Source organism: Humulus lupulus, chromosome 1, assembly GCF_963169125.1.
Source record: "Humulus lupulus chromosome 1, drHumLupu1.1, whole genome shotgun sequence".
Lineage (NCBI taxonomy): Eukaryota > Viridiplantae > Streptophyta > Magnoliopsida > Rosales > Cannabaceae > Humulus > Humulus lupulus.
Genome location: NC_084793.1, coordinates 281785040 through 281857128, shown reverse-complemented (window position 1 = coordinate 281857128; position 72089 = coordinate 281785040). Strand labels below are relative to the sequence as shown.

The 72089-nt window shown below is 39.3% G+C and overlaps 3 protein-coding genes and 1 long non-coding RNA gene across 5 annotated transcripts; 1 reads left to right on the top strand and 3 right to left on the bottom strand.

Moving 5' to 3' along the window:
* Positions 1–48888: 48888 nt before the first annotated feature.
* On the top strand, positions 48889–51131 carry LOC133807357 (protein PHLOEM PROTEIN 2-LIKE A10). The gene is made up of 2 exons (XM_062245625.1): positions 48889–49285; positions 49380–51131. Exon 2 carries the CDS (start codon positions 49530–49532, stop codon positions 50799–50801), a length of 1272 nt encoding a protein of 423 aa, XP_062101609.1. The 5' UTR covers positions 48889–49285; positions 49380–49529; the 3' UTR covers positions 50802–51131.
* Positions 51132–51840: 709 nt separating this feature from the next.
* Positions 51841–53814, bottom strand: LOC133807367 (uncharacterized). The gene is made up of 2 exons (XR_009879284.1): positions 53497–53814; positions 51841–52241 (listed from the first exon to the last, which is right to left on the bottom strand). It is a non-coding gene; the product is annotated as an uncharacterized LOC133807367 (long non-coding RNA).
* A 7899-nt stretch (positions 53815–61713) lies between these two features.
* Positions 61714–63475, bottom strand: LOC133777486 (cold shock domain-containing protein 4-like). Of its 2 annotated transcripts, none has more exons than XM_062217126.1 (2): positions 62228–63475; positions 61714–62018 (listed from the first exon to the last, which is right to left on the bottom strand). In XM_062217126.1, the coding sequence occupies exons 1-2, from the start codon at positions 62646–62648 to the stop codon at positions 61978–61980; spliced, it is 462 nt and encodes a 153-aa protein (XP_062073110.1). In that variant the 5' UTR covers positions 62649–63475; the 3' UTR covers positions 61714–61977. Both variants share the same exon structure in this region; 1 of them encodes a protein (XP_062073110.1).
* Positions 63476–68277: 4802 nt separating this feature from the next.
* On the bottom strand, positions 68278–68930 carry LOC133807350 (phytosulfokines 3-like). The gene is made up of 2 exons (XM_062245618.1): positions 68722–68930; positions 68278–68622 (listed from the first exon to the last, which is right to left on the bottom strand). The coding sequence occupies exons 1-2, from the start codon at positions 68845–68847 to the stop codon at positions 68491–68493; spliced, it is 258 nt and encodes an 85-aa protein (XP_062101602.1). The 5' UTR covers positions 68848–68930; the 3' UTR covers positions 68278–68490.
* Between the last annotated feature and the right edge of the window lie 3159 nt (positions 68931–72089).

The following is a 72089-nucleotide window of genomic DNA, read 5'->3' as shown; positions in this document are numbered from 1 at the left end:
CACATAATCACATATTTCATAACTAAATCACATAATTTTCCATAATTTGTCATCCTGGCCCCTAATCAAGGCCTTAAGCCTTATTAGGTAATTTGGGACGTTACAAGCACAGTCCTAAGTGTTTAGCTTCTAGAACACACTCTTGGATGCTCAAACCGATTGAATCCATAAATATTTACTTTGTCAAATCAAATGATTTTGATCTTAAAAAGAATAGGTAGAATTGTCTTAAACAAACATTTTTTATGCTTCCTTAAAAAATTAAAATTAAGAATAATGTAGGAAAAATAAAATTGATCCATCGGTTCCTCAAGTAGTCTATCTCAAGTAGGAACCACCCCTCACTATTATGATATTGATAAGGGCATTTGGGATATTATATTTTTTATCCTTTCGCATTTAGATAATGTTAATTTCAAGTGTCTTTAGGTGTTCTTAGCTTTGTATTATGAGTCATTGATTTTTAAGCCATAAAATATTTTATAAGGTATCATTGATTAATTTGATGTATTTTTGTGGTTAGGAATTGAGGTGCAATGATAGGACTCGAGAAAATGAAGTTTGAGATGAGTTTGAAGTGATTTAGAAGTCCCTAAACCTGAGGTTCGAGCTTAAAGTTGTAGATTATGAAAAAAAGCACGCGAGCAGATTTTGGGTTGTGGCCGCAGCAACCAGGATTCACTGGACGTGGCTTGGGAGTCAGAGGCTGGTGGCCGTAGCCACCATAATCTCCTAGCCGCAGCCAGTGCACGTAGATTGCCCAGAAATGTCCCGTGGTCGCAGCCACTAGGAATCAGTAGCCGCAGCCTGCGATAGAATTTTTCTTAAAATTTTGATTTTGAAATGTAATTTTTAATGGGCTATAAAAGGGATTAGGGTTAACTTTTAATACAACTTTGGATTGTGAATTCTAGAGGCTAGAGTGGAAGATGAGGAGAAAAGACATTAGCATATACATTCTTCAATCTAGTTTTTCTTTCTTCTCAAAACTCATTTATTTTCATTGAATATATATGTTTGTGAATATGAATGTGATTATGGAGTAGTTTTCTTTATAGTTGAGGGTTATTTCAAAACCCTAGACATGAGTTCTTGAATGCATTGATGAATTTTATTCATTTTATTCCCTTATATTAAATTACTTCTATTTTTCTATTTGAATGTAATGAATCTTGTAAAATTTTGTTTAGATGTCTACTAATTAGGGTTTTGCATTGTTCTACTATCATCTTAGGATTGCTATTCACCTAATAGTTTAGGATTCTAAGCAGAGTGGTAAAATACAATTAGGATATTGTGACGAGTATCTTGATTGTGATCAAACATAGAACCTAGGTTAAATGAATTGCATGCTTAATGAATTTGTTGCCTACATTAACCTGTTTACATAGAGTGTAATGCTTTTACTAGGTTAAATAGATCACATGTTTAATGATGTTATTGTTGGGTAAAAAGGATTAATTAAGAGCACTTAACTTTAATTAATTATAATAGGAAAACTGGGATAATTGGCTGTTTAAGTGTTATATGCGGGGTTAATAGTTTAATTGGGAATATGGAGTATTATTTGTCATTGTTGATAGATTGATTGTCGAAGGTGGAGAGTAATTATTGATTATTTCTTTAATATTTTTTTATCCTTAGTTATATAATCTTTGATCATTATTTTACGTTTTCAGTTTTTAAAATTAAAACCTACTAATTTCTACTTCGTTTCTATTTTGAATAATAATTTGATCATAGTACTCGTGGGTTAGACCCTTATTTACTGCTATACTGAAGTAGTCGGTATAAGTGATTGATAAAATTTATTTAAATTTGATACAACATACAACGCCCATTAGACATCCCCAAGCAATTAATATGATTTCTCCCTCCATAGCAACTGCTTCACCTCCTCAGGGCCCCTCATATTGGTTTATTTAAGTGTACTATTCAAGACAACCTTGTCTAATGAGAAGCTTAATCTCATCTTTAAAGTGCTAAAGTCCGTTATTATTATGACAAAAATTATTGTGGAAATGGCAAAACCTAGTTGAGTTTCTTTCTCGCCTCTCCTTCTTTATTAGCGGTGGTCGTTGATAGGGGACTTGATTTTTATATGGTGATGATAATGTTTTCTTGCGTCTCGACCAAGTTAGTGCAGGTCATGAAATATGGTTCATTTTTTTAACTTCTTGAAATTTGTCTTGGCGCGCTTCTAACCCTCATGATGTGGCTCGTTCCCTTTCTTCTTACTCCCACCAGTATCAACACCCATGCTTGAATCTCCCAATACAATGGTTGATTGTTCTACTCGTAACTCCTCATTCACTTCCTTGAATGTAACGACCCAAATTCGCTAATGAGGCTTAAGAACCTTGATTAGTGTGCCAGGAGGGCATTAATGAAATAATTGAGATTTAATGAGTAATTATGTGTTTAATAATGTTTATATGATAACTGATTATATCGTGTGGTAATATGATATGTGATATATGTGAGAACCACATTATTATGTGGACAGGTTCGCTGAGCACGACTCAAGACGATTCTAGGGTCAGATAGCGGGAAAAGTCACAATGGGGTTTAAGATATGACTCTGGAGAAGTCGGGGATAATTTTAGATTGCGGGTAGCAATTTGGATTATCGAGTCATGAAAATAAATATATGGAGATATATTTGAGGTTAGAATGTCTAGGCGGGAATATTGGGGGATTTTACCATTTTGGCCTCGGGGACGGTTCCGGCACCCCGAGCCTCGGGATTAACTTAATGTGTGAGATAGACTTAAGGAAGCCTTTGGAAGAAAAACACAAACCGACTTAAACTTAGTCTCAGCTTTCTCTTTCACGCTTAAGGGAAACCAAGGAAGGGAAACACAAGAAAACTAAGGGAAACTAGCTGGAAATTCTGGGATTTGTAGTGAGGAATTGAAGGTTTGGCTCAGGAGTAAATCAAGAGTTAAAGCAGGGATTAAGGTAAGCATCTAACTCTATTTTCTGTGGTTGAATTCTGAATTCTAGCTGGGTTTTAGTTAAGTGCTGAAAAAAGTGTGGTTTTGATGTTCTAAGGCAGAATTAAGGGGGAAAACTTGGGAGCTTAGCTTGGCCATAGCTAGGTGAAGTGATTCTACAGCAAAGGTAAGATTCAACTCCAAGTCCAGAGGTTTTAAATTGGGTTTGAGTGGCTGGTTTGAGTGTTTATAGCACTTGGGTTTCAGAAATTGAAAGGAAGAGATTAGAGTGTGTTAGGCTGTGTTTTCTTGGGAGTTATGTTGTTTAGATCATGCTAAATAAGTTGGGAATTAATTGGTTAAGAGTTGGGAAGTTTTGGCATGGTTTAAGGTGAGGTTTCAGACTTAGAAATGGTATAAAATTTGGGTTCGAAGGGGAGGGCCGCGACTCTGTTCTAGAGCGCTGCGGCCCTAGCATGCAAAGAAGCCAAGGAGGCTTGGCCAAGGGGGCGCGCCGCGGCGCCCAAGGCAAGGGTCGCGGCGCATGTGTGGTTCAGTGTGGGAGTAGGTTCTGTTTTGGGGAAGGGCCGCGGCTAGGCTTTGGGGGCCGCATCCCTTGGTTGCACACATGAATTTTTGAGGGTTTTAAGCACGGGAGAGTGGTCTAGTGTGCTCGGGTTTGGTTTCACCACCATGCTTGGTGGAACTAGGAGTCTTGGGAGTTAGTTTTGTAACTAGAAACCTATATTTGAGTATTTATGAAACCCTATATTTTGGTTGTGGCTAGGTGATAAAAGCTTAGGCTCGAGAATGGATCGTGCTTGAGGGGCGTTGCTCGTAATTCGATAACCGTACAGACTAAAGGTAAGAAAACTGCACCTGGTTGAATATATGTGACGGGACTAAGGGCTCCCTATTGGAGATGCTTGAAAAATATGGTATTATGCCATGCAAGCCATTTAGTGAACCAACGGCCTAAGGGTGCCAGGGGTCTCACTAGCGCACAGGGCGCGACTCGGCCACTGGTAGACGAGGACAACTTATTATGCACTGAGCTTGGTTTAAGCGGGCCGGAGTCAGTGGGTTAAACAGAGGGTGCGGCCTAAGTCATCGGCCCTGAATATTATGTGATATGAATATTATGTGATATGAATACTATGTGATACGAATATTATGTGATATGAACATTATATGTGATAGAAGGTATCTTGTATTGGTTTGTATATGCAGAATAACTGTTGTGGATTGTCTGATGGGTATACATGCTTACTGAACTATTTGTCTGCGATCATTGTTTGAGTTATCTATGATGTTTTCTTGCTGGGCCTTGGCTCACGGGTGCTACGTGGTGCAGGTAAAGGCAAGGGCAAGTTAGATCAGCCCTGACTAGAGAGCTCAGCAAGTGGAATGTACATAGCCAGGTGCTCGGCCGCCACGGTTGAGGTCTGAGCAAGGACATGGAACCTGAAGACTGTCTATTTTTCCTTAGTATGGCTAGTGGTTACTCATGTACTTTTGGGAGTCTGTAAACTTTCTTTAACTTTGTTCTTGTATGGGATCCCATGTTTACTACAGTATAAATATAAGAAATGAGTTTTTGAGACCAAAACCTTTTTAACCTTAGCTCCTACATGTTTACTGACACGTTTTCAAACTAATGACTTGATTAGCAAGTCCTGCACTTTTATAAGTACACAGTGTAGCGGTCTTGGCTATCCAGGGCGTTACATTGAACATCTTAAAGCCTTCAACCATCTCCAAGATCTCTTTGATAGGCAAAGTTTTTATTTGGTTAGACTTGGCATGATCAGAAACACGATTTAGACCGATTTTGTTTAGCAAAAACTTGTAAAAATAGAGTTTTTTTTTAGGTAATGGGGTATTTAGATCACGGGCTTCATGTAGCTTACGAAATAGGGTCTTGGATTATTTTTTTAATGCACGTACCCCAAAAATATCACTTTTTTGGGTAATTGCCCACTGTTTCCCTAGAAATATGGGATTCTTTTGAACTGGTAATAACTGCCCCACTCTCACGTCGGTGCACTCTTGATGCCCTGAACTTTACAATAGTTTGGGATAGGCATTCGAGTTAACCTTGCCTTTTCAAGCCTTCAAACTCAATTAGTGTGATCTCATTACCTTGAGCTTTCGAGCTCGCTTTATCAAGATCTTAACCCCTTCCTATTCTCTTTATCTTTTTTCTTTTATAATGGGCCCTAACCTTTTTCTTCCTTGTTAAATGTCGCAGTCTTCTGAGAATCGGTGGGGGCCCAAGCTTGTCATCCCTTACCACCCATCAACTCCCGGACCAGAATCACCTTTCACACAAAATCAGTGATTGATTCACGAGCACAAGGAATGGTGCGAGCAAGAAGATATACGAGCCCATGTCCGACGTCAAATCGACAAGGTCAAAGAGAGAAAAAGGAAGAAGCTCCGAGTTGCAGCCTATCCTGACCCAGACCCCGAGATCTGGCCTATTCTGCTAGACCCCAAACTCAAAGTCACTATAGCCACTTCCCCTGGTGAGCTTGCATTCAATCTTATGGAGGGTCCATCTAGCCGGCCATCCAAATCTCCCAAATCCCTTTCCATCCCAGTCTCGGATCGTTCTTTCTTCGAGGTCGAACACTACCAAAGCTCTATAACCTTGACCTGAAAAATTTATGAGCTTCTCTCCTGTCATGGGTTGAAGCTCTCCAGCTAGTTAATTTGCCACCCCGCCAGCTCAGAAGAGAGGAGCTGTTTTGCTCCTGGTGATGGCATCTCGACAGAAAGGTTAAGCTCGCAGCCTGGAGTCGTGAGCACTTACAAGAAGGGGCTCTATTGCCACTGAAGGATTACTTCTAGAAATTTTTGGACTATGCTGGAATTTCCCCATTCTAGCTCCAAATGAACTCGTATAAGGTCATGACTTCATTAAGGTCGCTGTACCAGGAGATGAAGTGGGAGGAACCTGCGACACATGAGATCCTTTATCTCTTCTGCCTCAAAACCAACCCCTTCCGAGCTCACGGCGGAGATGGGTTCTATTACCTCTCGAGTTATCCCAAGGAGAAATGACTATTTGAGGACATTCCCAACCATCCTCCTAATTTCAAGACTGCCTTCTTCTGGACGGATTGTCTCGCTCCCTCTCATTACTATTCCTTTCAGCGAATTCGTAAGTACCTTGCTAGTCTTTCCTGATTAAATTTTTCGTTTAATTTGCGAGCCCGATTGACTCACTCAAATCTTTTATACAACCAACTATCACAATCCCTAGCCCACAGACGCCATGAGGGAACATAGGGAAACTATCCTCAAGCTTCCCTATGGTCGACGATCCCTCTCATATCTCCTTCACGAGGACAAGCTTTGACTTTGCAACCTTCTGGAAGAGGGTGAGACTACTAACGACTCAAGCAATCGCAAATATGCAAGACGGGAGGATCTTCTCATGCCCACTACTAAGCTCCCCATGAGAGGCAAACACGCAGGTCAAAGCTCTCATACCCATAGATCTCGCCCTTTCGAACCCTCGGGCACGAGAAATGAGGCACAGGATGAGCCTCAACGATCTCGTCAGGAGGAGGTAAAGCCGGGGTCGACCCATCCATGTGGTCTCCTTCTTTACCTAAGTACGAACCTGATGTAATGGTTCTCTTTGAGAACCCCACGAATAACTTCCTAGCATGATCAAGGGTAGACCTTAGAGTCCATAGGTTTGATAGTTGGCTAGGGAAATACCAGACCATGTATAGTTTAAATGAGGTTTGGGATGGGGTAGCAATGCAATATGGCACCAATGATTATAGGGACCTCTCAAGGATGTCCCCACCTTCAGGGAGGGGACTCCGGTGGCCTCATCAGAAGACAAGGGAATTTCCTGGTCCCCGAGTTTGAGCACTGATGAGTCCTCCAGTTAGGTTCCTAATACTTAGTCTTTTTTACTATAGAAATGTGTATGACTTTTCCTTTCTCGGCTTAATTGATCTTCTTTGTTCTTTTCAGGTGACATGGACTCAGATCCAGACAATCTCTTGGGAAAGCCTCCTAAGCCCTGAGGTACCAAGCGAGGTCGCGCCACCTCAAAGAAAGGCGTCATTTCGAAGTCGGCGAAGGTTGTAGATGGTTCCTCTCCCTCGAAACCTGTCTCCAATGAGTCCAACCCTAGGCTCCAAATTCTACGAATATGGTTGGCGGCACCGCCCTCGTGACCTCAATGGAAACCACCATCGAGCCTCTGATTATCATGCTGCCTCCCCAAGAGAAGAATTCTCCTCCTTGCATGTTCCCTACTGGAGATAGAGGCAAACAAGTTGTGCCTCCTTTGGCCTCCAAGACTGCGAGTGCTCCGACCATGGTTTTTCAGTTTGTGGCCTCATTCCACATGTGGGAGTATCCTCTGGAGAATGTGGTAGGGACCCTAGGAGCTGATCTGTGCTCGGACCTGTTGTCTTGGACAGGCCAGTCTTGTAGCCACCTCGATGCCAATGTGTGGCGATTTTTGAGGGAAGAAAACCCCACACACCTCATTGATCAAATGATGGAGCTCGGGGTCTCAGTAAGTCTATTTCTCCTGACTTTTATTTTATTGGTTTCTTGCCATTTTTTTCTAACTATTGTAAAACCTTTCGTTTCATACCCTTCTTGGTGTCCTTCACTAGAGCTCTCTTTTCTCCTCGAAGATGGCAGCGACTGAAACCCTGCTTTATCATACAAACCAGGCTCAAATCCGAGTTATGGATGATCTGAAGGAGGTCAAGGGAGGCCAAGACAAAGCTGAGGAGGCCCGAGCCCAAGCCGAGGATGCCCTCAAGGTTCTCCAGGCCAAACTTGTATCCTCTGAGGCTACTGTCAACAACCTGAAGGAGGAACTCGACACCAAGACGACGGATTTTGACGTTTCAAGGGCCGAGACTGATCGCCTGAAGGCGGAGAAAAATGCTACCAAGGCCGAGACTGAATGCTTGAAGAAGGAAAATAATTCTGCCCTTGAGATTCTCGACGATGAGAAGAAGTACATGCTTAAGTAGTTTAAGACCAAAAAGGAATGGGCTACAGACCGGGCCATGTATATGATGTGGTCTTTGAACCCCAAGATGGACACTTCGTTTCTCCAGGATAAAGAATAGGAGTTCATCTCTTAGTGGAAGGCTCGATTGGCCGAGGAGGAGGTCACGACCATTACCCTAGATGGCGGAGGCGAGGATGAGAAGGGCGAAGAGGTTAAGTCTGGTTCATTGAATAGGGTTGTGTCCCTTATTATTTTTTGTAATTATATATATTTTATGCCCTTTGGTCAAAGATAATTGAGACATCTACTTATATTTCTTATTTATAACTTAATGGTAGTTTTTATTATTTATGCTTATATTCTTTGCTCGAAATATTTACGCATATTGTCTACCTTGGATGCTTTTTGTTTTTCCACACGCTTATATCTTTTGCTCGAAATATTTATTCATTGTGGATAAAATGTCGTACTTGTTTATTTATACAAATACTCGTGTTGTTTAAGTTCGAATTTTGATGCATTCATGCATAGTTTACTCGAATTGCCCATATTCGACTTCGTCATTGTCAAGGTCAAATTTTACTTTTACCATGTATTTCTTTTAAAAAATACTTAATGGCGTGTAACCTCGTTAGTCTAGTTACATTTTGTTTTTCCAGTAACCTTTCCTCATCCTCAAGTATGTTCTCGAGGTTGTGAGGTCGAAACTCATTTTAAAAAATTTCCAGCCCTTTTCTCGACTTATGATTTTTGTTGGTTTATCTAGAATTCCAACTTTTGATTGTATCGATTAGGTTCTGCTAGTTTGTTCCAGACTTGTTTAGCTCATGTTTGGTTAATGATCCAACACTTATTATTTTCTTTATGTAAGGTTATCAATCCATACATTGCTATTAGAGTTTATTTTTAATTATGTTATGTTTTTTCGAGCTCATGGTATGATTGTATACCACTTATGCCCCCTTAATATCCTATGATTGTGATCTTAGGTTATTGAATTTTGAGGGCTTGCAAAAAAGTATAAGAATAAAAATACAACATTTGAATGAAATTCAGTGCTTTATTGATGAAAAGAAAAATTTAAATACAAGCTGTGTTAAAATGAATAAACATCGTTCCTACATTACTGATAATAAGGTCGTAGATGTTCACCATTCCAAGCTCGCGAGACCAATCATCCATTCAACCTCGCTAGTTTATAAACTCCGGGTTGGATAATGGACTCGATTCGGCAATGTCCTTCCCAATTAGGCCCAAGCACCCCAGCAGATGAGTCTCGTGTGGCCAGAAACACGTGTAACGTCCCAAATTTCATAATAAGACTTAGGGCCTTGATTAGGGGGCCATGATAGAAAATTATGGAAATTATGTGATTATATGATATTTATGTGTATCATTATGTGATTATGTGAGTTATATTATAATATGACTTGATATGCATGTTTAGGTGTATTAAATATGCATGTGGGCCCAATTCTGTTTAATTGGGCAACTGTTGTAATTTGGCCCATTTTGGGTATATTTGGCATATATGTGATATATGTGTATGTGAGACAACATTATTATGTGGATATATTTGGGCTACTCGGCGCGAGATGATCCTAGGGAGTAAGCTAATGGGAAAGTCACAATGGGACCCATACTTGACTCGGAGTGAGTTAAGGAGTGAGTCACAATGGGATTAGTAGAATTAAGGCATTAGTTTCAATTAGTGCAAGTGAGAGTTTGTTGGGGTTTTATGCCCTAATTAAAACCCAATTTCTTTGTAATCTCATTTTATTAACAATAAAAGAATAGAAATCATTTTTTGACTTGGTCAATCACTTTGCTCACATGTTTTATTTTCATGATTATTTGTTTAATATAAACTTCTATTAAATCCCGAGCATATAGCTAATCTTATTTATAGTGACGTAATCACAGTGGAATATAAATATGATTATATGTTCAAAATAAGTTAGTCCTAAGATTAGTCAGTGCACCGGATTTACACTGACTTGCCATTCTACGATATGATCTACTTACACATTATAGTGTTATGTTCTTTCCAGAACATTAGCAAAGTAGATATGATCGGATGTATTTGTTACATCGGACTGGACCGATATTGACAGTTGATAAGATAAGTAAACATACTGTTATTATCTATTTTAGTCATATCATATAGTTGACCATAGGTCAATTCAATCTCAATTCTGAGTGGTTAGTATTCTAACTGATTGTATTATTTGAGTTCTTTGACTTGTTCGTTACCAGCTTACCCTACGGACTAGCCCATACTTACATCTTGGGAACTCGGTAGTATAATTGAGTGGGAGTGTTAATCATAGATACGAACATCTATAGCTTCTGATGAAGAAGTGAAACGATGGTTTCCTTTTAGTTTGGTTCAAGGTGTTAAATGATAAAGATCTCATTTCAGTAATTAAATTAGTTTACTGAAATATCATTTACAAGGAACTAAGTGTTTTAAGGATAAAATACAATGAGGGGTAAAACGATATTTTAGTCCTATCTCATTGTAGACCGTCTATAGAGGATTGAGTGACAATTATGGTTGTAATAATGGATAATTAATAGCGTATCTTTATTTTTTATAGAGCATTCTATGAATTTAAGAGTGCAATTCTGAGTCTATAGTGGAGTTACGATGAATTAATAAGTTAGTAAATTTATTTGTTAGATTTATGATAACTTATTGGAGCTTGATTTCATAGGCCCATGGTCCCCATTGTACCTTGGATAAAATCATCTAGATAATCTAAATTAATTGATTTAATCATCAATTAGAATTATCAAAGTTGACCAGGTCAATTTTGGATAGTTTCACAGAGTTGTGTAATTTTGAGAAGAAAAGAGAAATTATGGCAAATTTATTAATTAAAGATAAATTGGTATCTAAATTAATAAATAAGTTTAAATCAAGGTCCAAATTATAAATAATTAATTTGATAAAGGATTTAAATAATTATTTAATTAATTAAATCAATAGAAAATAATACAAGCCTTGATTTTAAGTCCAATGAGCTTATAATCAAATGGGAAATTCACGGGCCTATAGCCCATGATAATTTCGACCTAGGGCTTCAAAATGGCTATTATTTTATTGATTTTTTAATTAAATTAAATGGCCTAATTGAGTCTATAAAAGGAGTGCTTAGAGAGAAATCAAAACATAAGTTTGATAAGTCACAAGTCAGATTTTCTGATAGTTTTAGATTCTCTCTAAACACAAGTCCTTTTCTAAGCCTCTTTGTTATTTTCTCTTCTTCTCTCTATATCTATCTCATGTGTTGAGAATTTCCCACACTAGTCTAGGTGGTTCTAAGGATACATTGGAAGATTGTGAAAAAAATAAAAGAACGGTTCAGTTTCTTGATAATACTCTGCGACAGAGAGGATACAAGAGTTAGAGAAACTGAAGGAAGGACTTTTTAATTCCACTGCGTATACTGTAAGTATTCTATTCTTTGTTTCTCTTGAATTCAATTTTAGAAACATATTTTAGGCTATCTCCTATTAATTTGTTTAATATTAGATATACATGAAAATAAATAAAGATCCTGTATAAGCTAATCCAACAATGGTTGCATTGTTTACTTAAGGACACACTTACTTATTTGTCAGAAACGACAATAGTGCTGAGTGCTAGCCGAAGAGCATTGACTTATTAGTCATGAGCGGTAATAGTGTTGAGTGTTGGTCGAAGAGCATTGACTTATCAGTCAAGAGTGGCAATAATGCTGAGTGCTAGTCGTGAAGCTCTGACTTATCAGCTAGGAACGACAATAGTGTTGAGTACTGGTCGTATGGCATTGACTTATGAGTCAAGAACGACAATAGCGCTTAGTGCTGGTTGTATTGGTTAGGCTAACCAAAAGCGTCAAGTACGCTTATACAGAGGATATGGCTAAGAGACTTGAGGTGAGTTAATAGTCACATATCCTAGCATTTGCATATTAGTCAATAACAACCTTAGCACATTGAATACTAGTCAGCGCCAGGTGCGCTTATACAGAGGATAAGAAATGGGGCCCAGGGTGACTTATTAGTCCCATATCCTAGCATTGACTTATTAGTCAAGAGTGGCAATAGTGTTGGTCGTGAAGCTCTGACTTATCAGTCAGGAATGACAATAGTGCTAAGTACTGGTCATATGGCATTGACTTATGAGTCAAGAATGGAAATAGCACGGTGGGTGTTGGTCGAAAGGTACTGACTCATTAGTTAAGGACAACAATAACACACTGAATTCTGGTCGTAAAGCATTGACTTATTAGTCAAGCAGGGCAATAGCGCGCTAAACGTCGGTCCATATGATCTAGCCTAACCTGAAGCACATCATACGCTTGACCGACCTATTGGTCGAAGATAACCTAGTGCCAAGTACGCTAGATCAGCTTGAAAGCTAGTTACATAGAGGACAGGGCAGAGGGCCCCAGGGTGACTTATTAGTCCCATATCCTAGGGCGTCGAGCCAGAATGATTCCCTAATCATTTATTTGTACTGGCCTGCATGCATGAGTAGGGTTATTACTGCTAGGCATTCTTATTGTGATTTGATGACATGTTATTAAACTGCTTATAAACATGCTTAAGTTTTCTTGATGAGTCTCGGCTCACAGGTGCTATGTGGTTCATGTAAATGTAAAAGAAAGTTGGACCATCCTTGAGTTGGAGAGCTTAGGTGACGATGTGTACATATGCAGCTGCTCGACCACTACGGTCGAGGGTTTAAAGAGGAACTAGGGTTAAACCCTATTTTTCTACTTAGGTCGGCTGGTTGTAAATATTTTATTGTAATTAACTTTTTAAATGTATTTTGGGATCCTATGTATACAGTAAACATTTTAGTGAAACGTTTGTATCCTTGACCAAATTTTTTAACCCTAAACCATTAATCACATTTAGCTACACGATTATGGCCAAATGACTCATTTAGCGAGTTTAGCACTATTTATAATACACATTGTAACGGTCCCTGGATAGTAGGGTGTTACAACATGCATCTTAGTACCAACTCTCGTAATCCAAATTTCTTGTCTCAGACCCTTTTGTTGAAATATCTTGTAGCCCTCTGCTGGTATGCAGAATTTATTAGTTGGGCTTCGTCTCGTCTTTCTTCAATAAGGTCCAAACTTTCTTCGAGCTGGGATTGGTTCGAGGTTTGGTCGTACGCCTCACGTCTTATTGTTGGGATTTCGACCTCAATAGGCAACATGGCCTCGCAACCATAAGCCAGGGAGAAATAGGTATGCCATGTTGAGGTTCTTGCTGTCATTTTGTATGCCCATTGGACTTGTGGTAGTTCCTCTGGCCATCTTCCCTTAGCTTCTTCTATCCTTTTCTTCATAGAACTCTTTAGAGTCTTGTTTACTGCTTCGACCTGCACATTTTCCTGTGGATGGGCCACAGAGGAAAAACTTTTGATTATTCCATTCTTTTCGCAGAAATGTGTGAACAAATCGCTGTCGAATTGGGTCCCTTATCAGATATGATCTTTCTGGGCATCCCATACTTGCAGATTATATTCTTCACCACAAAATCCATAACTTTTTTCGAGGTGATGGTGGCTAAAGGTTCAGTTTCGGTCCACTTTGTGAAATAATCAATGGCGACTACCGCATATTTTACTCCTCCCTTTCCGGTTGGCAAAGAGCCCATGAGGTGGATTTTCCATACCGCAAACGACCATGGAGAGCTCATCATGGTTAGCTCGGTGGGTGGAGCTCGTGGTATCGAAGTGAACTGTTGACACTTGTCACACTACTACATATTCAAACTAGTCTGCTTTAACCGTAGGCCAGAAGTATCCTTGCCTAATCACCTTTTTTGACAAACTATGGCCCCCAATGTGGTCTCCGCAAGACCCTCCGTGGATTTCTTCTAAAATTTTCCTTGCTTTGGTTGGAGTTACACACCTAAGTGGTGGCATGGAATACCCTCTTCTGTACAAATTTCCTTTCAAGAGGGTGTATCTTGGTATTTTGTACATAAGTTTTCTAGCCTCGTTTCGGTTTGTTGGGAGACTTCCAGTTTCGAGGTAGTTAATTATCAGGGTCATCCAGGTGGGTTTCGAGTTAGTCATGTTGACATCTTCTTCCTCGAGCTCGGTTATGCTCGGAGCTGGTAGGACCTCGTTAATGACTAACAGGAAGTCACTATAATAGCGAATGACCTTTGCCTTGAGCTTGGTGGCTATCTAGAGTCCTGCTAATAGCGCTTCGTACTCAGCCTCGTTATTCGATGCTTCGAAGCCAAACGGTAATGCTGAGTGAAAACGATTTCCCATCGGAGTGATCAAAATGATTCCTACCCCTGATCCATTCTCATTGGAAGACCCATCGACGTAAAGTCTCCACAGCTCGTGGGCTTGGGTTATGACTTCCTCGTTGGAGATTCCTGTACATTCAACAATGAAATTTTCTAAAGCCTGGCCTATGATTTGTAACGACCCAACTATTCTAGACTTTGGACCATTAATAAAAAACTATACTAAAAACATACATATGAAATAACCATAACTTTATTTAAAAACTGTGAAGTAAAAATACATAAAAATTCATAAGTTGGACATGTGATCCCATTGTTTTGAAAATAAAACAAGAAATGACTTAGATCTTAAAATTCATTACAACTCAGATGCGGAAAAATATATAGAAATATATGATTTGAAAGACTTAAACAACTTCATCCTCGAATCGTACTCGCAGTCCACCAATTCCATTCTTCCTCAATACACACCCCCAAGCTGCCAAGAACCTTTCCCGCTGCCATAACTATTTTCCTGCACATATTAAACATAAAGGAATGAGCCTAATGTCCAGCAAGGAAAATCTACTACAAGCAAGAAGCACATACATAAACTATAAACTGTAGGCTATAATCATATGACTATATAAATACAACATCTATTATAATGGCCATCATATTTCTTGGGACTTGCTAGCTAAGCAATCATATGCCCATAAATTTACGAGACTAGTTATCTAAACAGGTCACATAAATTTATGGGGCTCGTTACTATTGGGACTTGTTATCTAAACAAGTTTTATATTTGTTATCTAAATAATTCATATACTAAAAACATATCATACTTATAACATAAACATATATCAACAACATAAAAGCATACAAATCTACCCTATTTTCCTTACCAAAAACCAGAATGTGAGAACAAGATCGGGACTTTGGAACACTCCTAAAAACCATAATAGAGAGGTGAGTATACTAAAGAAAGGAGATGAAAAGAATGAACTACACCATCGAAAAGATACTTACCAACAAGAAATCTCAAGTTCGAAGAACTTAGATGCCTAACCAAGAATAGAGAAGACGAGTTAGGAATTGAGTAGAAAAACCATAGGAACAATACAGAAAGGAACTATAATTAGGAATACCTTGAATGCTTCTATGACCGAACTACACCTCGAAACCGAAATACACTATAAACCTTACTTCCCAAGTGTTTATTAAGCTTATAATGATTAAGCTTATAACCCCAACCCAAGTGTTTAACACTCTAAAGTAATCCTAACAGCTTGTAGGCTCTGAACTCAGCTTGATGAATGAAGAAATGGTTGGGTACTAGGTCCTATTTATAGAGTTCAAGAATGAAAAGATCTTCATTTATCTTGAATAAAATAATGGATTTTTAATTGAAAAACATTTGAATAATCGTTCAACAGAGGCTGAAGACTCGGTCAGAAAGGTTCTAGACTTATCAAGAGGTTAAGGATTAAAATGAGCTCGGTTTTCAAAATCGTTTGAAAACCATGCACCACAGCGGATATATCGCCCATGCTAGGTGATATATCACCTGGACTGATGCTCCCGAGGCTCGTCGAGGTTTTCGTGCGAAGCTACGTGTTTCTCGTATCCTTGTATGGCGATATATCGCCCCCTAGAGCTGCGATATATCGGCATACGCTGAAATATTATACACGTAATTACACTTTTTCAGCCTACTTTGAATTGAGTAAACAACCTTGACTAAGTCCTTTAACGATTTCAAGGCTGCTGGCAGACTCTGGGATTTTCAAATATTGCTCTTAATAAACTATTCCTCAAAAATACTTAATTATTCATTAAACATACACATGAAAAGTGTCATTCCCTTATTGGGTCTATCTAAACCTTATAGTATAATAATTATCATCTTCCTAATCAGTCATATTAATCAAACCTTAGGTTATAATTAATATTCTTAAACTATAGGTTAAACTTATAAAATCTACAAGTGTTGCTACGAGTGTCCAACTAAGTCCCGGCTTGAACCAAAATCCACGGTAATAAACATACTACTAGCTATTGCTATTACTACTACTAGCCAACTAGCTAAGTAAAGTTCTTGGACTCTACATGATTGTCGTTCTAGGATGATAGGTGATCTCAAACTGTCTGAGTTCGATGACCCATTTTAACAATCTTCTGGAGGCTTTATGCTTGGATAACACTTGCCTTAACGGTTGGTCAGTTAATACATGTATAGGATGCGCTTGGAAATAGGGTCGAAGCTTTCGAGATGCGTGTATTAGGCACAAAGTCAGTTTTTCCATTAATGGGTATCTCGATTCTGCCCTCATTAACCTTTTGTTGACATAGTAAACGAGTTTTTGCACTTTCTTATCCTCCCGAACAAGTATTGTACTAATGGCATGCTCGGTTGTGGCGAGGTATAGGTACAAAACTTCCCCTGTGATTGGTTTAGATAAGATTGGTGGCTCAGCGAGGTGTTTCTTAAGGTTTTAAAATGTGAGTTCACACTCGTCTGACCACTCAAATTTCTTGCCCCTCTTAAAAGATTAAAAAATGGAAGGCACCGTTCTGTAGAATTTGAGATGAACCTACTTAAGGCCTCCATTTGTCCAGTTATGCTCCGGACATCTTTATGTTTTTTTAGGTGAGGGCATGTCAATTAACGCTTTAATCTTGTCAGGATTAGCTTCTATATCCCAAGCATTCACTATGAATTCGAGAAACTTTCCCAAGGACACTTCGAACGAGCATTTCTGAGGGTTAAGTCTCATATTGTATTTCATAGCACAGTGAAGCACTCAGCAAGATCATCCACATGGTTATAGTTATGCTTGGATTTGACTAGCTTATCTTCCACATAAACTTCCATGCTATTCCCTATCTGCTAAGCAAACATCCTATTCACCAGTCTTTGGTATGTGGCTCATGCGTTCTTGAGCCCAAAAGGAATTACATTGTAGCAATACAAACCTTTATCGGTCATGAAGCTCGTATGTTCCTGGTCTGGCGCATGCATGGCTATCTGGTTATATTCAGAGTAAGCATCCATGAATGACATGATGCCATGTCTTGCAGTGGCATCTACGAGCTGATCGATTCGAGGCAAGGGAAAGCAATCCTTGGGACATGCCTTGTTAAGGTCCAAATAATCAATGCAAGTTCGCCACTTGCCATCGGGTTTCGGAACTAGTACATGATTGGCTATCCAATCAAGGTAGAAAGCATCTTGGATAAACAGATTTGCCTTCAGTCTTTCGACTTCTTCTTTCAAGGCTTTCTTCCTGTCATCATCCAGGAGCCTTCTTTTTTGTTGTTTCGGAGGGAATCTCTTATCTATTTTGAGTGCATGACTTATAATGCTTGGGCTGATCCCAACCATATTTGAGTGTGACCATGCAAACACATCTTGATTTTCTCTTAGGAAGTGAATTAATTACTTTTTCGCATCCTTGGATGGACAATCTGAAAGGACAATTCAGATATTAGAAGACATGCTGCGAGCATGTGTGCTGGACTTTGGTGGATCCTGGGGTGGCACCTTATGAGATGCTATATGGTAGGAAATGCAGATCTCCCATTCATTGGGATGAGACAGGAGAAAGGAGATACTTGGGTCCTGAGGCAGTTTAGAGGACCAATGATGCCATTGAGAAGATTAGAGCTCAGATGCTTGATTCTCAAAGTAGATAGAAAAGTTATGCAGATCCCAAATGCAGGAACGTGGAGTTACAGGTAGGTGACTATGTTTTCCTTAGAGTCTCGCTGTGGAAAGGGGGGAGAAGATTTGGGAAGAATGGCAAGCTGAGCCCTAGATTTGTACGTCCATTTGAGATCCTGGAGAGGATTGGTCAGGTGGCTTACAGGTTGGCCTTACCACTGCATTGTCAGCCGTGCATAACGTATTTCATGTTTCGGATCTTCGGAAGTATGTATCAGATGTGACTCATGTTTTGAGTTGCGAAGATATGGAGCTTGAGGCAGATCTCTCCTATGAGGAATAGCCAGTCTAGATACTAGACAGAAAGGACAAGGTCCCGAGGAATAAAACTATACCTTTGGTTAAGGTATTATGGAGGAACAACAAGGTTGAGGAAGCGACCTGGGAGCTGGAGTTAGATATGCAGAGTGAGTATCCCGAGCTGTTCAGGTAAATTTCGAGGATGAAATTTCTATAAGGAGGGGATAGTTATAATGTCCCAAATTCCCTAATGTGGCTTAATGCCTTGATTAGGGGGCCAGGAGGGCCATAATTGATTTATAATGCAATTGCGTGATTAAATGCATGATTATATGATGATAATTGCATATCTGTATATTTATGTGCATGTTTATGATTTATGGATGAGACCACATTATAATGTGGATATGTTCGAGCTAGTCGGCATGAGACGATCCTAGAACGCAAGTTGGCGGTTTGGTCATAACGGGGTAAATTTCCAGGCTTGGGGTAAGTCTGGGGGTAATTTGATGCTTAGTACATTATCGGAAATGAGCGGGTAATGGGTTATGATTTAATTATTATTTGAGAATATTGGGAATAATGAGAATTTAAGGACGTTAATTATAATTAGCGGGATAAGTGGGAAATGACTGTTTTGCCCTTGGGTGGCTGTTTAGGAGTTAATTGTGTTGGGAATTATGCCGTGAAAGCATATGTAGCAAACATTGTTTTAAGAAATAAATAAATAAATTGAATTTGTTATGTATATATTTTATGGACTATATTATTCTGTGATAATATTATGTAAATATAAAAAAAAATCCTAAGTTCATATATGTGATCTCAAGCACGTATTGGTACGGGATGATTGTGTTTGAGATAAATGAACTTGAATAGTTCGCAGTAAAATAAAGTTAAGGAATCTTTAGATTAATTACTGCAAGTACGGTCCACTAGTATTATGAATACATGTGATCTAGATCCGGATTACTAGTGTAGTAGGACACTTTAGTGGATGTACTTTATATATTAGAGAATATATAAAACTAGACCAGATATATTTATTAATACTTAGTTAAATACCGTTTCGAAGTATTAATTAAATGTATCAACTGATGATCATATACAAATAGATCTTAATCCTGAAGTTACTATTATATGAGTTCTTTGATTCACTCGTTAGGGTCTGTCAGAATGATCAGGCTAGAAACTTTTGTTTTGGGAACTCATCAATGTAAATGGTTAGGGACATAGTATACATATATTGAATCTATACCTTCTCGTAAAAGATTGAATAATGGTTCTTTTAAGGGTTGACTTTTGGGACTGAAAGGTTATTGAGCTCAAATTCATAATTTAGTTATGAATTAACCTTCACTAGTAAAGTCAATGGTACTTAAAGAAACAAGATATAATTAAGAGAGTAAAATAATAATTTTATTTCCGATTAGTTATGAACCATTATTAGATGATTAATTTGTATGTAATGATTATATCAATGGACGCTTTATTTTATACTCAGTAAATGAAATGTCTCTAATTACAAGAGTGCAATCTCATATTTATAGTAGAGTAATCATGAGATTAATAAATTAAGATTATTTAATTAAAGATTTTAATTAATAATCTCAAATTTATTGGAGCTTGGAATTATAGGTTCATATGTCCCCATAGCGGCTATATCAACACTATTCAAAGCAAGAGTTGATATAAAGGAAAAAATGGTTGTGTTATCCCCGTCTCCTGCCGTGGGCCCGGGACCGCGTTCCAGGCCCACTAACTGCCCAATTGAGGTTGGGCCCAGTCCGGGCCCATTTGGCAAGGAGCAGGATGGATATCGACAGCCCAATTTTGGGTGAGGCCCGGAAGACATTCGGGAAGTATTGTCCGGGACAGTCATCTGGGAGACGGTTCAACTGGCTAGGGATAACAGTCGGGATCGGTACGAACAGTCCCGAAGCCTGGTAAACGATCCGGGCTCCTGGTGGATGATCCGGGCTTATGGTAAACGGAGAGGGACAGAGGTAAACAGACCCGGGTCGAGTCCCCAAGGTTGGCAGGATAAAGCATCCATGACCCTGACTCCGCCCTATGAAGCGTGGGAGTTGTCCCCACGTTCCACCTACAGAAAAGGCCACCTCAAGATTGTACGCCGCTAGTTCAGACCTGTGCCGCCACTGCTCTGACCGATCTTTTCCCTTGAATCTATCTCGTAATTTGAGATGCCCAGACCAAAAGCTCCAATTTGTCGGATGATAGTTAAGGTTTGGGCTGGCCCAATGGGCTCAAGTTAGCATTTTTCTTTGATGTTTTAATTCTTCTATATTGGGCTTCCGATAGAGAAGCCAGCAGTATTTATACCTTTATTGGGCCCGGGTCAAACCGGCCCAAGCCCAGTGCTCCTGTGAACCTATACATACATGTAACAGAGCACTGGAGAAAGGAGTCTGGGGAGCGTGCATACTGTTACTCTACTAAAACTGAGAGAAAACTCCATTTTTGTAGACTCTCTAAGTTCTAATACAATTGTCTCGTTGACTAAGGCTCGTTAACGCCCCAGTCACGTAAAAATCTTGCTTATAACCTCTAAACCCTTTCTCTTAATCTCTCTTATCTTTTATTATTATAGTTTCTGAAAATCTCGGTAAACATTTTGTTGCTTTCATGGAGAGCATGAGAAAGCTATTGTTGACATCAAACCTCTACAACAATGGTGAATACAAGACACACCACTTTCGACCCTACTAACCCAGAACAGGGCAATGGAGAGCCACTACCCACCCAACCTCTTCCTCAAAGTCCACCTGAGGACGCTCCTCATCAGACGTCCCACCCTGACGAGTCACAAGACTACGAAGATGGAACGTAGTACGAGGAGGACTATTATGAGAAAAAGGAGGGGAATGAGGGGGAATACCATGACAAAGTTGAGGATCCCGATATCCCAGGAGTGGACCCCAACCAGGAGGATCTGGAGGTGACTAGACTGAGGCAGCAAGTTCTAGACCAGGAAGCCAGGATTGCTGAGCAGGCGGAGGCATCTCGGCGGATGCAAGAGTTCCTCCAAGCCCTACAGGCATTCATAACCGCGCAGGGTTCGGCGACCAATCTCCCAGCTGGCCCACCTCTGGGAGCACAAAAACCCACTCTGCAGGCCAGAACCAGAACCCCCGAAGATGTGAGGCCGACCCCTCCCCCGGAGTAGTTTCCTGAGCCAGGCCTAGGAAACCCGAACTGGGAGAAAAAGAAGGTCGGGGAAAAAATCCAAGGGAAAAATCCCCCCGTCCCTGGCCGCTCCTTAGGAAAGAGAAGGTGTGCCCTATCCCAGGACATGGCCACCCGACCAATCCGCAAGGGACGTGGCCGGGGGATGCTAGGCCCCAGTATGCCCCAGGGCAAGCTGGATGGGAAAGGTCTTTGCATCCCAGTGCTTTGGTGAAAAAAAAATCACCGGGAACGCCCGCATAGCGAGGAACATCATGCCCTTAGTTCTGGGGAAGACACGTCTCGGGTGGACCTGCGCGATGGGCTGAACGCTCGGAAAGAACGGGCCCGTAAGGAAAAGATCCGCCCCCAAGGAGGCGACCTTAGGAACAACATCAACGACAGGAGGAACGAGAGCGTTCCCCCAGAGGATGGCATGGCCAGGCAGCTCATGGAGCAACTAGCCGCTTTGAAAAAAGTCATGGACCGCTTGGTCCGCAAGTAGGAAGGAGTGGACACCGACTCCGATGAGGAGGACAAAGAGCCTTGTGCGAGGCACATCCTGGACGTTGTGCTCCCCAAGGGGTTCAAGATGCCGAGTCTCTCTGCCTATACCGGGAACACCGACCCCAGGGATCATTTGTCCCGGTACAATCGACTTATGACCGTGGCCCACATTAGTGATGACGGCAAGTGTCTCTGTTTTTCGATCACTCTAGGCGGTCCCCCCGAGGAGTGGTGGAAGAGACTTAAGCCAAGATCCATCCAATCCTGGTTAGGGCTACAATCGGCGTTTCGCAAACAGTTCGTGGCCGCCATGAGGATGGACATGCAAATCAGTGCCCTTGCCAATCTTAAACAACTCCCCGCGAAGACACTAAGGGCCTACATCCAACATTTCACCAAGGAGGCCTCCAAGACCAAGGTGGACGATGGGCAACGCCTAGTGGCATTGCAATCTAGGATCCGGGCCGGGTCCCCCCTCTGGGATGACATGCAGCATAGCAAGGCTGCTACCTTAGAAGAATTCATAAGGAGGGCCCAGGGGTTCATCAACTGGGAGGAGGCTCAGATCCAGGCGTTCGGATGGCCACCGGTGCCTCAGCCCAATGCCCCGGCGTTCCTGGGATACGGGGTGCAGTTCCCGACACAGCCCTACGTCACTCCCCTGTTTGCCTTAGGTTCGGCGGCTACGCCTGGGGTTACCTACACCATGCCTACAGTGTACGGTTCTGCCTCTTCAGGATATGCCCCGGTCCAGTCCGCCCCCTTTTCCGGATATGGAGCCGCACCAGTGGGAAACAGCGCTGCCCCCATCGGGGCCCAGCAGTCCCAACTGGGGGAACTGAGGCAAGTGCAAACCCCTCCCAGGGGTAGAGGTCCAGCAAGGGCCAAAATCGTTCTGAGCCGGCTAGGAAATGCAAGAGGGGCTACGAGGCCCAGTATTCGGAATACACCAATTTGGTGGACACCAGGGAGAACATCTTCCAGGCCACAAAAAGGGCGGTTCACTACTGAAAGCCTGCCCCCATGTTCAAAGGAGGGAGGAATCCGAGAGATACCAACAAACGGTGCACCTACCACAAGGACGTGGGCCACATGACTGAAGAGTGCCGACAACTCAAGGATGAGATTGAGAATCTGATCAAGCTAGGGCATCTCCACCAGTGGGTCAGGATGCCTGTGGGAGTCCCGGGCCTGTCAGTAGGTCTTGGACAACCCGCGGTCCCGGGTGCGCCTAGAGCATATCTGCCTCAGGGAGGAAAAGCATAGGGCCCAGCGACGCAGACCCCTCAGGGGGTCCCCGTCGCGCAAACACCCGGCCCTGGAATGCCTTATCCATCCAGGACGACACCCCCTCGCGTGGACGGACATGTGGCCACCATTTCAGGCGGGCCTCACCTGGGAGGACTTTCCAGGAATGATCAGAAACGCTACCTAAGCGAGCTTGACCATGATCAGGAGGTGTGCACTTTGGTCCAGGCCCCGGCTCAGTGCCCAAAACTGATGAACCTCCCTATCACCTTCACGGAGGATGACGCCCGTAACGTCCATTTCCCGCACCATGACCCGCTGGTCATAGACGCCCAGATCGCCAACAAGCTGGTGTCCCGGGTGGTGGTTGATGACGGAAGCTCCGTCAACATCTTGTTCAAGCCCGCCTTTGTCGCGATTGGCTTGACCGAAGCAGGTCTGGCATCGTGCCCAACCCAGATCTACGGCTTCAACGGAGACGCGTTACTCCCCATGGGAAAGATCTAGTTGCCCGTAACATTGGGGAGCGAGTTGCAGCACTCGTTCAAGTTCTGCACATTCATGGTGGTGGATTGCCCCACTGCTTACAATGTCATTTTCGGCCGACCCGCACTAGTTGAGTTCGGGGCGATCACCTCCATCCCTCATCTTTGCATGAAGTTCCCTTGCGAAAATGGAGGGGTGGGGACAGTCCAGGTAGATCAGAAGAGCGCCCGGAAGTGCTACCACGTGTCCGCTCGACCAATCTACATGGTCCGGGAGGAACCCTTCAAGGAAGTCATCGGCCTGTTTCCTCCTCCCCCCACTGGAAGAGTGGTCCGGGAGGAAGATGAGCTGGACCTGAGGATAGGAGACGACCGCATCCTGGAGCCCATGGACGAGATTGAGGAGGTGTGAATTAGTGACACCGATCCGACTAGGATAATCCAAGTCGGGAAAAATCTGCCGGCAGAGGTCCGAGCCGCCATAATCGCCCAAGTAAAGGAGAACCAGGATATCCTAGCCTGGTCTCATTAAGATATGATGGGGATCAACCAAAACATCATCTGCCATGTATTGAACATTGACTCGAACGCGACCCTGGTCTGACAAAAATGAAGGCCCTTGGGAACGGAGAGGGTCGAGGCCCTCAAGCTGGAGGTAGAGAAACGGTCATCGATCAACTTCATCCGCGAGGCTGTGTACCCCGTGTGGCTGGCCAACCCCGTTCTGGTGCCGAAGCCAAACAGGACATGGAGGACATGCATCAATTTCACGGATCTCAACAAGGCTTGCCCGACCGATTGCTTCCTGCTTCCCCAGATCAACCAGATGGTGGATGCGACATGCAGGTACGAGATCTTAAGCTTCATGGATGCTTACTCTGGCTACAATCAGATTTCTATGCATGTAGCAAACCAGGAGCACACCAGTTTCCAAACTGACAAAGGAATATACTGCTACATTGTCATGCCCTTCCTGCTCAAAAACGCTGGGGCCACCTATCAGAGGCTCGTCAACCGAATGTTCCGGCCCCAGCTAGGGCGAAACATGGAAGTCTACATCGACGATATGTTGGTCAAGTCCACGACATCCGGGAAACATTCAGACGCCCTGGCCGAGGCTTTCGTGGTCATTCAGAAGTATGGGATGAAGCTGAATCCCAAGAAATGCACTTTCGGCGTGGCCTCCGGGAAGTTCTTGGGGTTCATAGTGAGCTTCCGGGGAATAGAAGCCAATCCGGACAAGATCAAGGCACTAATTGATATGCCCTCTCCCCATAAGCATAAAGACGTGCAAATTCTGATCGGGCGGATAGCCGCCCTAAGCCGTTTCATCTCTAAGGCCATGGAAAAGTGCGTCTCGTTCTTCAATGTTCTTCGGGGAAGCCAACACTTCGAATGGTCAGCCGAGTGCGAAGAGACTTTTCAAAAGCTGAAAGAGCACCTAGCCCAGGTGCCGATCTTGGTGAAACCGGTGGACGGAGAGCCTCTATATCTCTATATGGCAGTGACCGAGCACGCGATCAGCGCCGCATTAGTGTGGGAAGAGGAAAAAGCCCAGCTCCCGGTCTATTACTTGAGTAAAAGGTTGTTGGGGGGTTGAGTCACGGTATCCACTGATTGAAAAATTGACATTTTTTCTACTGATGGCGTCCCGGAAACTTCGGCCTTACTTCCAGGCCCACACCATAAAAGTTCTGACCAACCACCCCCTGCGGCAAGTGTTGCAGAAGCCCGAGTCGTCAGGGAGACTCTTAAAGTGGGCCATGGAACTAAGTCAGTTCGATATAGCCTACATTCCTAGAGTTTCAATCAAGGGGCAAGCCCTAGCCGACTTCATCATGAAATGTTCCGGGGTCACCCAGGCGAACGACCCCGTAGATCCCACGGTGCCCGTATGGAAGGTGTTCGTGGACGGGGCCTCAAACGAGAATGGAGCAGGGGCCGGAATCATCCTAGTGTCACAACAAGGACACCAGTTGCAAAACACCCTGCGTTTCCATTTCAAAGCATCGAACAACGAGGCCAAGCATGAGGCATTGCTCGCCAGGTTGCGTTTGGATCGGGAAGTAGGGGCCACGAACCTGGAGATCTATAGCGATTCCCAGCTTGTTGTCAGGCAGGTCTTGGGAGAATATCAAACCAAAGGGGAGAGAATGGCGGCTTATGTGACTCAGACAAGAGAAATGTTGCAAGCGTTCAAGAGACACACCACCCGCCAGATCCCCAGAGAGAAAAACGTGTTTGCGTACACGCTAGCAAAATTAGCCACCGATGCTGAAGCGGAGCTGTCCGGGCTGGTCCCCGTTAACCATCTCCCCATGCCAAGCATTCAAGTCTCTACGATCAACATCATTGACCACTCCGCGTCCTGGAAAGGACCCCTTATCCACTATCTGACAGCTTGGGGGTTACCAGCAGACAGGGCCGCAACAAGGAAGCTTTAGTACCAAGTCCATAGGTATGTCATGATGGACGGAAAACTCTACCGTAGGAGGTTGTCCATGCCATACCTCAGGTGCATGTTTCCGGGACCGAACTAAGTGCCATCCTGCATGAAGTGCACGAAGGAATCTGCAGAGACCATACAGTCGGACTCAGTCTATCCAAAAATATCATGCGCCAAGGATATTTCTGGCCAACTATAAAGAAAGACTATATTGAATACGCCCGCAAGTGCGAGCAGTGCCAAAGGTACACAAAGGTCCCGCAAGCCCCGCCAACAGAAATAACCCTGATGATAAGCCTCTGGCCTTTCGCGGTGTGGGGAATCGATCTGGTAGGATCGCTCCCGACCGGGAAGGGAGGGGTGAAATATGCCATCGTGGCCGTCGACTATTATACCAAGTGGGTTGAGGCAGGACCCATGAGTACAATCACCTCAAAGAAGGCCCTTGATTTCATCATCAACAATATCGTGTGTCGGTACGGGCTCCCCTACAAGATTGTATCCGACAATGGGAAGCAGTTCGACAACATGCACTTCACAGATTTCTGTGAAAGACATGGTATCATCAAAAGCTTCTTCGTGGTCGCTAGGCCCCAAGAAAACGGGCAGGCATAGGCCGTCAACAAAATCTTGAAAGGGAAATTAAAGAAAAAACTCCAAGCCTGCAAGAGTAAGTGGCCCGAAGAGATGCCCCGTGTGTTATGGGCTTACCGGACCACCGAAAGGACATCCACCGGGCACACTCCTTACTCCATGGTCTATGGATGTGAAGCCATCATCCCCGTTGAAACGACCATCCCGTATCACCGAAGAGACACGTACGATCCCGCCCAGAACCATGCCTTACTCCAGGAATCCCTAGATCTCATCGAGGAGATCCGAGAAGAGTCACAAGTGCAGCTGAAGATGTACCAAGGAATGATCGCCCCGCATTTCAACTCTAAAGTAAAAAGTCGAAGGTTGGAAACTGGCGATCTGGTCCTGCGAAGAGTCTTCCCTGCCACCCAAGATCCAGGAGTGGGGGTTCTGGGCCCGAATTGGGAAGGGCCATACGAGATCCAGCACGAAGTGTGCCCCGAATCGTACCATTTAAAGCAGCTTGATGGCACGGAAGTCCCAAGAGCCTAGAACGCGGAACATCTCTGTAAATACTATCAATAGTCAGAAGAACATGTTCCATTTTTATATTTTCATTGTAAATAATGTACTCCTCAGGGCGATTCCTTGAATAATAAAAATGGCATGTACAAAACGCCATAAAGAAATGTTATTAAACAATGAAAATTCTACTCAAGTGACCCCAGACCAGTCTCCACTCACTTGGGGGGTATCCCTGGTATGAACAAATACCAGGCGGGGAGCAAGGCTTAGGCCTAGTCCTGACCCAGACCGGCAAGGTCTGGGGGGTACAAACCCCGTTAGGCAAAGCCTCAGGCTAGTACCGCCATGGACGAACGATGTCCGGGGATATAATAAAGAGGACCAAGCCTCAGGCTAGTCTCGCCCCGGATGAACTATGTCCGGGGGTATAATAAAGAGGACCAAGCCTCAAACTGGCCTCACCCTGGAAGAACGATGTCTGGGGGTGTAGAAAAGAGGACCAAGCCTCAGGCTGGTCCCGCCCCGAACGAACAATGTCTGGGGGATAAAAGTATCTGGTATGCCCCAGGGCAAGGACATAGCCCGCAACTGTTAGAGTGCGAGTCCCAGGTGTGTGCAAAAGTAGTACAGCCCAGGTCGTGGGAACCTAGTCTAGGTTTCAAAATAAACTAATCGAACAACCTCGATGGGCTAGGCCATCAGATTTTCAAAGTTGAGGACTGGACGGGTAGATTCAATAATGACTATCAACTCCCTAATGGCCCAGGCCGTTGGGTCCTGGATAACGGGATTAAAGGAAGTTGACAAGTTAAAGTCAGGAATAATCTAATCCAGGCCTTTGGAACCAGGACCAAACGCTCAGCATGGTGATAAAAAAAAAAAGAGCAACAAAAATAACATAAACTGGATAAAACACTACAAATTGTCTTGGACGCGTACGCGTCCGTAAAAATGTTATTACAAAATAAAAGAAAAAAGGCGAGGCGAAGATCTGGGTCTAGGCTTCATCATCCAGGAGCTCCGCGTCAACTTTCTCCTTGGCCTCAAATTCGACTCTCTTTGAGTCCGGGTCAGGAAAGATCAGGAGGCTCATGCTCTTGTCCTTACGCCAGGCCATGTAGATGGCCTCCTCGAAGGTGACGCGCAGCATGTCGTCCGCCTGCTCTTTGGCACGGCGGGTCTCCTCATGCGCCTTCACCTCCTTGCGAAGCGAGCCGTCTAGCTCATGGATCAAGGCCTCCAAACCTTTGACCCTCTCCCGGTCCTTGATAGAATGAGTCGCGGCTGCCTCCTCTGTGGCCTTTACTCGGAGAAGCTCCGCCTCTAGAAGGGTCATCTTCTCATCAGCCTTGGCTTCTTTCCGGGACATGGCCTCTTCAAGCCGGTAAGTGACCCGATCGAACTCCGCGCAGTCTGCTTCGGCCTGAGAAACCGCTTTGGCTAGGGACTCCTTTGCCTGGGCTGTCTCCTAGGCCAAGGCCTCCTTGACGGCTTCCCTTTGGTTCACGGCCGCCTCAAGCTCCAGCAGGAGCGTCTCCATCTTCATGGCCACCTCGGCCACCAGGTCAGCATTCTGATGGGATAGTAGAGCGTCCTGGAACAAAGCAAAGTTAGAAGAGTCCTTACTGAACAAGGAAAAGGAGAAAGAAGATGCAAAGCCAACTTACAGCGGTGGCTTGATGGTGGAGAGCTTGGGAAATGAACAGCATGTCCGAGTTGGCGATGGTGGCATATCGCTTCAGTTGGAGATTGGACATGGTGTTCCCCACCTGATCCAGCAAGTCTGCCGCGAATGGGGGTGTGTCCTGCCCCAGCTTAGGGCGGAAGCCCGTCTCGGCAACTGGATGATCCACGATCGGCTGAGGGACACTGAAAGTCGCTGGGCGCTCAGCGAATTCAACCTGACGATGAATCGTCAGGGCCTTGTAGGTCTCGTCCCTCCTTTCCTAGCCACTCTCCCAGGTCCAGGAAATAAGCTTGGACTGCTCGTCTGGCAAGACGACTTCCCCCTCCTCAGGTAAGGCCGGATGGATGGGAAGGGCCGGTGTTGCCTGAAGGTCCTTCGTGGCGAGGCGACTTTCCCCGAAGGACTCTCCAGTCGGGCCAACCCGCCACGTTCGGGGCCTCTTGTTCCTGGTTTCCGCCTCCGCCGCACCTGACTCCGCGGCCCTCTTCCCAGAACTTTGGCTTACTGCAGGTTCCAGCTCCAGATCAATCACCGGGGGGTGAACGAGAAGGTTGCGGATGGTGGCTGGGTCCACGGCCATAATAGGAACCGCAGCAAGTGCAACCTGGCCGGGTTGAGGATCCGCCCATGGCGTCTCCTTGCTGTGGGGGAGTTTCGGGCCTGGCGCCTCGGATGTTTTCTTGGCAGCCTTCTTTGTCGCCGCCTTGGCAGCCCGGATCTCAAGGAGTTGCCTCATCTCGTCCACAGGATCGAACATGTCAGAATCTCCTGAAACAAACACAAAATGAAGAGGAGTTTGTACAATTAACATGCAAACAGAGAAGTCAAAACTAAGAGTGGCCCGGGACGAACCCTTATCTAAGCCCCGGACATGACTCAATTCATCTAGTGCGAAAGAGTAGACTCGGTCCCCCATGTCATCTGGGTTCAGGAAATTCCCGTATTGGAGGAACCCGGACAGGTACATGAGAATTTCCGAGCCTACGGGAACGGGAGACGAAGGTCTCGTCTCCTAGTCAGCCCCGAACGCAGGGCCTCGAAATGCTAGCCTGCCCCTAGCTAAATCCCCAACTTGGGGAGCATAAGTCAAAAACATAGGTGAGTTACCTCGCCCAATACGCTAGCCCCAGGGGTCCCCGTGTTCGGAAGTGCCTCCTCAAAGAGGGCTTTCAGTCCCTCGGAAGTGGTCGCGTCCTTCGACTGGGCCAAGTCCCTCTTCCGCTTGGCCGCGTCCGCAAGTGTCGCGATCTCTACGTCCCTGATGTGCTCCAAGGCCAGCTGCTCCCTTATATCGGGATCTTTCTCGCACTGTATTCCCTGGAGGCTCGGGGCGTTGATCGTCCGGTGGGACACGAGCAGTCCGATCAGTCGGAGGTTTTCGGTGTTGACGTAACCCCCTATGTCCAGATCCTCCGCGCTCAGCTCGGAGTAGAGTTTCTTCCAGTCCAAAATGAACTGGGTGAGAGGAGTCTGGGCAAAAGGTCCTACCACCTGAGGTAATACATTAAGAATAAAAAAAAAGGAAGACAGGCAATGTAGAGAATCGGGAAAACACTTACCCACTCGCTGGAAGTCCAGCATCAGCGTGGGGTTCTTCTCTACGAGGAACCCGTACGTCATGAACCAGTAGTGTCGGACGTCCGGGGGGTGCTTCCAGGCGCTAGTAGGAGCGGGGTAGTTGCCCCGTGGCTTGAGCCTATAGAAGTAGTCCAAGGTCTTATCCTTGGCGTTGACCTGCAGCAACATCTTGTAGAAGTACAAGATTTCTGCGGGGGTCGGCTCTGCGATCTCCTTTGCGGCGCAGAAGACGCGCCATCCCACAAGCAATCATTAGGCATGGGGCAGAAGCTGGAAGGGTGCGATCCCTGTGAACGTTAGGAATCGCACGAAGTGTAGCTCCCGCACTGATGTGGCCTACGCTCCAAGCCCCGAACCCATTCACGAAGGTGTGCGCCCGCTCCTCTTTCCTAACCAGGAGGTTCTGGAAGAGTCCGGGAGTTGACTCTATGCCCAGGAATTTCTCTAGGGCGTATAGTATCCGGTAGTTCCGGAACAGGTTCGGTACCGCGTCCATCTCCCATCTGTTGCCTTTAAGGGTCCGGGACCCCAGAAAAAGGACAGGGGCCTTGTTGACTTCCTCCTCCGAGTGAAGGGTGACGCCCGATGTCATGGCTTATGATCTGGGAGCAAAGGAAAAACAAACCAAGCAGTTAGTACCGAAACCCAAGAAAGTCAGTTAAGGTACGGGGGGTTTCCTACGAACTGGTTAGAGTCCCCTCCGGATCAGGCCTGGGTTCACCAGGGAACCACAAGACCCTGATCGGGAATGAAAAGTAGGCTACTCCTAAATCGGTTCATTACCACTTGTTCGGGAAGCATCCAGACCCGGAAAGGCCCAGAGTGGCCCGGACCAGGCAGTCTCCCTAGCACTAATTCTAAGCACAAACAATTTCTAGTAGCCTAAGCAGATAAGAAAAATGACAGGAAACCTACGTTTGTATATCTATAAAGGAAAATGGCAGAAGAACTTACTGTGAATTGCTGGTCGTGAAAAATGGTGGTTGTTCGATGATAAGGACGGCAGAATCTCAGTCTTGAACTGACAAAGGCGGTTCAACAACTCGTCGACAGGGCAAGCTGAAGACGTCTGCTCAAACAAAGGTGCAGATGCCGGAACTGTTGGGAAAAGGCAACGGCACAAAGTGAGCAGACGGTGGAAGAGTTTTCGGCAAGCTCGGACATAAACAAATCCTCCAAGTTCTTAGAATGGCTCGAGAGTGTAAAGGTTTCAAATGAATGCCTGAGCGGTATTTATAAGGACCCTAATCCTGATCTCTGATCCAGCGGATAAGATCGATCCCCCATCGGACGGTCCAGGATCATGCAAAGGCGTTAATGAATCCACTCAAGTGCTGGATCCGCTCCATTTCGATCCAACGTCCCAGAGTAGGAGGATCTTCAAAATAGCCCCATCCTACGGTCTACCTCAGCACAGAAGCATTAATGAAAAGCCTCCATTTGGATGGGATGCTTCGAAGTCCAAGCTGAAGCAATAGCCTAGGCCTAGCGACCCTTTAGGTGGTTGATGACCTTTCAGGGTCAAGTGCCATCGATGCAGCAGTTGCTGGGCAACACGTGTACCCTTCATCACGAATAAGGACTTTAGTAAACGAACCTAGACCTTGGTAAATGGTCCAGGCTCCGTAGTCGCCTGACACGCGAAGCCCCCTTGCCACGGACCAACTATTCTAAGAAGGAATCGGGAAGACAGCCGGAAGTATCCGGGACCAAGGCAAGCCTCCACCAGGCAGGCCCAGGTGAAGGCTTGGGGGGTAAATGCTATCCCCTTTTCCTGCCGTGGGCCCGGGACCGCGTTCTAGGCCCACTAACTTCCCAATTGAGGTTGGGCCCATTCCGGGCCCGTTTGGCAAGGAGCAGGATGGATATCGACAGCCCAATTCTGGGCAAGGCCCGGAAGGCGTCCGGTAAGTATTGTCCGGGACGGTCATCCGGGAGACGGTTCAACTGGCTGGGGATAACAGTCGGGATCGGTACGAACGGTCCCGAAGCCTGGTAAACAATCCGGGCTCCTGGTGGATGATCCGGGCTTATGGTAAACAGAGAGGGACAGAGGTAAACAGACCCAGGTCGAGTCCCCAAGGTTGGAAGGATAAAGCATCCATGACCCTGACTTCGCCCTATGAAGCGTGGGAGTTGTCCCCATGTTTCACCTAAGGAAAAGGCCACCTCAGGATTGTACGCCGCTGGTTCAGACCTGTGCCGCCACCACTCTGACCGATCTTGTCCCCTAAATCTGTCTCGTAATTCGAGATGCCCAGACCAAAAGCTCCAATTTGTCGGATGATAGTTTGGGCTGGCCCAATGGGCTCAAGTTAGCATTTTTCTTTGATGTTTTAATTCTTCTATATTGGGCTTCCGATAGAGAAGCCAGCAGTATTTATACCTTTATTGGGCCCGGGTCAAACCGGCCCAAGCCCAGTGCTCCTGTGAACCTATACATACATGTAACAGAGCACTGGAGAAATGAGTCTGGGGAGCGTGCATATTGTTACTCTGCTAAAACTGAGAGAAAACTCCATTTTTGTAGACTCTCTAAGTTCTAATACAATTGTCTCGTGGACTAAGGCTCGTTAACGCCCCAACCACGTAAAAATCTTGCTTATAACCTCTAAACCCTTTATCTAAATCTCTCTTATCTTTTATTATTATAGTTTCTGAAAATCTCGGTAAACAGGTTGAAAGACAAATTTAAGAAGAAATTTGTTCTTCGGGCCAAATTTGCAATTATGTGATAACGAATTCAATCTCTCTGTGTGGTGGCAACCCTGGCAAATCTTCTGGAAACACATCCAGAAACTCACATACAAGTCTGGTATTCTCTAGTCTCACTGGCATGACCTAGGTGGTATCAACCACACTGGCTAAGAATCCAATGCAACCTCCTTGCAATAAATCCCTAGTCCTCAATGCAGAAATCATAGGAATACAGGGTCCATGCACAGCACCAACAAACACAAAATGATCCTCACCCTCAGGCTCAAAGGTGACCATCTTCCTTCTGCAGTCAATGGTTGCCCCATACTTTGCTAACCAATCCATACTCAGTATTATATCGAAGTCAGTCATAACCAACTCTATAAGATCCACTGACAACTCTCTGCCCTCCACTATCACTGGCAAAGATCTGACCCATCTCCTGGATACCACTAACTCCCCAGTGGGTAGCAAAGTACCAAACCCCACAGCATAGAAATCACAAGGTCTACACAATATATCAATGACACTACTAACAACAAAGGAGTGTGTAGCACCAGAATCAATCAATACATTATAAGCGGTTCCAGCACTAAGAAGCTGACCTGTGACAACTGAGGGGGAAGCCTCAGCTTCTGCTTGAGTCAATGCAAACACTCGAGTTGGGGTCGAGTTGTCTGCCTTCTTGGGTTCTTCCTTTCTTGTCTTAGGGCAATCCTTTTTAAGATGACCCACTGCTCCACATGAGAAGCAGACCCTCGCCCTACACTCTCCCAAGTGATGCCTCTAGCATCTAGGACACTCAGGGTAAGACCTCCAGGATTCATTACCACCTGGACGACCCATAGAAATACCACGGGGCCGTCTGTCAGGACCTGAAACTGGGAAGGTGTCAGGAACCTTCCTCTTCTGATCACTGGGGCCAACACCCCTACCAGAACCCACAAATGGAGGACCTGGCCTCCTGAAATCCCTTCTAGCTACACTGTCACGCCATATCTTAATCTCTACACTCTCAGCTGTGAGTGCCTTCTCCACCACCTGTGCATAAGTAGTAACTCCTGCCACAGTGGTGATACGTACATCTCGAGCTAACCTGGGCTGTAGCCCCTGTAAGAATCTCTCTCTCCTGGTCCCATCAGTGGGCACCAACTCCTTGGCAAACTTTGCCAAACGGTCAAACTTTAAGGCATACTCAGTAACTGATAAGCTTCCCTGAAGTAGCCTCATGAATTCATCGACCTTCATTGCCCTAATAACGTCATTATAATACTTTTCATTAAACAAGGTCTGAAACTCCTCCCAGCTCAGGGTATTAACATTATTGGTCTGGCCAATCACTTCCCACCAAATCCGAGCATCATCCCGAAACATATAGGTAGCACAGGCTACCCTCTCACTACCAACTACCCTCATAAAGTCAAGAATAGTGGTAATCATGCTCCTCCATTGTTCATTCTTGGTAGGATCTGCACTACCCTCAAACACAGGAGGTTGTTGCTTCCTGAACCGTTCATAAAGAGGTTCCCATTTGTTTCCAACCTCAGGCAGTTGCCTAGTAACTGGCACCTACACAGAAGGTGCCTCTACAACACTGGCCCCTACAGGCACTTGCTGCTGTCTCAGGAAACGAAGCTCCTCTCCCTGTTTTAACACTGTTGCCTACAATTCCTCAAACAACTGCTGCCAGTTTGCAGGTGCTGGCTGTGGAATCTGGGATTGGTCATTCTCTTGACCCTGACTGTTATTATTCTGGCCTGGATCACTCTGGCCAGCTGACATGTCTGTCTGCCCTGGGTTCATTATGTCACTGATACCTTACTGAAACAATAATCAATACGGCCAGTCAGGTAGTAATAACTAAACCTCTTGCCGCCTTATGGTCCAAGAACAAATAGACAATTATCACATTCCACAGTCATTCAATATTCACTAACAGATACATGTTCATGACATTCAGCACTCAGCATGTATCACATAATAACTCATAAACAACCATACTAATAAGCAGGTACCAGCAATCTCAGTACTAATTAGCACACATTTGCTGAAGATATAATATGTCAGGGCACAGGTTCCACATGGTATCTTATGCGCACAGGTAAAGCATATATATCACATTTAAACAATTATACATGTAACCACATAAATAGTTACCAAACCATGAGTCGAGCTTGACTTCAGTGATGTGTGTACATGCCCGGCCAGTCTACAGGAACCTTAACCTTGGCATTGCTCTGATACCAAGTTGTAACGCCCTGGCTACCCCAGAACAGTTACGGTGAATAATGAACCGGAAATTTGACTCGCTACCCGAGTCCTTTGGTTAAAAATGTGATCTAAGTGTAATTATCAGGTTAAGGTGAAAATCGATAAAAAGGAAAGGATATTTTGCATTAGGTATATAAACTGCTCATGAGCCATTAAAAACGTTTACAAGATGTTTGCAATACAAAAAGGTTGCTACTGTTTCAAATTTACAATCCCTGCCGACCTAAGCGACAAAAATAGGGTAAACCCCTAGTTCCTCTGAGAACTCCTTGGCCGTGGTGGTCAAGCGGCCACATATGTACACAACACCTCCTAAGCTCTCCACTCAAGGTTGGGTGAGCTTCTCTTTCCCTTTACTTGCACCACATAGCACCCATGAGCCAAGGCCCAGCAAGAGAACACAATAAAGCATGATATAATATCAACAATGATCATAATAATCAATCAGGACCAACAGTCCAAAACAGATAGGTGACAATAGCCAAAAGTCACAAAAGTGGGTACAGCTCCCTCTAGCCATGCGACGATAGGGTCACCAGGGCTTAATTGATAAGTGGTTCTTTCATAAGTTTGATTAGGATAGGTGTATGGTGAATGGTCACCAACATAACCTTCCTCCTGACTCTAGAGTCGTAATTATGGACAACGTCCCCTAGCCATGTGACAAACAGTCACTGGGGCCATATGCCCTGGCTATGAACATCTAGTCTTAGACCAGGCAAGCGCTTATAAGTTCTTCGACCTTAAGGTCGGTCCAGCATTAATGCCATAGAGCCATTCAATGCATGTTCCTCGACTTTAGGGTCGGTCCCTGACTAGTCAGTGCCATAAACAAGTAATCAACATTCGCTAGCATTTAATATGCAATCCATGTCCACATATATCAACCAACATGCTTCAATAACAAACCATGCATGCCATATACCTATACAGGATGCAACTGTATTCATACACTGTTTTCTTACCTCTAGTTCGAGTGAAAGTTATTATAAGAACGACCCTTGAGAACGATCAACCTTTAAATTCCTTGACGGTCACCTGGTCATAACCAAAAATATAGGATTCATCAATAAAAATGATAACAGAGGGTTCCCAAACCAAAACCTAGCCTCCGAGACATCAAACACTACTCAACCGGGTACTAGGTTCAACCCCGAGGCCTAAGGCTTGAATCCCCAAGCTAAAATCTCCATTCTGGCCAAAATTTCCCTAAGGGCCGCGGCCCGACCTAGCTACACCGCGGCGCGCCCCTCAGACAGAGACAACCCTCTCTGCCAGACGCCATGAGCCGCGGCGCACCACAGCCATGCCGCGGCTCAATACCCAGTTTTGCCAAAATGACAGCACGCACCAGCAAACTCTCCCCTGCGTTTTCCCTTGGAACCAAGCCTTCAAACCAGCTCCAAACCTCCTCCAAACACTCAATTTAACCTCTAAACATCACCCATAACTCACCCTCATCAAAACCCAAACTAAACTTCAATTAAAACCTCCTTAAATCCAAACTTTCAACAAGAATTCATAAGCTGAAAAACTAAAGGAAAAACAGAGCACAACCAGAAACCAACGACTTATACTCACCTCAAATCCAGATTTGAACCTCCTTCAATGGTTGAACCAAGTCCATAAACCCAGCCCTTGGATTTCCTAGCTTGAAACCCCACTTTGAGCTCAAAAACACCAAAGGAAAGATGGAGGAGAATGATGTACGGGAAGGAGAAAGATAACCCTGTTTTTCTCTATTTTATTCTATATGTTTCTACAGCCAACTAAAGGGTTATATAAATCCATACAAATGACTAAAATGCCCTTAAGTCATTTAAGGCTTCTAAAAGCATTCAAAGGGTAAAATTGGTACTTTCCACTTATCCCGTTAATCACAATTAACGCTTCTCAATTCCCGCTAATCTCAATATTATCAAACACCAATAATTCATATCCTGTTACCCTATAATTCCCGGTAACGCTCTAATCATTAATAACACCCCGAGACTCACCCCGAGCCCCGTGCTTAAACCTGTTATGACCAAATCGATAAATCATATTTAAAGATCGTCTCATGCCGAGATACTCAAACCAATCCACATCATAATGTGGCCTCACGATATATCATTGACATGCAAACAAATATACAATTACGCCCTCAACGGGCCAAATTACCAAAACACCCCTATAAACAAAATGTGGACCCACATGCATGCATTTAACGTCATATTATAATATAATTCTCATAAACATGCATAAATACATTTAATAGCATAATTAAACATTTATGGCCCTCCCGGCCTACTAATCTAGCCATTAAGCCATATTAAAGAATCTGGGGCATTACAGGCATCAAGAGGTATGTTTTCTATTCTTTTCTTGCTTATGATTAATGTATGTATATTAATGGATCTGCATATTTAAAGGTAGTTTAAATATGTTACAAAAATTTTGTTGTACACTGGGCCAACCCACCACCATTCCACTGCGTATTAGGAAACTCGTTCCTAACGAATTGGGCTTAGGGGAATTTTGGTCTTTTGACCATGGGATATGTTTAAATTTAGAGGGTTGTAGAAAGGTTAAGGCTTAAGGCAAAAACAAGGCTTCTTTCTTCTTCTCTCATGATCATCGTTCTCTCTCTCTCTTAGGTTGTGATTTTTGAAGCTTAACTTGAGGATACAGCTAGGGAAATTAAAGCTTGAGGTTTTAGGCTAGTGATCATCCATTGAAGGGATTCAAACCTGTGTTTAAGGTAAGATTTCCAGCCATAGTTTCTGGTTGTTGCTCTGTTTTAAGGATAGTTTAAAGTTTGAAAGTTTTGATTGTTGAAGTGGTTATTTTGTGTGATTTTGAATGGTTCAAAGCTTGGGCTTTGCTGTTTAAATGTTGGTTGTGTTGTGGTGATGCTTGGGTGTGACTTTGGGATTTAATTGATGAAGGTTTGGGCTAGTTTGAATTGAGAAAATGGGTAGGGGAGCTGGGTTCGCTGGGTCAAGTCGCGACCTGGACCTAGGTCAGAGCCTCCCCTAGGCTCTGTTAAGTAAGTGCGCCGCGACCCACTAAGTCAAGTCATGGCCCGCCCCTTCTTTTTGTGCCAAGAGGAGTTTTTTCAAGGGTTTAGGCTCGGGGTTTCATTTCCTAAGGCTTCGGATCGAATATACTAACCGTTTTAGTACGATTTGAGGCCTCGGGAGTGGGGTTTAGACCATGAACCTTTTATTATTTATTTTTATTGATGGGATTTCATATTTGGCTATGACTAGGTGACCGCTAAGGGACTTAAGAACCGATCGTTCTCAAAGGTTGTTCTTTTATTATTTCACACTTGAACCAGAGGTAAGAAAACTGCACCTAGTATGTGACATGCATGGTTATTGAAGAAGCATGTTGAGTGCTCTATATATGGAATTGATTGTGTAGTAAATGCATAGCAGCTTTGCTTATTTGTGAATGGTACTGACTTATTAGTCAAAGAACGACAATGGTGTTTATTATTGATCCTGAAGCTGTGACTTATCAGTCAAGTTCAGCGGTGATATTGAGCGTTGGTCGTATGGTATTGGCTTAAGAGTCAAGAACGACATTAATGTGTTTAACACAGGCTGAAATGATTAGATCTAATCAACATGAGCATGAAATGCTTGACCGACCCCAAGTTCGATGAAAACTAAAAGCGCTTGTCTAGTCTAGAGGCTAGTTACGTAGAGCCAGGGCCAAAAGGCTCAGGTGACTGAAACGTCACATGGCTTAAGGAGCAGATCCCCAGAGATAGACTTATTAGTCACCTATCTGATTAGGGTGCAGAGCCCAAAGTGTGACTCACTATCTGATTAGGGCTGCAAGCCCTAGAATGATTACCATAATCATTTATTAATAATACATACATGCAGTAATAAGTATTCTTGCTGAGCCTTGGCTCACGGGTGATATGTGGTGCAGGTAAAGGGAAAGAAAAGCTCACCCAACCTTGAGTGGAGAGCTTAGGTGGCGATGTGTACATATGCGACCGCTTGACCACCACGGCCAAGGTATTTCTCAGAGGAACTAGGGGTTAACCCTATTTTTGTCGCTTAGGTCGGCTGGTTGTAATTTTTATATTATAATGACCATTTTGGATTGTATATAACATTGTAAACACTTTTATGGGCCCATGTACAATTTAATGTTTTAAATAAAATTTATTCATTCCTTTTAATCAAGATTTTCACCCTGGCCTATTAATAACACCTAGATGCACATTTATAATCAAATGACTCGTTTAGCGAGTTAAGCACTGTTTAAAGTCCACAGTAACGGTCGTGGAGCAACCAGGGCATTACAACTTAGTATCAGAGTATGCCAAGGTTTAGGGTTCCTGTAGACTGGCTGGGCATGTACACTCGCCACTGAAGACAAGCTCGACTTATGGTTTGGTAACTATTTATGTGGTTATATGTTTAATTGCTTAAATAGAATATAAATGCTTTACCTGTCTACATGAGATACATTAATAAGGTTGGGCCTAGACTGCTGCATGATAAATAAGAACGTGCTTATTAGTACTGATATTGCTAGAACATGCTTATTTGCATTGTTAATTGATAAATGCTAAATGATAAATGTTATAATCATGAATCAACATGTTTATCTGTATGATTGTGGAACATGGATGAATACCTGCTTGATCTTGGACCGTGAGGCGGCAAGATGTTTAGTTATTACTGCTTAACTGGCCGCATTGACAATTGCAGCAAGGTTTAAGTTGATAATATGCTTCCAAGGCAGATAGATTCATCAGTTGGCTAGGATGAGCGGGGCCAGAATGACAGACAGGGTCAGGCAAATGACCAGAGTCAGATTCCTCAGCTAGCTCCTAATAACTAGCAACAACTGTTAACTGATTTGCAAGCCAAAGTTATGAGGCAGGAAGAAGAAATCCGCCTCCTAAGACAACAATAGGTTCCTACAAGGAACGTTTTACTTGAGGCACCACCTGCAGTGGTGCCAACAGTTGAGCAGTTGCCAGAGGCTGGAAGCAAATGGGAACCTCTTTATGAAAGGTTCAGGAAACAACAACCTCCAGTTTTTAAGGGTAGTGCAGATCCAGCTAAGGCTGAGCAATGGATGAGCATGGTTACCACCATCCTTGACTTTATGAGGGTGTTTGATAATGAGAGGGTGGCTTATGCCACATACATGTTTCAGGAGGATGCCCAAATTTGGTGGGAAGTGATATCCCAAACCAGAAATGTCAATGCCTTGAGTTGGGAAGAGTTTCAGTCTCTATCCAATGAGAAGTACTACAACGATGCCATCAAGGCTGAAGAGTTCAGCAGATTACTTCAGGGGAGGTTTTCAGTAACTGAATATGCTTTGAATTTTGATAGATTGGCAAAGTTTTCCATGGAACCGGTGCCCACTGATGGGACCAGAAGGGAGAGGTTTCTCTGGGGGCTATAACCTAGAATAGCTCGTGATGTTCGTATTACCATTGTGGCTGGGGTTACTACTTATGCATAGGTGGTTGAGAAGGAGCTCACAGCTGAGAGCGCAGAGAACAAGATCTAGCGGGACAATGCAACCAGAAGAGAGTTTAGGAGGACAAGACCTCCATCTTTGGGTTCAGGTAAGGGCGGAGGCCCCAGTGATCAGAAGAGGAAAGTTCCTAATACCTTCCCAGCTCCAGGTCCTGATAGGCGACCATGTGGTATTTCAGTGGGCCACCAAGGTGGCAGTGAGGCCTGTAGGACTTATCCAGAGAGCTCTAGGTGCAAGAGACGACATTTGGGGGAGTGTAGGACAAAGGCTTCCTTCTTATGTGGGGCAGTGGGACATTTCAAGAAAGATTGCCCAAAAGCAAGAAAGGAAAGACCCAAAAAGGCGGACAGCTCAGCCCCAGCTCGAGTGTTCACATTGACTCAGGCAGAAGCTGAGGCTTCACCCTCAGCAGTTATAGGTCAGCTTTTTAGTGTTGGAACCCCTTGTACTGTTTTGATTGATTCTGGTGCTACACATTCTTTTGTTGCTAGTAGAATTATTGATAGACTGTGTAGACCATGTAATTATTATGTTGTGGGGTTCGGGACCTTATTACCCACTGGGGAGTTAGTAGTATCCAAGAGATGGGTCAGATCACTACTAGTGACAGTAGAGGGCAGATAATTGTTAGTTGATTTGATAGAGTTGGTGATGACTAACTTTGATATGATTCTGGGTATGGATTGGTTAGTGAAGTATGGGACAACCATAGATTGTAGAAGGAAGATGGTAACCTTTGAGCCTGAAGGTAAGGATCCTTTTGTATTTGTTGGCACTGTGTATGGACCACATATACCTATGATATCTGTTTTGAGGGTTAGAGATCTATTGCAAGGAAGTTGCATAGGATTCTTAGCCAATGTGGTTGATACCACTCAGGCCATGCCAGTGGGACCAGAGGAGACCAGACTAGTCTGTGAGTTTCTAAATGTGTTTCCAAAAGATCTACCAAGGTTGCCGCCACACAGAGAGATTGAATTTGTGTTTCTAGACGTTGGGAACTTGATGGCCAAATGCCTAACGGACAACACTACCCCCAGCCCAATCAGAGTTGGCCTCCCGAGTAGTACGTTGTAGGCAGATGGGGAGTCCACCACTATGAACTCCGTCATCTTGGTCACCGAAACTGGATAGTCTCCCAAGGTTACCAGGAGCTCAATGGATCTCGTGTTGGCTATCCATTCTCTTGAAAATCCATGCAACGTCATTGCACAGGCTTTCATATCTCAAAGCGTGAGTCCCATATTTTCTAGAGTGGGCTTATAAAGGATGTTAACTGTGCTCCCATTATCTACAAGACCCTATGCACCCTTTTGTTGGCGAGCTGGAGTGTGATGACCAGAGGGTCGTTGTGGGAAAAATGAACGTGCGATGCATCCTCTTTTGTAAAAGAAATGGGTTGAATTTTAACCCTTTGTTGCTTTGGAGCTCGCGGTTCAGGTTCGTAAGGAGATCTGTCCCCTATCTTGAGCTTGTTCACATATCTTTTCTGGACATTTCTACCCGATCCTGCAAGGTGTGGTCCTCCGGAAATGGATACCACATCCTCCCCATCTATTGGGGGAGTTCAATCATCCTCCCTTGCTCGCGAGGTAGTATGCTACTGGGTAGGCTGTGTAGGAGCTGCCCTCTATCCAGCCGACGCTTGAATCAGATTTCAGTTTCTTATATGTTGTCCAAAATACTCTCTTGAAATCAGACCTTCGATCTCATCCTTTAGTTGTCGACATTCATCAATGGTATGCTCGACGTCCCCGTGGAATCTGCAGTACTTATTGGTGTCTCATTTTTATTTTTTATTTCGCATTGGTTCGGGTCGCCTAAACGAGACCTGATTTTCATTCACGACAAAAATGTTGTCCCGAGTTTCAGTAAGCTCGGTGTAAATAGTGTAAATGGAGAAATACTTGTCTCCTTTATTCTTTTTCCCCCCGTCCGCCTAAGAGTTATTCCCTTCATTTTTATTTCTCTTTGAAGGGTTGTCTCCTGAGAGTCAAGACGTTGAGGGGGCAGCTGAGGTCAAGGCTGAGTTAACACTCGTCATTGTAGTTATAACTGACAGAGGGGTCAGTTTTAATGCTGATATCGCCTCCTCTACTTTGATGAATCTCTGAGGCTTTTTGCTAAACTCAGTTATTGTTCTTATCGGTTTCCTTTGCATATCATCCCAGAGGGGACTTCCTGGAAATATTCCAGCTCGTACTGCCATAAGGTGACCATTGTCATCGACATTACGGGCTCGTGCCACCTCAATGTTAAACCTTGCCAGATAACTCTTTATGATTTTCCCGGCTGCTGTCTGACATTTGTCAAGGCCGAGGCTTCGGGCCTGCCGCCCACCATGGCCTTGAATTTTTTCTTGAACTCTTTCGTTGATTGTTCCCAAGAAAAGATCGAATGCCTTTGGAATTTGTCGAACAAATTTTTTGTTGGTCCCGTCAGAGTTGTTGGAAATAGCATGCATCTGAGCTCGTAACCAACATTTCTTTCATGCATGATTATATTAAACGTGCTCAGATGGATGTATGGGTCTGAGTTCCCGTCAAAAGGAGCTACATGAGGTATCTTAAACCCGTGAGGGAAAGGTATGTTTTATTTATGCGAAGCAAAAGGCTCGAGCTCTTCATTGGAGTCATAGACCTTGTCCTTGCTCCTTTCATCTTGAAGGAGTCTGAACGCTTTTTCGAGCTGATTAATTCTCTCCTGGACCAAGTCTACCGGAGGTTGAGCTTGCGCTTGGGGCAGTTGGTTATTGTTTGTAAAAACTCTAGCTCCTTGTCCCAGTACATGGTTATACTGATTCCCATATAGTGGCTACATGGGCTCCTTTCAGTTGTTCAGGTGTTCTCGTAAATCGGGGTTAGCCTGCCCCCAGCTTTGATTCAGATGATCTAGAAGATCAGGATTATTCTCATAATTCCCATTATTCCTGGGTTTGGTATTATATACACTCACTGACCTACTAAGATCCAGACTTCCGCTCATGAAGCTAACATTTCTTTCTGGTTGAGAGGCTCAATGGTTACGAGGTGGATCTTCCACTAGCCCCCTCGCTCCTGTTGTTTGTGACCTCGACATGTGACTTCCTACTGGTTGGGATGCTCCATGTCCTCGAGTTGCCTCTCACTCCCCACGTGTCCAGGTTGAGCTCTACAGTTCCTGTCTCGGCTGCCACTCCGAGAAGTCCTTTGAGGTGCTCGCTCCCCTGTATGGTTCCTATTAGGAGCCGGCTGGGGTGCCTCTCAAACCGGAGATGGGTGCCTTATTGGAAACGGAGGATACCTTATAGGCGACGGTGGGGGCCTTCCATTTTTGGGCCTGAAAAGTCCAGAATTAGCCCAGATTGACTCTGGGTTATTTCTGATAGGCTCAGGGTTAGTGTTCAGAGCTGCTGAGGGAGCTCGGTTATTCCCCGTTCCTGCAGTTACAATCACCATCGGATTACAAGCAGTAGTTGTTTGAGTATTCCTCCTAGGGCGATCATTGTCGGTGTTTTCCCTAGCCCTTGGATGAGTTTGCTGGGCCCTTTGTTCGGTCATTTTGGCAGCCATACTCCCGCGGGGGCGCCCTCTGGTCCTCCGAGGAGGTGCCTGGGCCTCAGCGGCCTGCCTGGCCAATTCTTCGTTACTCCGTGTGGCTTTGGCCAACTGTTGGTGCAGTTGGCGATTCTAAAATTCCACAATGGGCACATATCTCTCGAGGTTATAATAAAGGTCCTCGTCGGGCGTGGGGTAGGAGCAGGTGGCCCCCTGGATTCAAATGATGCACTCCCCTCATCCGGGCCGTGGTCCGTCATGGGCTGCTTCCCAGGCCTTCGCGGGTAGTTCTCAGTCTCAAGAGTTCGTTCCTCATGGATTTGGGGCAATGGTCATCCACCACTTCATGGATTGTTCGTGGCGGCCATTGATGCTATGCAGGAGGTTTTTTATTAAAAAATACGGGGATTTGCTTAATTCTCTCAATGAAAGCATGAAATCGCCGTTTTATGTCAACTTAATTTTGAAGAGCACTAAACAATATATTAGAAAGAATAAAAGAACACACGAACTTTTACGTGGTTTAGCAGTTAAAATCTGCCTAGTCCACGAGTCAATATTATTGATCTTGACTCTCTCAAAGCTTTTTCAGAGTAATTTGGCAGAATATTCTCAATACAATTTTGTGCGTCCATACAAATGAAAAATCCCAAGCTATTTATAGGCCTGGTTATGACAATATCTTCCACTGATTCAGGGAAGCTACAATCAATTATTCAAATTTGAAATAAATGTAAATAAATACATTAATTACATAATATCCTATGATAATTGGGATTTAAAATCTGATAACTACAAATCCCTAAGGAATAGGGATTTCGTAACAGCTGCCATGTGTAAAACGCATTGCTGGTCTCAAATGCAAGGTGGACGCGCTTTCGAAAATGAACAAGACTTCGAGCTCATTATTCCAGTCAACCTCCTCCTCACCTAGTTGTTTCGTTGAATTGAATCTTTAAAGACCAATGCCTTCAAGCGTGCAACTAAGGCTCGAACGATCCACTCATGCTTCGGAGTAGATTCTCGCTTTCGAGCCTGCAACTAAGGCTCGAACGCCAAAAACAAAAGATTTAGAATTATGCCAATTTATACAAGTGTTTAGCTAGTGATTATTATTTTTGAGCTTACACTTTACGAACCTACATTTCGAGGCTCATTTATTCATTCTCAAAATTTTAGTGTAACAATCATATTTAGATTTCATTGTATACAAATTAAAATATCATATGTTTAAAAAGCATGAATAGTTTATTAAAATAAAATTAAATCCTTCGAATTTATCAAAATAATTTAAATAAATAATAGTATCAAAATTAGTAACAATTTCGGTTTTAAAAGAAATATTAACAATTTATTGAAGTAAAATATAGTATAAATTTGATTACATGACATTCTTGTTTTTTTTTTTTTTTTTTTTTTTGACATTAGGGGAAAAGAGATTCGAAATTAAAAATTCCTTTTTTTTTGTGAGAAATTTTGTTACTATTAGACTAAGCATATGACCACAACTTTTTTATTTTAATCACTTTATAATTTTACAAGACCAATATAAAATTTTACATAACCACTTTGGTAAGTATGCATCAACTTTAACTACCACCCTTACATTCTGATTTGTAAAATCATTAATACCTACTGCTTTGCAATTAAAAACGAATTGAGTTTAAGGGAAATTGTTGATTTTAGTTAGATTTAACAATTTTTTTTATTGTTTTTTAATCTCGTTAATTTTGAACTCATCTAAATAAGATAAATATTTAAAAAAAATTAGAAAATAATAAAATCATCTAAATAAGTTAAATAAATTAAAGAAAAAAAAGTAATAAATGAACCATAATAATTTACGATCACATATTTTTAAATTTCATATTAAGGTATTTAAATTATCCTATCAGTTATTTATGTTTTCAAAAGTATAATCGAAAAAATATTTATGTGCTTAAATTTATTTATTTTCTCATTAATGAATTTTGTTATTCCAAACATATATGTAATAGTAAAATAAAATATAAATATACATATTCTCTTATTTTTCCATTTTGTTTTTTTCAATGAAAAATTACTAATTTAATTGCTCTGACAATTAATGAAATAATATATATATATATTTATATATAACTTTTTGTTGGCTTTAATTTTTTTTAATTAATTGAAATTTAACCAAATAAACTTTTTTTTTTAAATTTATAGTTTTAATTTTTTTAATATTTTTTATATTGAAATTAATAGCAGTATTTTTTCTAAATAAAATTAGAAAAAATTATTTAATTTTAAACTAGAATCACTATATCTTTATATATAAAAAAAAGTGTGTATCTGACGAATTCTTGGTTTAACAGTTTTTTATTTTTTAAAATTATATATAATATTTGGGTTTCTTTTTTTTTAATATGTTTATGTCCTTCTTTTGTAATACATGATTTATATCACAATTAAAAAATATAATAAAAATAAATTAATTAATTTTCTAAATAAAACTAAATAAATGTGCATTGCACGCTAACTTTACCTAGTATACATACAATTATAACCGGTTTTTAGAACGAGATATAACAAGTCAAATGTATAAGGAAATTATTCAAAAATATGACTTTTATGCCATTATTGTGCATAAGTATGAGGATTATACTTTTCCTAATTTGTATGAGAAAATTTATTAAATAAAAAAACAAAGTATGAGATACACAATTACTAGCTAACTAAATATGTAAGCTAAATTTAAAACCAAAACACATAAGCCAAATACGGGTACTATTGTAAATTAGCATTCCAATATTCTCTCTCTCAAACCCTAGCCACACAATTCCCTTCTCTCTCCAAACCCAGTCGCATAAACCCATTCTCTCCCCAAACCCAGCCGCACCATCCCCTCTAGCTCCGCCCAACGCAAATCCCCTTCAGTTTTGGCGACCCCATCAGCGACCCTCCATTCAAGAGCCCCAACCGTTCGAGACCCCAGCTCTGCCCAAGTGCGATTTTGCTCGTCCTCCACACAAGTGCAGGCGTAACTCCGAGCCCATCCCCACGGCAACCCACACCCAGACACAAACCACCCCTCACCTCCATATCTTCGTCGTTGGACTGCCTCCATTGTCAGTGCCATCCATTTTTAGATTTGATTTTTTTTTTCAGATGTGAATAATTTTTCTGTTTTCGAGGTGATGTAGGGAGGTGGTCGGAGTGGAGAGTTGGCAATGAGAGGCAGGCGTTGGCTAGGGTTCTTAGCAAGGGAAGAGAAGAAGATGGGAGAGAGAGAGAGAGAGAGAGAATGGGTGGATCTGTTTTTTTTTTCTTTTTTCTATCTTCAGGTCTACGGTAACTGGTTACATTCACGTTCTGTGTGTGTATTTTTTGGGGTAACTAGTTACCTTCACGTTTTGATATTTGTGTATATTTCTAGGTTCTTTATGGTAACTGGTTACCTATGTTACTAAAATCATAGTTATTTCTTCTTCTTTTTTTAATGAAGTGTTCTTCCTTTTTTTCCTTCAAATTTGATGTTTATTTTCATATTTAATATGAGTAACCCGTCACTCCTCTTATGGTAGCTGGTTACCCCTTTCATGGTAGAATGTTACTCATCTCAGGGTAACTGATTACCTCTCGTGATATATGTTATTTAACATAGCTCTAGGATCTTTTTATTTTTTTTTACATAACTGTTAAAGATAAATCAAATAATTGATTACCTTATCTGGACTCTGGAAAAAAGACGTACAATCTAAAAAAAAAAGGAAAAAGATGTTTATAATAAATAAAAATAATAATAAACACAATTCATATTACAAAAAAAAAATGCAAAATAACTAAAAAAAAATTAATATAAAAATAGTTATATAAAATTAATATAAAAAAATCAAATAAGCTAAAAATATAATAATCAAATTACAAAAATATTCTTTTAATTTAATAAAATTTGATTAAGAGTAAAATTATGACATAAACTAACTTTTATACAAAAATATGATAAACTAAACCCATGAAAGTGAAAATTCTTAAAGAAAAAAAACCATAGAATAACTTTTTTTTAAATCTATATTTGTGCAAACTTTATTAAAAAATTCATATAAAATGTAATTTCTTCCTTGTATAATAATATTTTAATATATAATCCTTGTCCTATTTTAGGGATTAAGTACATCATTTGCAAAAAAATTTAAGTAGTTAGTACCAAAAAATAAGGAAAAAGTCCTGTCAAAATAGTAAAAACGAATTATATAATACCTATAAACGTTAAATATGAAAATGTTATTGATGATGTAGAAGAAAAATAATGACTTTTATGTAGAAAATTTGATAAAAGAGTAATGGTTTTTTTTTTTTTTAAATCTGATTAAAGAGCAATAATGGTTAGCATCAAAAAAATAGCTACCACGTAAAATAGTCAATTAATTTAATTTTTATATAATTTGATTGTCACGTTGTTTAATATACTGACCAACTAATATTTTAATGGCATAATAGTTAATAGCCATACGATTTTTATGACACACATTTATGCTAGGCAAATGAGCAATCTCATCCTTCTCAAATCTCCCAGATAATTTTCATTTAGACATAGACTCGAGCAGGTTGTGGGCAATGAACCTATCGTCTCTTTCACTCCCCTGCCCCCAATCACATGGATGGTCTTCGTCCTTCACACATAACGACCCAATAAATTCTCATGCAAAATTGGTACAATAGCATTTAATAGATTTAAGGAGATTGATGGTGGTAGTTGTAAGCACCAACTCTGAATCCTTAATGTGACTCGGTCCTTGGTCTTCTAAATTTCTCGGCCGTAAAGATACTATTAGGAGTACACGCACAGCCTTCTCTTTCCTGCACGAGATCGCTTCCGAAACGGATTTTACGTCACCAATAGCTGCTAATCCATTACAGGTTCATCTCTTTTTCTCTCTACCTTTTTCCTTAACCTTTTCATATTGTTGACTTGGGGTTTTTTCTCTCTTTTATTTTATTTTGGAAACTGCAGTTATGTGACTTGTTTGGGTTGAATTCTTGTCGTTTCTTGCCAAATTAGACGATTTAAGAAACTGGGTTTCGTTAATTTTATTGAAAATCTGAACCGAGTGTCCATTTTCGAGTTCAATCCTAATTGGGTCATTGAGCTTTTGTGTTATTGATGGACCTGCAAGTTGTGCAAAAGGGTATTGATTTTGCCCGCAAAAGGAAGAAGTGGGTTTTTGTATTGGCCGCCTTGGGGTTCTCTGGTTATGGTGCCTATAAGTTTTATCACTTGCCTTCGGTGGCCCGAAAAAGAAGAAGAATTTTGAAGCTTTTGGGAGCTTTGGTCTCTGTAGCCGAAGCAGTGTCGGATTCGGCCGAGTCAATTAGCTTGGTCTCCAAAGATTTGAAGGAATTTCTTCAGTCTGATTCGGATCAAATTCCAACTAGTTTGAAGCAACTTTCAAAAATCGCAAGGTCAGATGAGTTCTCTGGCTCTTTGATAAAGGTTACTCAGGCTTTAACACTTGGTATGTTACGGGCTTACCACCAATTTGAGAAGAATGATGGAAATGATGCTTCTGCTGGTTCTGGCTTTACAGAACGTGTAATGGACAAGGCCTTTAGCACAGCGGGTTCTGGTTTTGCTTCTGTTGTTGTTGGAAGCTTTGCTAGGAACTTGGTATTGGGTTTCTATTCTGCTGGCCAAACAGGTGGAGAACCAACCTCAAAGAAATCATCAAATATGGACAATTGTGGTTCAGACAACAATCCTATTCCTGAATGGATGAATGTGATTTTTAGTGATAAATGCAGAGATTTAGTTGGTGATTGCATACAGATATTTGTGACCACTGCAGTTGGTGTCTATCTTGACAAGACTATGGATGTCAATACCTATGATGAACTCTTTTCTGGGCTTACCAACCCCAAGCACGAGACAAAAGTGAAAGACATGTTTGTTTCTGTCTGCAATGGTGCGGTTGAGACTCTGGTTAAAACATCTCATCAGGTTTTAACACGTCCCACTTTCAAGGAGAACCCTTTGGCTATCGAGGAAGGCCCAACTTCCACGAAAGTGGAGGACTTGGATGAAGAAAAAGAAACATTCTCCATAGTATCGGAGACAGCTAGTGAAGCTGATGAGAAAGATGATGGTGGGTGGGTCGGTAAGGTTTCGTCTACTTTGGCAGTGCCCAGTAATAGAAAACTTGTTCTTGATGTCACAGGGAGGGTGACATTTGAAACAGTTAGGTCTTTCCTAGAGTTCTTATTGGAAAAACTGTATGATGGTGTGAAGAGATGCGTCAATATTGTTCATGAAGCCGTGATTGAGAGGGGTTTCGATTTGGTGAGATATGCAGCAGCCAAGTCCTCGGTCATAGTCACTATATGTCTCTCTCTATGCTTGCATATAACTGGTAGTGCTTGGTTGTTGATGCCCGCTTGACCTTATTGAGCATTTCCATCACTTCATTTATTAGGAATCTTATAGCATAGACCTCCAACATTCTTTTTACGTAAACTGCTTGTTTGGAGACACCACTTGTCTTTGATCTCTCTGTATATGTTTGTTCACCCAAGGAAAGTGAAAGATGTTATGCATTTCATTGTACTGTTGAAAATTATGGTTTTTGTTGGGAGACATTCTTGAGATATATGTTTTCGAATTCTCATGGAGAGATTCTTAAGAAAGGTTGATAAGACCTAGTTAAACGACAGATATGTAATATACTAGTAACATTTGAATCAATATACACACGTTGTATTATTTTCTTTATTTCCTTATAATCATTACCACTGTTTTTATGTGGAGCTGAAACATGTTCCAAAGCTCGTGGCGATTTCAGATACAGGAAGAATCATTCGAATTCCTCTGGCCTTGTATCTGTGAGAATTTGGATCCACTTTGACAGGGTTAGTGAATATAAATTGGCTTTACATATCTATATCAAATGGCAGCATAAAAACAAAAAATGAACGCCCCTTTTATCAACTTCCAAACTTGCTTGCGAAGTTTTGAAAAAGAAAAATAGAGTTCACACAAGAAAGGTGTACTGCCGCCATTAATCCTGATCCGTAAGGATAAATCTCTTCTGAAGATTCTTCTCAAGACGTCAGCTACTGAAGATGGTTTTCCCCTGTACACAACTTGCGCTTTTGAACTCATTATATGGGTTTCCTTCAGCCAAGGGATTTTCTCAGAAACCCTATCTATTAATCCATATGGTTTCCTTCACCCAAGGCCCCTCCCCTCAACAGCAAATTACATATTTTTCAGAAGAAAAAGACTACTTTCTAACTCAACACATTTAATAAAAAAATTCGGACTACTCATTACCAAAATACAATTTCAGTACCACACCACAAAGTTTGGTAAAAATCCTTATTGGCAAGTAAGCAAGCAGTACAATATATCTGTGTTTTTTGTGTATGCGTGTCTGTGTGGTAGGATGAATCATTATATAACTGTTCATAAAAATCCACCATTAACAAGGTATTCTTTCATTCATTGGCATAACTTCTCAAGCTTCAAGTCCTCATGAGAATAGTAGTAAAGCATGTGCTGAATTTTTTTGCAACTTGAGTGGAATTGTACAAAAAATAAAAAATTGCTATAGCATTTCATCATTGAGATTAACTATTGCGAGTAATAGCCAATCAGTGCATCCAATGCATTTTGGCGTTGGAAAAAAATAAATTAAAGGATGATTCAATGGTGCCTGTGCTTTGTCTTGGTGAAAATGACCATAGTTGAAGAAATTCATTCATGACTGTTCAAGTTGAACTTCCGCCATTTTCTTTTGCGGCTGTCTCTTCCTCAATCTTCTTTCTCCAGTACTCTTCAAGTGGGGGTCCAAATATTGCTTTGCCTGAAACAACTCCAATCCTGCAATGCACAAATGCGTATATCAGAAAAGCTAGAAATTCCATAAACTAGTTGATCAAGAAGACTGCAAGATTTAAATCTTGGAGGCAAGTTCAATCATCACTATCAACGGTGATTACAAAAACTGAAAGGAAAGATTTTTCAACACATGAACTTTATATATGAAGGTCTTCACAGGATCTAATATTACATTGCACATGTTGTAAAATTCACTCTGAATGAATAAGGATCCAAACATACACACAAGATAGTAAAGAATACAAAGCTTATAATACGGTTCGGGGAAGAATGTCTACATCCACGGGAAGCCTTGCAAAGGTCTTACACTAAGAAAATCAAATGAGGATTATACCCTCTTTTCTCACCTAGATTACACAAAGAAAGAATCTCATAAATTCTAGTTTACGTCTCTCACATATCTTCCATTCTTATTCTCAACATAAGGCAGCTCAGTGAAACTTCAAACAGCATAATATATGATACCAGCATAGTAGTTAAGGAGTCTGTTTGCCAACTGTGACATGAAAGTCTCCATTGTTGTCTATTGGGAAATTAAAGTTAAAGGTTGGCAAGTGCGCAGCACTATATTTTACCAACTAAATTTAAACGCTTATAAGAATGCCTGGAACTAAAAAAACAGTATCCTGAATCATTGACAAAAACTTAACTTCAGTTTCTTTTCACTTAGAACACTTCAAAATTCCACTTTTTGATTGCCATTGATGGATCTGAATCCTCAAGTCTCCAAAGCATATCTTCCAGCAATAATATAGTCTCCAAATACATATTTTAAACAGATTTGTCAATGATAGCAACATTCATAGTGAAATTCCCTTAAATTTCTTCCTTTTCTTTACTTCTTTTTATATTAAAAAAAATCCGATGATTGCCTATACTATATAGCAAGCAAACCAATTCAGATAACTAGACCTGATAAACATAGTTAATATATATATATATATTCCCAAATTCACCAAAGCAAGAGCGCACATATCTATTTATGATTAGACTTAAATCCACAAAACCAAGACTGAAGCCATTAATTTTTTTGTTCATTGCTGGAATTAAAAAACGTTAGAAAATCAGCTAAGAAACTGTAAAAGCAACACTGAAATGGACAACAATTTCACTTTTAGGCAAACGCAAACTAAAGTCATTAACTGAAATAGATCACTCACAAAATATATGCATATATATATATATATTTATATATAGAAAGAGAGAGAGAGAGTTGAATTACAGAAAAGAAACTTACAGGACTGCTCCAATTACCGTAGGAAAAGTGAGGAATCTGTTTCGACCGAACATTTCTCAGTTCTTCCCCCTCAAAATCAAGGGTTTTTCTCGGCTTTCTTGCTTTTCTGTAAGAGGGTTCTCACTTCTCATGTTGGACGTGAAGCAATTGGGCCGGGCTGATCTATATTGGACTTACTACTGTACCCTTTGAATCCAGTCAACTTTTGAAAAGGCCCAATAAGGACTATTTTGTTTTTTTTGGAAAAATTACACACTGTAAATTTAATTTTTTTAACTACAGAATTTTACAATAATTATAAAAATACGGATAATAGTTTGTAATATTCTGTTATTATTTTTTACAATTTTTTATTTAATTTATAAATATTATTTACAAAATTATAATATATGATTACAAACCTGTAAGCTTTAGTTACAAATTTGTAAATTTTAGTGTTTTTCGTAAAAGCTAGCGTAATGACGTGACACCGACTATCGACATGTGACAATCAAAAAATGACATCAACAATGAAGACTCTAGTCAACCCTCGACCAGATTACAAGAAATAACTAAAGTTTACCACACAAACATAGTCAAGAAGCTTCATTCAAGGCAAGGCTAGTCGGATGCTTCGTCAAGAATGTGTAGTACGACCAGCTTAGACTGATATTTATTAGATATTTACTATTTCAAATACAACATGTATTATTTATGCATTATTTTATTATTACTTAGCAAGCAAATTATGTAAGGCCCACAACTCATCTTGTAAGATCTCTAAGCTTATAAATATGGGGTTTAGTGCATTATTTTTTTAAAAAAAATTGTTATTTGCATACTTTTATACACAGAGCATTGTATCTTCTCAAACTTATGAAACTCAGTCGACTCAGGCTCATTTGATCGTGGATTTGAGATTTTCTACAATAATAAAAGTTTATAAGTGGACGTAGGTCATTACCAATAATTGGGGTTAAACCACTATAAATATTGGTGTCGTTTACTATTATAGTTCAGTTCTCAATTTTCATTATCGTTTATTTGATTTAGTATCGTTGGTCAAATTAGTGGTCAACATTTGGTTACAAAAAACTGTATTATTTACAAAAAAAAACTTTGTATTTACGATTATGCCCATCCATATTTTTGTAATTTATTTCCAAATTTTTGTATTTTTTTTTAAATTTTAGGTATTTTTGTAAACTTTTTTGGTTTTGTTTTGAAGAGAAATCCCAATAAGGAGTTTATGAAGTGGTAATAAGAGTGTCATCTCTTAACTAAATCTGCCGATGTTCATTTAGAATAAAATTAAAAATTGATATAAATTCATAGTGCTAGTTAAAAAACTCATTGAAATATTCAATTACTAATCCTACAGCATATTTTATTTTAAATTTCCTCACATTCGAAGTTCCGATTTCTGATATCATACCAACAGAATACAATTAATCAAGAATTAAAGTTACATAATGTGTAAATGAATAACAAATTGTACACGAAATATAAATAATGTGCACCTAAATCTACAAGACATAATATATATATTTTTTGAAGAATACAAGACATAATATTGAGCTCCACTAATAAAGTAACAATTTATTTCAACATGTAAACTAACTTTTTCTTAATGCTTGAAGCACTCCGAGTAATTTATCATTTCTATTCCTTCTTCAATAGATCAATTTCTCAAATAATTTATTTATGCCCCATCAGTGCTATTTTTATGAATTTTCCGGAGACATGCATTAAAGAGTTTATTAAAGTAACAAAATTATTAGTATTAAAAAAAACTTTGACAAAAGAATCTAAAGTTAAAAAAGCAGGAATTATGGTGAAATCGATCTCTTCAATAGAAATCACCTAAAAAAATGTCAAAAGGGGAGATTTTTATTGCAACTTGGATAAGTTAAACATAAGAAAAATTTGCATTGCTTACGTTAACTTATATAGTTATAAGTGATTGAAATAATCACGAGTTAGTTCTGGTGTGAACGAAATGATTCTATAATTATCTCTGCTCTAATAACTAAAACAAATTGACCTAAGTACGTATAATGATTACTTAGTATAATATTATATATATGTACTTGTGGACCGTTGACTAAGAAAGATGGTAGTAGCCAGGCAGTAACAACATTCTTTAATTAGATTATTAAGTCACCAGTATTTAACTACCCAACTTAGATTATTTATTATGAACCAATATTTTTTTTAATATATATAGTTATATGTTATACTATAAAGAAGTTACGGAGTGGGCGTAAAAGTTCACACCGAACTACCATGTCGCAACGATCGATATCCTAGATTCCTCCCAACTACTAAGGATATTCTACAATCTTTAAAAGCATTTGACTTTAATATATATATATGTATATATATATATAGCCATATAGGGGTAGGTATAACTGGACCTTGCTTGTGTTCTAAGTTAGGCTCAGCTTACTCCAAAAAAAATTGAAGAAAAGAAAAACAATTGAGAGTAAAGCCTTGCTTGTTTGTTCGTTCGTTTGTTTTAAAGTAAAAAAGAATGTTGGAGATTTTTATTGAAGCAATATTATATTTATAGAAGACTTGTACCCTTCATTTCAATAAATATACATATATATATTATTTCATTTACTAGGACCATTCAAATTTTAGGCTATTCTGATAGATGGGAAATGGAGAGGTGAGAAAAATAGATAGAAAGTGGAAATGTACTGATTTGATAAGAGTGAACAAGGAAAATGAAGAGTGGGCACCGATTCTTCTTAAATACGTAACGACATATAAGATTTTTTAGATAAAAAAAAAAAAAACATATTTTCCTTTTTTTTTTAAAAAAAAAAAACCACATATTACAATCTGACAATTACCATAATTTTTTTATTTATAAAAAATTCTATTAAATGACTTCACATGCGTTATTGTTTTTATTTATTTATTTATTTTGTTATGATTTCCCTCTTTCTCAATCTTTATATCCTTTACAAGACTTTTTTTTTTAATTTCTTTATTAAAGCAACTTTTTGACTTCTCCTCTCCTCTCTTTGCACCGTTTTCTTTACATTTTATTTATTTTTCTTTATTTTCTCTATTTTCATAATAAATAAATTATTAAGGATTTAATTTATTATTATTCTTTTGTTTGGAATATTACAAAAATTGAAGAAATATATTTTTATAAAGAGTAAGTGTAAATTTAATGAAATTTTATCAAATTTAAAATAATGTTAATATGTTCAAGAAAAGAAATAAATCAAAAAAGTTTATTATAAAATTATAGGAAAATGATTTCCTCCTACTTTTCTTTATTGCTTTTCCTTTTAAATATTTTTTTTTCACCAAAATCTGAGATCCAAATATAGCCAAATAGGAAAGAATGGAGAAAAGTCCAAAATACAGTCGGTAAAAAAATTTAAAAGAATTTTATTAATAAAAAATGTAAACCCCCTTGTCAAATTTTAATACTTTGACACCGAAAATAGGAGACAACAGTTCTTTATTTTAAGATATTAAAGTAAATATATATTTATTGGACATCAATTATTAGCTTTTAAATATTGACCAACACTATTTGATGCCATATTTTCTAAGGCTCGTAATATAAGTTATGATAAGATAACAAAACTCGAAAATGATACGAATCCGCATTTTGGGGTTAATATAAATATGTATGTGTCAAAATAAGTTAAATTTGATTAGACACGATTAAATTTCAAGTTAAAACCAGATTAACCCGTTAAGTTTGAAATTAGCTCATTTAACTCGATTAAGTATAGATTACTAAATAGTTCATAAATAGATTATCATAAACTTAACCTCTTTAATAATATATAATATTATATTTTAGCGTATGATATCTTATATTTTGAACATTAGATTTATGTTTTAAATTTGAGTTGATTACATAGGTTAAAATTAACATATGTAACATATAAATAGGTGTTATATATGTTAAAATGACTTATTTGAACCCGTTTATCATTTTTAATTTACCTATGTGGGTTACATAAGTTATAAATAGGTCCAAAATATAAATGTGTCATGTAAGATTAACACGACTTGAATATGATTTGTTTAAATACCGTGTTAAAGTTGTGTCACAGGTTAACCTATTTATAAATGTGTTGTGTTAAGATTTATATTTTATGGCACGTTATTTAATAGTGTCGTGTTCGTATCGAGTACAATCGTGTCATGTCAAAATTCTATCGACCCAAAACACTATACAATAAAACGCATTGATAGTCTCATATTTTCTCAATAGTTAAAATTAAAATCAAATTTCACGTATTCTAAATTAAATTTTTTAAATTTAACCGGTCAAACAAACATTACAGCAATGCTCTTTACTTTTAGTTCAAATGACGTTTAGTTGGACTACATTTAATGGTTACTTTATATATTAATGGATAACACAAAATCTTGCCATCATCAATCCGAGTCTGAGCTCACGTAGGACATATATTGTGTAAAATCATTTTTCTTTTCGTTCTGAAGACAAACAATTAATATAAATCTTTAATTATATCCCTACTACTATTTGATGATAATATTTATATGGTATATGAGAAGAAATATTCAAAAGAATGAGAATCAAATATACAGACAACTACGCAAGAGTGTATAATGGCCAACAAGAGATAAGTTCAAAAGAAGATTCAGAGTAAGTAAGGACCACAAAAGATTTGCGCGTGTATTGATAGTCAAAAGCTAAAAAGCCCAATCATGGACCATAAAGAGTGGGCCACAAGAGCCCCATCTACAGGTCCCAAAAGCTCCATTAATTCCCTTTTCATCTACTCAATACTTGGTATTAAATGACTGTAATGAGATAAGCGAGACGTTCTTATAGTAAAGGATTTAATTATTTATTATCTTTTCCATGCCTATGCCCTAATAATACACCAATTGTTTTCATTTTAAAAATGGAGAAACGGCTATGGTACCATACTGCACGTTGATTTTTTTTACCCGATGGTGTTTATTATAAGTACATTAAACATCCTCCATGTGTTTTCGAAATTTTTTGAATAATATTTAGGATGCCAAAAATAAGTTTCCAAACTTCTAACATCATAAGCGTGTGATATTATGTGATATTATGTTTGAACTTTTTTTCACAGCTTAAGCTATTTAGAATTTTTCGAAAATCGTATAAAATGTATGCTCTAACTCCAGCACAATGAATGCTGTTATATATATATAAAAACTCTTTAACTATCTATTGATAAAATCTCAACTCAACTATTAATGAGACTGAGTCATTCAATTTATAGAATATGGTAATTACATTCAAAGAGCCGTTAGGCCATTACAGCTGGCAGTGAGCCATTACAGATTCATAGGAAAAGGAATAAAATCCTAACAATATTCATAATCATTACATTGTAATTCATGGGGGACCACAAGGATATTTAGCACAGAAAACTATGTTAACAGAATTTGGAATTTTCTTGACACCTCATCAGTCAGTAACACAAATATCAATTCTGAAATTCTTATTTCTCAACAGCCCCTCTCAAACTCAGGGGTGATCTTCTCACTCCAAGTTTGCTAATGAGATATTGAAATCTGGAATGAGATAGCCCTTTGGTAAGACAATCTGCCAGCTGATCGTGTGATGGTATATACCTCACTTCAAGTTGTTTTTGCAGCACCTTGTCCCTCACATAGTGTATATCAATTTGTATGTGTTTTGTACGTGTATGAAACACGGGATTTGAAGCTAGTGCACTAGCACTGAGGTTGTCGCACCACGTAACAGAGGGCAAGATTAAAGGAAATTCCAATCCGCTCAGTAATGACTCTATCCAGGAAATTTCTGCTGCTACGTGAGCCAGGGCTCGATATTCTGACTCGGTGCTCGATCTTGATACCACTTGTTGCTTCTTTGAAGACCATGACACTAGAGTTTCCCCCAAGTAAACACAATACCCTGCCACAGAACGTCTGTCATCAGGACATGTTGCCCAATCAGCATCATAAAATCCCGTGATGTTGAGTTTGTCATTGCTGCTAATATGAAGTCCCATATCAACAGTTCCCTTGAGATATCTGAGGACTCTTTTAGCTCCACTCCAGTGAACTAAGGTTGGAGCTTGCAAAAACTGAATTAATTTATTCACCGCATAAGCTATATCTGGCCTTGTGTGACAGAGGTATTGTAAAGCTCCTATGATGCTGCGATAGGCCGAAGGATTATGCATAGGTGCACCTTCATTTAGGGACATTGGCTTGCCTGCTGTGATAGGTGTTGGACATGGTTTTGCATTAGACATATTAGCTTTCTTTAGCAGCTCTTCAATATACCTGCTTTGAGTTAAATACAGCCTCGTATCATCTCTGTACACTTCTATTCCAAGAAAGAAGTGAAGTGGTCCTAGATCCTTCAATGAGAACTTCTTGTTCAGATTTGTAATAAAGCTTTCAACTCTCCTGACATTGTTCCCTGTGACAATAATGTCATCAACATAAATCAAAATAAGAATAATGTCAGTGAATGTTTTTAGATAGAACAAGGAAGTGTCTGCCTTTGAATGCTTGAAATTCCATGTCAGAAGTGTGTCTTTTAGTTGATCAAACCAGGCTCTAGGAGCTTGCTTCAATCCGTACAGAGATTTGTTTAATTTGCACACAAAGCTTTCTTTCCCTTTTTCTTCATAACCCTGCAGTTGTGTCATGTAGACATCCTCTTCTAACACTCCATTCAGAAAGGCATTATTTATATCCAGCTGCTTTATGATCCAATTTCTTGATGCAACTATGGTGAGAATGATTCTCACAGTGGATGGTTTGATCACTGGACTGAAGGTTTCACCAAAGTCAACCCCTGGTCTTTGATGAAAACCATTGGCAACAAGTCTGGCTTTGAGTCTTTGGAAAGATCCATCAGCATTTTGTTTAATTCTGTACACCCATTTATTGCCTACCAAATTGAAACTGTTAGATGGTGGTACAAGTATCCATGTCTTGTTTCGTTTAAGAGCATAATATTCTTCATCCATTGCTTCTTTCCAACCAGCATGAGCCAAGGCTTCCTAGATAGTTTTTGGTACATGTGGAAGCTCAGTTTGACTGATGAATGTTCGAGGTTTGAATATACCAGCTTTTGCTCTAGTAACCATAGGATGAGTGGACTGCAATGGGGCTGTTTGATGTGTCTGGTGTGGTTCAGGTTCAACGGTATCATGACACTCATGACCAGCATCTGTTACAGACTCATCAACATCAAAAAACAAGGGTGAGGTAGCAGGTGCGAGTGAAGTGGAACGAGTACTATCACCCCTTGCTGAAACTGAACCTGTACCAGGAGAAAAAGGAGAAGCTGGAGATACCTGTTGTGGTGATGAGGCAGGAGAGGCATCAGATGCTCCAAGGGAAGTTATGTGAGAAGAACCTGCAGGTTGGGAAAAAATTGGAGCAGGAAGAGAGGACCAAGTGGAACTGTGAATAATGACAGGTTCAAGAGTTTGAAAATTGTTAAGAAATCCATGTTGAAAAGGGAAATCAAGTTCATTAAAGACAACATTGCGAGATATATATATACGACCAGTGGGACTCAAACATTTATAACCCTTGTAAGACTCATTGAACCCGAGATTGACACATTTGATCGAGGGGAATTGGAATTTGTGGCTTTGGTATGGTCTAAGGAAAGGAAAACAGGCTGCTCCAAAGGTTTTTAAAAAATTATAGTCAGGTTTACAGGAATGGATCATCTCATAGGGTGATTTGTGAGCCAAAACAGGTGTTGGTAATCGGTTAATTAAAAAGACAGCAATAGTGAAAGCATCACACCAGTATTTCAGTGGCATATGAGCTTGGGCAAGCAAAGTGAGTTCCATTTCGACAATATGTCGATGTTTGCGTTTAGCTCTGCCATTTTGAGCTGAGGTATGGGGACAAGGATGTTGAAATTCAATACCATGTGTTGTAACAAGATCAGTAAAAGCTTTAAACTCCCCTCCCCAATCTATTCTTAGACATTTAATCTTCCTTTCAAACTTTGTTTCAAACATGGCTTTGAATTGAAGAAAAGCACCAAGTGCCTCATGCTTAAATTTCAGTGGGTAAAGCCATGTGAACCTGCTGAAATCGTCAACAAAATGAATGTAATATCGATAATTTGTGTTAGATGCAATTGGTGCTGGTCCCCACAAGTCAGTGTGAACCAGATCCAATATATTTTTTGCATGATTATGAGAGTTTTTTAAAGGAAGAGCATGAGATTTTCCATATTGGCAAGCATCACAAAACGATTTCATTTCATTTTGAGAGACTCTTACATTAGTTGACTCAAGAACATGACTTAGAACTTTAGATGAGGGGTGGCCTAATCTCCTATGTCACACCTCTATTTTGGAATTTAAAGACTTTTCAGTTTTAGGCTGAGTTACATTGACACTAGAAACTGCTGCAACACCAGAGAAGGGAGTGTGTTTATTTTCGGTTAAGTGACTTGGGTGAGAGGTTCCTGGTTTTGATGGAGATGAGATCTGGTATAGTCCTTCCTTAAGCACCCCTTGGAGCAAAGCCTTCCTTGTTGCCTTGTCCTTAATCACACAACAATCAGCATAAAACTCAATGAGCAAATCATTATCAGCAGCAAGTTTAGAAATGCTTATGAGATTTTTGGCTATTTTAGGCACATGTAATATTTCTTTTAAACACAGAAATTTCCCACAATTAGTTTTTAAATAGCATGTACCAATGTGAGAGATAGCAAGTTTATTACCATTACCCACAGTAACTATCTCCTTACCACCATTCTCCTGTTTTTGATTCATGACTGAGGCATCAGCAGTGGTGTGATTACTTGCCCCACTGTCAGCAAACCAGAGATCACTATCAACCACTTCAGGTCCAGCTATGAAGGCATTGGGGTTGGTTTTGAACTGTTGTTGCTGAGTTCCACCAGAATCTCCTCCCATGTGACTTTCCTCATACCTGCTGTAACAAACAGCAGCTGAGTGACCATACTTGCCACAGATTTGGCAAGTAGGTCTCGAGCCACCACCAGTACGACCCCTCCCACGAGATCTACCTCCATTTGGGCCTCCTCTGATGCCAGTAAAACGATTGCCACTTCCAGTGTTGGTGTAAGTACTGCGTCCTCGCCCAGGATTCGTGTTTTTAGCAGCCATGTTTTCTTGAGGAGTTGTTGCAGAAGGTGTGTTCAGCATCCTGTTGGTGCTGGTTAATGTCTGCAATCTTTCAATCTTGCTATCAAAACTCAACAAAATGTCTTGCAGCTCCTGCTAGGTGGTTTTAGATCGGGCTTCAATCTGGACAACGATTGAAATATATTCAGCATCAAGACCTGATAAGACATTGGCCACCAGGTGAGCTTCAGGATAAAGGTCTCCAGCCAGAGCCAAAGTATCTGCCCAGTTCTTTTTCTGTCTCAAATATTCTGTCATAGACAAGTTTCCCTTCCTTGTGGTTTGAATGTAGGTGCGCAGATCATCCATTCTTGCTCGGGAATAAGCTCCATAGAGATTCTCCAGAGCTTTCCACAACCCTGCTGCTATGGCTAAACCCATCACCTCTGTTGCAATAGCTTCTGTCATGGAGCTGTACAACCAGCCCATGAGAAGCTGATCATTGATCAGCCAGTGTTCAAAGTCAGGATTAACCTGAACAACTCCATCGGGACCTGCAAGCAAAAATTCATGTGGACAGACTTTAGCACCAGTAAGATAACCTTCTAGTCTATGACCTCTTACAATGGTGGATACCATGGTTTTCCACAGGGTGTAGTTGTTACGGTCCAACTTGAGAGAAAAGGGCTGGTTGAGGGTGCTAAAGTGTTGAGGATAAGCATTTGGGAGCTAAGATGCAGAGGCTTCATTTCAGGTGAGTGAAGGGATTTGAGCAGCAGGGTTTTCTGCAGTTGAGCTTGCTTCTTGAGCAGAGGCTCCATCCTTTGGATTCGGCGGGGAGGCCATTGGGCGTGTGCCTTTCTTGCTCTGATACCAAGAGAAGAACAATGAATATAAAGGGATATATTGATAAAATCTCAGCTCAACTATTAATGAGACTGAGTCATTCAATTTATAGAGTATGGTAATTACATTCAAAGAGCCGTTAGGCCATTACAGCTGGCAGTGAGCCATTACAGATTCATAGAAAAAGGAATAAAATCATAACAATATTCATAATCATTACATTGTAATTCATGGGGGACCACAAAGATATTTAGCATAGAAAACTATGCTACCAAAATTTGGAATATTCTTGACACCTCATCTGCCAGTAATACAAATATCAATTGTGAAATTCTTATTTCTCAACAATTAGATATATATATATAATGGATTAGATTCACAATTTTATCCATGCATAATTTGTGTAAATAGGAGCGAATGGTATGGTACGGTACCACTTCAGCCAAGCCATTCCCTTAAAAATGTTTGTAATCAATATATAGTTTGCATTTAGTCAACTCAACAATCATCCATATTTTTTTTTATTATTATCGAAGAACGTGTGGTATTCATATGATAAGTCTCAGCTTCCCACAACTGAAACTGCTTGAAGTAGTTGTTTACATTAAATACATCTCTATACATACATGAGCAAGAAGACACTGCATTGAATTTGCAAATTAAGAGTTCCGTACTATAACGTTCGTTAATATTGACCACTCTATATATATATATGCAGTTCTGAGAAAATTAATACATGAAAAAGATGGTAGATACATGTCACATGCAATAATGCAGTTGAAATTTATTTCACTTTGTCCTTTAAAATTATGAGAAGAAAAAATGTCGTACGTAGCTATATAACAGTACAGCAGCAGGTCAAAGGGTAAAAAAATTATAATAGAAACAATTTTTTTTTACTATATAGTACACTAATATAAATAAGTCTCAAAAATATTTATTTGTTTTTACAGTTATGAGAACTCTCTCTCTCATATGATATAATAAATCCATTTTATACACGTACTGCTAGCGTATTTTGAGTTACTCAACTAAATGTTTACGCCGCCGGCAACCTCGAAACTTTTTGCAAAGTCGGGAAAGAAATGGGTCCAGATTATCTCGACGTTCTTAATTATATATATATATATATTGTATACAATTAAAGACAAATCAATCACGGTTCAATTCAGTTCAGCTGAGTTGCTTAATAAATTAATATATTTTCAGTTAATTATTTTTCTAATTTTTGTTGAAAAATATTCGTACCAGAAACTATAAATGCATTACAGGTACGTGAACGAGCTTTTCGGCTATTAAAAAAAATGAAGTTTTTTAGAAAATTTATTATTATCAAATTCTCTTACTAATCTTTCTATTTATTTTTATTCACACATTTGCTCCAATTATAACGATGTTTAGAGTTTTAGGGTGTTTTTGTTTTCAATATTTATACCAGTCGAAACAGGCAGAAAATTTACACGATTAAACTGGGTTTGAACAGGTTTTATTACAAAAATCCATGTCTTCGATCCATTGACGATTGTGGATGTGCGAAGAAAATTGCAGAGCCGATCATAACACATTGGATGAAAAATTTAACAAAATTCTCATTATTTGACTAGGAAGGTGTTTGTAAGAAAAATTAACCAACTTTTTTTAGTCTTATATATTAAACCAAATTAACTGCAACCAATTTTAACTCAAAGAGAGGCACTCAAAGTGTTTTAAAAAGAAGAATTTTGAAAAATACGTTATGTAAGATAGTTATTTGAAAGATCTGTACTACAGAATTTGATACCACAAATAAAGACAATAAATATGAAATGAAACATAAAATTTGTTAAAGACATATTTACTTATATGCTCAAAAAGTAAAAACACCAATAAATAAATTTCTTCAAAAAAAAAACACCACGAATATATAGTACATGATTATGACCGTATCTACTAATTGGTTTTATATTGAATTATTTAATATGCATAATAAATATAGCCAAATAAAATTAATAATATATTCGTTTAATTAAGAAAACAAAAACAAATTAATAAAAAATGCTCTTGTATACATACTATGTATGCAACTTTTATTAGCATAATTGTAAAAAATAAAAATATTCTGTTATTGTTTTGGATATAATGTTGATTTTCTTCTAATTTATTTTAAGTAATAATTCACAATATATAAACTCAAATTTTAACATTTCCGCAAACAATGATTTAAACCATTTTGAATATTTTTTTTAATACCAATTTGGATCCCCACTTTCAAATAATCACAAACAAAAAAAATTGTTTTGTAAATTGGTACAAAAATAATATTATTTGCTTATTTGGTTAACAATAAACTAAAAAATGGTATTGATTTTTTTTATTACTATAGTGGACTGAGATTGTGAAATGAGAAAGAAAAATCCAAAATGTTCCCATTCGTTTACCAATTTAAAAACAAAGAATCATATTTGTAAATATTTAAAACCGATAATCTAATAATATATTAAAAAACAAGAATAACTCAAAATTATATAAACTCGCCATACAAATAATAAGGGCGAACCCACATAGAGACGAGTGTGGGTGGCTGCCCCCACTGAAAAAAAAAATATTTTTAGTTGAATCTAATATTTAACAAAGTAGACTTTAGTGTAATGGGTAAATACTAAATATGCAGTTTATTATTTTAAATTGAGATATTTGCGGCACAAATACTTAATGTTTACAAAATATAATATTTAAATACCAAATTTTTTTTATAGGAAAAGTACCCAAAGTTGTTAAAATATAGCATTTAAATACGATTTTTTTTTTATGGTAAAAATACCTGACGTTGATAAAACCTTGCACTTTTACTACTCAAACAATTAAAAAAATTAATACAAGTGTATTTTAAGTTATAAAAAAAAACAATAAAATTATATAAAAAAATAGACTAAATTAATTCAAAAATTAAAGTTTATTTAATAAAAATAGTAAATAAACATTTTTTAATAATTTTTTCCTCTTTCAATACTTTTTAAGTTATTGATTTTTCTTTTAACCATTTCAATCAGTTTTTTTATTAAATAAACTATTTTTTTTAATTTTGGAATAAATTTAGGTTATTTTTATATAATGTTAATGATTTTTATAACTTAAAATACATTTTTATCATTTTTTTTAACATTTTGGTAGTGAAGGTGCAACGTTTTAGTAATTTTAGGTATTTAAATACTACATTTTAACAACTATTGGTACTTTTTTCATAAAAAAAAGATTGGGTATTTAAATGCTACATTTTGTAAACATTATGTATTTTGCCGCAAATATCTCTTTTAATTTTTTTTTGGTTTATAACATAATTTTTTAAAAATAATTTGCCGCTCTTAAAGTTAAATCCTGGTTCCGCCAATGCAAAAAGCTAAACTTTATCACCCAAATGGGCATAAATAATCATGCATTACCGAAACTTAAGGGGTCGTTTGGTATGTAGGAATCTGAAGACGGAAATGAGAATCTGAACATTTTCCCATGTTTGGTACTAGGTTTGAATTTTTCCAACATGGGAAATTATACTCCAATGGTTTTAACTTTTCTTGACTGTGTGTTCAAGTGAAACTCACCTGATATGTGGTTTTCAGATACATAAGATTGTGAAATACTTCAAAAAAAAAAAATTTAAAACATCTTAAGCCAATATTTTTTTAGTTAATTACTTATTTTATTTTTTAAGCTTATAATATAAAAATAAATATACATATATCAAACTATAAAATGATAAATAATGTTAGTTTATTGGAAGAAATTGATATGTAAAGCATTTATATTAGTTTAAAATAACAAATAAAATTATTAAAAATAAAATAAGTGTGTTATTTTTGTATTTTTAAAAATTATACTTGATTCTAGTATTTAATACTGTATTATGTTAAAAAAATATTTCACGAATAAAATTGTTTATAACATATAATCTATGGAAAATTTTAATAATTTTTTAAAATGTCAATTGTTATTTATAGTTATATTATTTTGATATAATATATGATTATATTAATTTTATGAAAATTTATCCTATGAACAACCAAAACAAAAAAAAAGTAATATTTACAGTAATTATAGATAAAATTTCAGTGCATAACCAAACATATAGTGATGTAAGTATACAAACTATTTTTCTAATAATATGAAAACTGTAAACTCAAATAATTTAAATGGACATCAAATAATTTGTCTTCTATTCAAAAATAAATCTTCTAAATTACAAAAAGTAATAAGATTATTACAACGAGTTGACAAGTTTTATTCAGTTTTATCGTATCGAATTCATTAGCTTCACAGAATAAAATTGTTACCAAAATTGAGGGACAAAATTTGTGATCCTAATCGATTTGGGTTTGAGTGTTTTATATTCACATGCCCTTTAGCAAACCGAATTATGTAGAAAGATATTGAAGAGGAACAAACATATATCTGCCATAAAAGTGAAACGTTATTAATTATAACGCTGAATCAAGATCTGAGGCTAAAAAAACTTCGCTCATCATATTCTGACAATAACCAAAAAAAAATCCTTATGTATAATATGTATTTTTTTATAAGGGTTTTTTTACCATTTAATATAGTGTTACGAGCGTAGTAATTTTTGTGCTGCAACCTTAATTAATAACGTTACTAAAGGTGCCATTACGAGGAAGAGGAAAATGCAATCACTAACAAAGAAAAGTCATCTTAAGTTAGCTAGTCTACGCCGTAGTACAGAGTTGACTTAATACGTCACAACGAACCAGTTCTTGGTATGCGCAAATCAAGTAGTAAAGAATGATTTAGTACTTCAAATCAGAACTCGTAAGAAGAGAAACCGTACTTTCGTTTTGGTCTCTTGGTCTCTGTATTTAACACTGATAACATCTTGTTTAGAAATATGATTATACTTTAATCAAAGAAAATGAAGAAGACATCATAATTCTTTCTAATATTATAAAACAGTAAAGAGTCAAACTTAATTATAGGAATATATTCTGGTAACGAAGAAATCTTCTATGTTTCCCTAACGAGAACTACATACATAACCCCCAAAGCTTATATATATATAATATATATATATAGAACAAACAAACTAAATTTATGGTTTTTGTTTCTGGGTATAGATATAGTCGGTATGAGCAACCAAAGTTCTTCTCATTAAGCATTCTTCTTCCGTAATCCCATCACAGCTAATTTCATCACTGGCTTCAACTTGCTCTGCTTTAACAACCTGATTTCAGAATAAATAAGTAAAAACCCAATTAATCGAAATTCATAAATAAATAAATAAGAGTAAAAAATATCATGAAATATGGAAAATTGAACCAACCCCATGTTGGGTTTTGGCAGGATTTATTGCTGAAAATCCTGGTTCTGGCCGAACAGCATAGGTTAGAGTGGCGCAGAAGAGGAGGAGCGCTATCAAGAACAGCGTTTTCAGGTTGCTTTTGGCCATTTTTTTTTTTTTTTTTGCTTTGCTTTGTAATAAGTTTGAGCTAGAAATTAACTCGAGAGAGGAGAGAGAGAGAGAGAGAAGAGAGATGGTTTAAGAGAGGAGGAAGAAGGTGTGAATTTATAGAATGAGATAAGGAAGGTGACATATGGCTTGTGTGAACTTAGACATGGAACTAGGTGGACTTTGTAATGTGGACAAAACTTTATTTCATTATTTTAATTAAGTAAAATATATATATACTAAAAACCGAAAAGATAAAGAGGATTTATTTTTTTTACTAATGAATAAATCGATAATAATATAAATATATATATATATATTAAAAGACATTGTTAATATCGCCGTTTACAGCTTTGGGTTGTAAATAACCAGCCGACTTAGTATCGGACAAGTGGAAATAGTGAGACAGAGGTACCTGTACCCGTGTGATCATTAACAATATGGGAAACATAAACCAAAAGGAACTTATTCAAATGATAAAAGTGTAAAAAGAAGCCAAGAATTTCCAGCTAATCATGTCAGAAAGACTTGTAATTATACTAAAGCTATATATATGTTCCAATCTTTTTGAGATCCAAATATAATCAAAGTTAATAAAGGGGTTCTCTTAGTAGAATTTTGATGCATTAATCGAATCAAATTTGATATTTTGTTGAAGAACTTGAAAAGTTGAACTATAAAGACTCTAAAGTTAAAGAAGCAGTTTACAATGTGTACCCGGCTAGAAACATTTTTGGATTAGTAATTCAAATGCACCACCCTAATATATGTTTGCCCTAGTGGACATAACAAAACAAGTGGGATTAGCTATTTGACTTAACAAAAAAGAATATGATGAAAATAGGTGGAAGTAGAATATATAGCCATAGCACCCAAAAAATCATGCAAAAACCGCGTTTGGTAATGATATCAATCAGTGACCAATTTTCTTGGGCGTAATAAACCATATTAAGCACGGTGAGAATTATATTATTCTTCTTATTTGTAATTTAGCTTTATTGAGAAAATGAATAATTAAAATTTAAAGTGTCCCACAATGGGACAAATAGGTGACATTTTCAGAAGAAAAATGGTTCTTTTTTCCTGTTCACTATTATGACGTCTGAATTTTTCACTCTTAATCATAATATTTATGTGGGTATTACACGATCCCTCATGCCTTTCTCATCACAGAACAGAGTAATGTTTTTTTTGTAATTTTTTTTTCCTTCTCAATTTTCGCATTCATTATTAGCCTGTCCATGTAGTCTAGAAGCCGCTAGAAGTGTCACTATCAATATATAAATTAGGGATTCACAATTGATATTACTCTGTCAACTGAGAATTTCACTGTGAACAGATAAGGCACCTTAATTTAAGTGTTTATATATTTTTGGATACTGTGTTTTTTTACTTTACTTGTTTGGACTCTGTGTTTTGATAAATTACTTTTTTGATCCTATATTTTGTAAAATGATTAAAATAGAATCCTAAATCCGATTTTGGTCAATGTTTTTTTAACTAAAATCACAAATAATTTATCAAACTAACAATTCAGAACAAAAATAAAATCATTCTACTTAAAACTTGTGTTGTTATATTCAATTTTTTCTTCATCAAAATTGAGTTTAAGGTTCTATTTTAACCATTTTAAAAAACATAGGGTCCAAAAAGTAATTTGTCAAAACACAGGGTCCAAACAAGTAATGGGGAAAAACACAGAGTCCAAAAAGGTATAAACTCTTAAAGATATTGTGGTAGAGTAAGAGCACTCCAATGGAAAAGGTAAAATGTCTAATTCTTTATAATATAGAGAAAAAATTGTTAAATAGTCATCTAATGGGTGATGTAAAGTTATATTTTTTTACCTAAATAAATATTATTTTTTTTATATGTAGTGAAACACTATTCATCAAGCTATAAATATTTTATTATTTTTTAGAAACTTTTGTATATATACATGAGTGTGATACTATTATATTTAATTATTTTATTTCTTAAAATGAATAAAATATTTTTTTTAAATATAATATTTAAATGATGTAGAGAAAAAATAGAGAAGTTGATATATGATATAATGTAAAAGTTTGAGATAAATTATAAAAAAAATATGTTTTGGTGATGTATTTTGTAATATATTTTCTCTATAATATTTAGCTAAAACTCACAAAAACAACTTCCATCAGTTCCTTTATACATATATTTATAATAACTATGCACAAACTCCAATTAATCCATATCTCCATTTACATAACATTTACATATCTTTTATATAATATTTTAATATTATTATTTTTCTTTATAAACTTTCTCTCTCCCATTTAGTATATATATATTTATTATTTCTTTTTTTTTCAATTATTTTATTTTACTTTAATTAATAAAATATGTTTGAATATATAATATTTAAATGATGTAGAGAAATATATAGAAAATCTGATGTATGGTATAATGTAAAACTTAGAGGTAAAATAGAAAAATGTGTATTTTTTGAAGGTATTTTAAATGATGGAGTAGAGCATCCATTGGGAGTGCTCTAAGTAATATATAAGGTTGTGTTCTATTCTTTAAAATATCTCGTCCAAATTATAATTTTTTATTTTATCACACAATTTTATATTACACCATATATCAATTTTGTTATATATATTTTTTACATTATTTAAATATTATATTTATAAATATTATTTAATAATTAAAGGTAAAGAATAAAATTAAAAAATAAAAATTAGCTAATATAGGAGAGAGAAAGGAAAAAAATAAAAAATATTTACATAATTAATTGAAGCTTAGCTACATTTAGTGTAAGAATTATTAGTTTTAGTGCAAAATTATTATACATAAACATTTAAAGGAGCTGATAGAGACAATATTAAACATTTTAGCTATTTCTTTTTATATTTGGATTACTTTACAGCAGCTAGGGACTGCTCTAATACACCCAAATCTATACCATAAATGACACTCTTATATTCGAGGCTCAACATGTGTTAAATTATTAGCACCTATATATTTTTTTGCAATATTCTTCCTTTGTAAATATTGCAGAGAGCACGAAGGAGATTTTAGAGAAAAATGATCTTATTGAAATTGAATGAATCAAGGTTACAGAGGAGAGAAAAATATATACAAAGACAATAAGAGAAAAGAATAAAACGGTACAAATAGCAAGCCTAACTAACTCTAACAAACTACCAGAATAAAATAAATATATAAGTCTAATAGCCCCCCCTTAAGATGGACGGTGGATATCTTGAACGATC

Excerpts from the sequence above, each read along its gene's own strand:
- LOC133807357 (XM_062245625.1), top strand. The coding sequence starts at position 49,530 with ATGGACCTGCAAGTTGTGCAAAAGGGTATTGATTTTGCCCGCAAAAGG.
- LOC133777486 (XM_062217126.1), bottom strand. The coding sequence starts at position 62,648 with ATGCTGAACACACCTTCTGCAACAACTCCTCAAGAAAACATGGCTGCT. Across the intron at positions 62,019-62,227 it reads TCAAAAACAGGAGAATGGTG|GACAAGGCAACAAGGAAGGC; the intron begins GTAAGGAGATAG and ends TGTGTGATTAAG.
- LOC133807350 (XM_062245618.1), bottom strand. The coding sequence starts at position 68,847 with ATGGCCAAAAGCAACCTGAAAACGCTGTTCTTGATAGCGCTCCTCCTC. Across the intron at positions 68,623-68,721 it reads CTGCCAAAACCCAACATGGG|GTTGTTAAAGCAGAGCAAGT; the intron begins GTTGGTTCAATT and ends TTCTGAAATCAG.